General features: G+C 34.4%; 1 protein-coding gene across 1 annotated transcript; it reads right to left on the reverse strand.

The window, feature by feature from the left end:
- Window positions 1-10183: 10183 nt before the first annotated feature.
- On the reverse strand, window positions 10184-36673 carry LOC129232500 (uncharacterized). The gene is made up of 4 exons (XM_054866646.1): window positions 36610-36673; window positions 32625-32733; window positions 11182-11255; window positions 10184-10374 (listed from the first exon to the last, which is right to left on the reverse strand). Exons 1-4 carry the CDS (start codon window positions 36667-36669, stop codon window positions 10303-10305), a joined length of 315 nt encoding a protein of 104 aa, XP_054722621.1. The 5' UTR covers window positions 36670-36673; the 3' UTR covers window positions 10184-10302.
- Between the last annotated feature and the right edge of the window lie 20719 nt (window positions 36674-57392).

Raw genomic sequence — 57392 nt, forward strand, 5'->3', positions numbered from 1 at the left:
CTTGGCACGTTAGGCGCTGAGCAGGTTCAGTCTAGGATTATTGTTTTAAGGCAACTTTTAATGTAATTCATTGTTTTGGCGATTTGTTTTGAAAGAAAAGAAATTTTTGATTTGTTTTTATCCGAGTGAAATGTACGACATTTTCTTCTTTTTTTCTGACGATGATTTTTGAATGTTTCACGGGATGTTTTTTTTTCGTTAGACGGATGGATTATGATAACGTGGTTGTTGGGCAAGTTTGGCGATAAACAATAGAGCTGCGGAATTATTTTTACTTTTGAAAGATATTATTTGATGTCTTTTTTTGTTTATTTGGCGAAATATTTTAAATTGCAGTAAAAACCGCTTTACTCGCTTTAAGTTTAAGAGTTTTAAAGAAACTGTACAACTAATTTAATGATTTGACGAAAAGTTTTAAATTCCAAAGAAACTTAAATATTTTCTTTTTTTTTTTTTTGAACAGGTGTATACGCATTTTATACAAATAAAAACGACCATTTCAGCATCAGAGAGGGAGGGGGCGTCATTTTTTTTTTTTTTAATTTAACGGACTTCCATTAAACTTTTAGCACGGGCATCGCTGTGCGGTACTGCTCGTAATTTATAAAAGTCAGGAGGGTTCGTCCCTTCTTAAACACCTAAATGACAGGCTTGATGGCACATCAGTATATCAAGCGCATCCCTGCCAAAACAACTCGAGAATTCAGCTCCAAAGTCAAGGGTGTCACCCCCCCCCCCTCTCTCGCACTTATAGACGGCAATGGCGCACCCTCTCAAATGTTACGGAGCATCCGTCTAGAAAAAGATCTCGCCCCATCCTTTCGAAATGAGATTAAAAAAAGCCTCTCAAAAAACCGCTCCCAGAAATTTTAGTTTCGCAGGCTGCGCCATGCCCCCCCCCCTTTTAGTTGGCACCCCTGTAGAAGTGAACTCAATTCGGAAAAAGCTCAGAAAATGAACTACTCGCGTACTCGATTCAAACATCTCGAGATTCTATTCAAACATCTCGATTTGAAACATCTCGAGATCTCGATTCAAAGTAATTGAGAAGTCAATCGCTCGAGTTCTCGTTCGAAAGATCTCAATTAACAATTGCTCGAGTTCTCGATTTCAAAGGATCTCGATTATCAATCACTCGATAATCAATCGCTCGGGTACTCACTTTCAAAAGATCTCGATTATCCATCGCTCGAGTACTCGATCTGAAAAGATCTCGATTAGCTATCACTCGATTATCAGAAGTATTCGATTCCCGAGATCTCAATTATGCCCATCACTAGTGTCCATCATTGATCCTCCATATAAAAACCTCTCCCCCCCTCTTTCTCATGCCATTCACCGAAATAAGAAGGTGTTCTGGTTTCTATTGCGCAATTGGATTTGTCATCATGAATCGGTCTGGAAAATTACTTTCGAGGTCGTCTTAGCTGGAAAGTTGTCTTCATTCATTGCGGTCAAATAACGTGAGGAGCATTAGTATTTATGTGGTAATTTTAGAGTTTCGGCGAATAGCGACTTGAATGACAGAGAAAGATAATTCTTTATGCCCAAGCTTGAATGTCAGATTTAGATTTCTGCCTAAATGCGCTGCAAAAGTCAAGGATTTTCCATCAAAATATCATTTTACTAATTGAAAGAAATGGAAGTTAATTTTTGATTTTTGTGTTTTCTGACAATATTTGGAGTCTTGCCAATTTTTTGGCGCTCAACTCTTAATTCAGTAATCCCATTTTTCGTCAGTTTTATACGTAACCCAGGGGCGGTTACAGAATTCCATTTTAGGGGGGGGGGAGGGTCATGATCAAGGGGAATGTAGTCTTACGTACTCATGAACTCATGTTGAACTGTAATCTAGAATTTCTTAATGTTTTGTGACTGTCGTTTGTAATTCACGTTACATGTTTGAACTTTTTATTTTATTTTATTTTGCTTACTGTTTGTTATGTATGTGTGTTTTTGTTAATAAATCTTATCTTATACTGTCTAGGAATGGCTCAAAATTTTCAATGTGAACGTTTTTGGTTGTGCTTCCCTGACGTCGGTATCCTCGTTGGTTTTGGTCTCCTTTGTCACTCCTAAAATCTCTTCTTCCAGTGAGTTCTGAATTGTGTGAGTTTAATAACTTTACTTCTGGAAAGAGTTCTAGAACCAGTCGCACAAAATGTCTCCAGTGGCCCAAGCTCGATTATTTAGCACGCCAAAATGCAGTTGATTACCGTAATCTGCAATCTTGAGGAATTTGGATTTTGAAAGAGGAAAAATTTTATCTGTTTGCATTGCCGCATCCGCGTAAAACCGAAACTCATCCGCGTAAAATAAATTAAAGGTGTCAAATCTTAAACCGCGTATAATCGAAACCGCGTAAAATAAACCCGCGTAAAACGGGGGGTGGGGGGGGGGGTCTACTGTAGTGCCTAAATTTCAACTAAGCCTAAAAAAATTCGAGCTAAAAACTCAAATAAGTCTCGCTACAATTGAGTTAGAGCATTGAAACAACTTGCGTGTGCAAGTAATTTTTCACCCTCATATTCGGCATTCGGGTATTTATGTGAAAATTGGGCCTAAATTGGAATAAAAAAAGAACTACTCATCGATTTTTTTTTTCGAACTGGTCTGCAAACCTTTCCGGTGCTAAAAGAAATAGTAGGGGAGATAGCGACCGAAATTTTACGACAATATATATAAGGCCAGAATTTTTTTAAATATTAGATTAGTTTACTTAAAAGAAGAAAACGCGAGTCTACCAAAAAGTTATCGTTGCAATAATTAATAAAAAAATTTGCAATATGTTGCAAAAACTTGTGAAATTGTCTTATATATATAAGGCTGAAACTCGGTAATATTATTGATTACGTATAAACATAACGAAACATATATGTCTACCGCGTCCGAAGCGTTGCCGTGCCGTGTCTACCATCCACGCAAGGTGCGAAAAAATCAGTCAATTTTGACTTAAATATATAAGAGTAATTTTTTTAAAAATAATTGTTTATAGTGTATAAAATATAAAAACAAAAGTCTACCAGTTGTGTTATGTTGCAAAGGCATGATAGACACCACGGAATGTTGACCTCGTACCTCTATGTACCGTTTATCGGGCCGCTAGCGCTCGCTCAAAAAAGTTTGCTTGTCGTCGCGAAATTTAAATAAATAAAGCTGATTTATTTTTTAATAAATTGTTTAAATCCTGTTTTCACTAAAGTTTTTAGTCTACCGTGACTAAGAGGTTGTTTAGTCTTTGGTAGACGTTGCTTAAATTATAAAGTAGTTAGAAAAGTATGAATGATTTAAGCATATTAAAAAAATTATTTTAACATTTAAGAAAAAATTAAAAAATATTTTATTAAAATTAAAATTATGTACAAAATTATAGTGAAATTTATTTTTCATTAATAATGTCTTAACCTTATAAATTATGCCTCTTTTATTTATTTATTTTTTATGGTCAAGTACTTATGAAATAAAATTTTTTGCATCGATCTTACATAACAATAAATAATTAAAAATAGTCAAATAAACAGTACTTTACATATTAATTAATCTTTACTGATAATAAAGCTGAAAGTCTCTCTGTCTGGATGTCCGGAAGATGTCTGTAGGATGTCTGGATCTCTGTGGCGCGCATAGTGCCTAGACCGTTCGGTCGATTTTCATGAAATTTGGCACTAAGTTAATTTGAAGCATGGGGGTGTGCACCTCGAAGCGATTTTTCGAAAATATCGATGTGATTCTTTTCTATTTCAATTTTAAGAACAAAATTATCATAAGATGGACGAGTAAATTACGAAATTATCATAACGTGGAACCGAAACATGGGCACAAGCCAATTGGCGAGATACGAAATTATCATAACGTGGAACTGTAACACGGGTACAAGCCAACTGGCGAGAAAATCCACCATACATTCTTTGTAAATATACAGGCGAACCAAAAGACCTTTTAATTCTTCTATTACGGGCAAAGCCGTGCGGTTACCACTTGTAACCTATAAAACTGTAGCAAGGAACATCATTTTATTTAAACGAACTATTCATCAGGTGCATCGCCGCTCACATCTGACTCGCCCAAATAATTTTCGTTTTCTCTTTCGTTGCTGAATTTATATTCAAAATGTCTTACGTTCAACTTAGCATCATTGTCAGTTCAATAATCATCATCACTGTGAATGTTGGTACTATTATTAGCTGTCTCGGTAAAATCATGAATATTTGTAATAGAAAACAATTGATGAAAAAAAAGAAGGACTTTTCTTAAAAGCCAAGTCTGGTTGAAAAAAAAAAAAAAAAAGATTACATGAGGCAGAAGGCTGTACTTCGAATGTAACATCTTTTATTGCTTGCGGTAATGGTTTTCAGTAAATCATTTAAAAACTTTTCAGTTGCCCTCAATTTTCCACCCACAATCAAGAGGTGATAAGCTTGTCAGATTTTTTAAATGAGAATTTGTCCTAATTTGCGAAATGCAAGCTGTTCTGAGGAAATGTTCACGATGTTCAGACTAACATAGGGTTAAGGATGACGGATCAAAACTCGTCACATTTTCGAGAATTGCTTTACCTTTTTTCAAAATTTTTGTAAACTTTTAAAAACGTAATGGTTTTTGCATCATTAATTTTTTCCATTTTATTTTGTATGTACATTCGGCGCACAACTCTTCCGAAATTTCGAGTTGTATTCGAATTTGTGACTTGCATTTTACATTGTGCGATGGCTGATACTTACTCAAATTTTTTAACGCTCCTGTGTATTCTTCCGACTTCGTAAATAGAGCGTAAGGTCGGACTTTTCCTTTTCGGAAAAAAGCCGGATTTTGATCGCAACCAGTCATTGCGTGTAAAGCAACCAAGGCGGAACAAACGGTTTCTCTTAAATTCTTGTAAAGTTCAGAGACATTGATACATCTTAATGATTTTCCAACGCCAACTTCCATCCAGACTTTTATTTAAGAATTCAAAAACTTCATGTTAGCCAATATTATATCTAATATATCAGTATCTGAACATCGTAGGTGGACGTCATATGGAGGCTGCAGCTCTTCAAAAATTACAAAGATGGTAAATCATTTTTATGTCGGATTCTTCGCGGTCTGGGGCACGATTGAATATGATCTACTATTTTTACAACTTTTCTGTTGATTGTTTCAAATCTATAACACTGTTTGTACTTAATATACACAAAGTTATCTCCAAAATAAATCTCGTTCCCAGTTTTTTAGTAAATATTCTAGCAAATCTTCTTTAAAAGTAATATTTTTTAATTGATTCAAAAAGTCAGAGGGACGTGTTGCAGAGTCTCCTATCTGAATTTTTTGACATCTGAGTTCCGCTTAATATATCGTCGCCTCAGAACAACAGTAAGATATATTAGTGTTATTTCTGGGATTAGATATCTTACTGTTGCTCTGAGATGACGATATGTTCGTTATCTTTTATGGAAGGAAACGGGGTACGTGTCGAAAACAATTACTACGAATACTGCTGAACATACTTAATAATTTTCTCAATATCATAGCATAAGATGATGGAATTTCTTTCATTAGCTATAATGAAAAGAATCCATCGTAGATGAGAAATTTTGGTGGTTCAGAATTGATGTTTTTTTAAGCACTTTTATTACACTTGGCCTGATTGTCATGGAGTAATCTGAGGTGTGCTTTAGCTTATATTTCAGCAACTAGAACACTAACAGACTTCTGGATTTTACTAAATGATTTGCTTAATCTTAAGGTACAACTTAAGGCTGAAAATTTAAAATTCTGAAATAACATCATTATTTCGATTAGGATGGAAAATAGCAAATTTGATGTAATTTCCATTGTTACAAATTTTGTTGCCTTGCAAAAGTAATGTTAATAGTAATCATAATGAAATTTTTGAATCAAGTCCTCTCTGGAGCAAGAATGAAATTTATTCACAGTCGTTGCTTTCTTAGGGTTTTTATCCTCGTCTATGCATCTATGCCAATAATCGATAACGGGGCTAAGTAAAAAGACGTATTAGGATCTTTATCCCAAGTTACTTATATGTTGTGAACCATTCTTTTGCGTATACTCAGCAACTAGACCACTTACAGACTTCAGAATTTCATTAAATGATTTGTTTAACCTTAAGGTACGACTTAAAGCTAAAAAATCAAATTCTAAAGTAAAATTTTGTTTGAAAACGAAAATCTTTAAAATAACAGATGTTTAAAAAAAATAATAAGCACTTTTCATAATGCACTCAAAAGGACAAAATAACTTTTCTGGGTCAGAAAGGACAATTAAAGTATTCCTGTAGTTTTTAATTCTTTGAAGAAAAAGATTTCACAAACGGTGAAAAGTGCGCTCTAGTCATTTTAAATTAAACTTTCCCATTAAGAAGAAAAAAAAAGCGTGTTTCAACCCTCAAATTTATAATTGAAAGCTAGATAATGGTAAAACATTCTCTACATTACCAGAACCGCACTTTTCTTCGTTTGTGGTGTCATTTTCTTGGAAATTTTTGAAAACTACAGGAATTCTTCTGACCCAGAAAAGTTATTTTGTCCTTTTGAGTGCATTATGAAAAGTGCTTATTATTTTTTAAAAAATCTGTTATTTTCCAGTAAATGCAGTAAGGCAGATTTTTCAGTTCTGCAGATGGCTATTATCTGTTGACCCAATTTAACATATGCTAAAGAAATATAAACATCAGCAGCAATGCTATCGCCGCGAAGCACTGGATCAAGTTTGCTCCAAAATGGCGGATGCGTCGGTTCCTCCACTATAAGGGCCTTACTCAGGCCCAGACCCCAGACCCAAGGTTATTATAGGCATGTCCTTCCCCTCTCCCCTATTCTTTCTTCGCAGTAGATGAATAAACAGCTTTACTTCCCCATTTACGAAATGTATTTGAAAAGGTGGTGATTCAAAATATTTTTGAAGTTAAATATATATATATATATATATATATATATATATATATATATATATATATATATATATATGTGTGTGTGTGTGTGTGTGTGTGTGTGTGTAACAAAAGTATGAATATCAATTTAAGTATGATAGAAAATTGTAATCATAAAAAAATTAATAATAATTAAAAAATTTCCATTTATAAAGAATGAAAAGATAAAAAAATCATACTTTTCCAACTACTTTATAATTTAAGCAACGTCTACCAAAGACTAAACAACCTCTTAGTCACGGTAGACTAAAAATTTTAGTGAAAACAGGATTTAAACTATTTATTAAAAAATAAATTAGCTTTATTTATTTAAATTTCGGGACGACAAGCAAATTTTTTTGAGCGAGCTCTAGCGGCCCGATAAATGGTACATCGTGGTACGAGGTCGATTTTCCGTGGCGTCTATCATGCCTTTGCAACATAACACAACTGGTAGACTTTTGTTTTTATATTTTATACACTATAAACAATTATTTAAAAAAATTTTAGGCTTATATATTTAAGTCAAAATTGACTGATTTTTTCGCACCTTGCGTGGGTGGTAGACACGGGACGGCAACGCTTCGGACGCGGTAGACATATATTTTTCGTTATGTTAATACGTAATCAATAATATTACCGAGTTTCAGCCTTATATATATAAGACAATTTCACAGGTTTTTGCAACATATTGCAAATTTTTTTATTAACTATTGCAACGATAACTTTTTGGTAGACTCGTGTTTTCTTCTTTTAAATAAACTAATCTAAGATTTTAAAAAAATCTGGCTTTATATAAATAATGTATTGAAAACTGTCGCTATCTCCCCTACTAAAAGATACTGTGAAAATTTCAGCGAAATCGGCCGGATAGGTCTCGAGCTTCGCGCGTTTACACAAGCAGACGCTTTTTGGAGACTTCATTTATACCATGTAGAGATTAAACAATAGCATAATTTTCGACACAGGACACACAACCATCTAGTATGCAGAAAAATACAATAAACTTCACTAAATAATAGTAAAAAATGCGGCGAAAATAAAAATTAAATATTTGTCATTCTAAACGACATTGAGGCCAGGGGTATGATGTCCAAACCTCGTCCATGCAATTTTTTGAATGGCGAGCTACCCATCTCCAGTTTACCTCATCCTTCGAGTAGAAAGCCCATTACTGTTGTAAATTATGACAGTATCATTCTTGATCATTATAATTTAACTTGTTTTACGGATGGTAGCAAGTTGGAAAGCAGAGTTGGGCTGGCTTTTGTTGTATATGAAAATGGAATGGAGAAAGAAACCGTCCAACATCGCATACCTGATGAGTGCTCTGTTTTTCAGGCAGAGCTTTTGTGCTTGAATCTTAAGGTAAAATGGCTTCAGAATTTCTATAATACGTCTGGAACTGTAAAATTTATCATATGTACTGATTCATTGTCCTCCCTTTTCTTATTATGCAATCCAGCTAGCACCGAAAGACTTGTGGTGGAAGTTCATTCTATTCTTAGTGCGCTTGAAAATGCTGATGTTCATTTCACCTATATTCGAGGTCATAGCGGAAATTTCGGCAACGAAAGGGCAGACAAACTTGCTAAGCAAGAGACAAGGGGCGGTATTGACTTAATCATGGATATTCCTGGGTCTCACTGGAAGTTTTTGGCAAGGGAGAAAACTATCGCAGACTGGAACACGGAGTATCTTGCCTCCTCAAATGCACGGTGGACAAGGAGGTTCTTCCCTACTGTTTTTCATCGTCAGCAGTGCAGCTATTTTTCTACAAATTTTAAACTGTCTCAGTTTCTCACTGGCCATGGAAATTTTAAAAGTTACTTGTTTAGATTTGGCATTTCGCCATATTTGCTTTGTGACTGTGGAGTTGGCGAGCAGAGCGCTGAACATGTTCTTCTGCACTGCAGTTTACAAGATGGCCCTAGGACTGTCTTCAGAAAAGGTTTGGCAAATTTTTCCTTATGCTGGCCGCCTGTTTTCTCGGATATTGTTAAAAGATCGGAGACTTTTGTCATCTTGTCTGATTTTATTAACAGTCTAAACTTTTAAAGTTTCAACTTTTTATGTTTTTTATACTTACTCTTGTAAGCCTCGTGGCATACTGTGTGGAACACGAGGAGTTTTTAAATTGAATTAAATAAAAAAAAAAATGAGAACGTTGCAGTCTCAGAGTCTGATACGAGTGTTCTGGAAATGTTTCCATCGGTTTTGGGTTCATCAGTTTTTTTAACTTTTCAAAAGAGACAACAATGTTTTGTCACCCGAACGCTTCATTATTTTGTTACAGGTAGTCCTTTTTCTAACGAATACGGGTTTTTTCAGCACTGCTTCCGTCTAATACGATGGGCTAATTACGGAAACCCTCGTGTAACAAGGATTCGGACAAACACGATACTAAAATTTTACATTTCTTGCCCGACACTAAGTCCAAAACTCTGATTTAAACTAACTATTTACAACTCATTTAAAAATAAACTCAGCACGAACAAAAACGAAACTATCTAAAAATCACAACAAAAAAGAATAATCTACAGAGAATTTACATAAAAAATATTGACACATTACAATAACTATCGGCGATTAAATTTCTTCTATAAAAAGCGATCGGGCGGCAGACACTTCTTTTCATTATACTGGCGCCTGAAGACAGCTGACGCGAAAAAGAAACTGTCTCAAGCAGAGCTAATTTGCTGCCTTCATATAAGTGGAAAAGTGACATGTAATGCCCCCAAAAAAGAGAATTCAAAAATTATTTACTCTCTTGTGGTTTCGGTCAGGTTTTCTTTTCTTTCTTTTTCAAACAGTCATTTTTACTGCTCAAATACAATGAACCTTAAAACAGATCAAAAAGTGTTATTCACGATTCCCATACTCCCCCCCCCCCCTCTTCTTTGTATCCACTACTTCATGTAATGCCCAAAAAAATCAAATTCAAAAAGATATTTACTTTTTTTAATGGTTTCGACATTTTTTAAATTTTTTTAAAGCAAACATTTAAAGCGGTTTAACCGTTAACAATGAAGAAACATGGTGGGGGATATTCCATGGAAGTTACAATTCTCACAGTTTGATTGTTTTTTTTTTTGTTTTTTTTTTTGAATAAATTAGCTACAATATGTAAAACTAAGACAGCAAATATCAAATGTAAATTTCTCTCTTTTTAAAACCTATTTCTCCTTTTAAGAAAAACAAACATGAAATCCGTAAAGTTACAGAAATGAGAAATTCCCCTTAATTTTAAAATGGCCCAAATGCAAAAAATATTTTTAAAGAAAGATCGAAACATTTCATTTGCTATGGAAAATTGGTTTTGAAATATCGTTTATTTTTGCTCAAAATCAGAATACACTGCAACCTTTGGAATTGTTGACGAATGCTTCTTAAGCTTATTGCTGTGATTCATTTGAGCCACCATTAGAGTCAGTAGAACCGTCCATAGGAACACAGGTCTTATCATCCTGAAAGGAAATAATTATAAAAATGATTATTTTGCATTAAAAATAATACTGCTGCCAAATACGCAAGCTGGCGAGAGGCCATGTCAGCCCTAATCGAAAACCAGAGACTCGGTTAAGAATCGAAGTAGAATACATTTTATAAGTTTTATAGGGGCAAGGGGGGCCACACGACCAAACTGACCAGGGGCCCGCCTTGACTCTCGGCTCCCTGCAAATACGACTTCGAAACGGTGCGCTATAGCTACGCTGTTCTCAATGGGAGCGTCATTAATAGTAAATTGGAAAAAAAAAAAAAAAAAAAAAAAAATCAAACGTAAACACCTATTGTACTGTTCTGTATTTTTTAACGTAAAAGTTATTTACCTTCATCTCCCCGTTATCAAGATATAAGGTTCAAAAATCAGTCAAAATTTTAAGAAAAGGTGCCAAATTTAAAGACTTGGCGAAAAATGAAAGGTACCACGCGACTTCACAGTCTGCATGTGGCAGGACATTCATCTGCAAAGTTTGTTGAAACTGTTTTAATTTTTCACCGAAACTCGGTAACTTTGTCGACTTTTCTTAACATTTCGGCAAACTTTAAAACATCATATTTCGATAATATGCAGACGAGGGCAAATAGTTTATGCTTGTAGAAACGTAATGGTGTTTCGATTGCTACATTTTTAGATTTTTTTTAATTATTCCACTAACGTATGACTTCCTGATGTAAGCACTTGTAAGTATCATTAATTATTGGTTTAATGAAATGGGAATTAAAAACAAATCATTAATGTTTGCATGAAAAAAGAAGAAGAGAAATCTTACTCCACATCGAAGTCCTGCACCGCATGGACACATCATCATGTTGGCATACAAAGTATCACCTCTACAAGCGTCGCCTGTAAAAAAGAAGAAAAATAATACCAATGATGTGAATATCATTAAATCATTTGATTTTATTCATTTATTTATTGCATTTTGTGCCTATTCAATACAATATTTGTTTCTCTACTCAATAGTGCTTTATTATTGATACATCTCTATTTTTAAAGTATGTATGTCAAAAAAAAAAAAAAAGCTAAATAGATTGAAGGAGACAGTGGCTGATTGAAAATATTTGGGTCCTTTAGAGAAGGGCTGAACTACGCAAAATACTTTTTAAGAGTACCTTATATGAAGGCGCCATGCCATTGCGACATGGCAAATCTGCTACTAAAAAGAGAAACTATTAGAAACTGACTCAGTGCTCCTAAAATATTATTTGGCTGCTGACCATTTTTCATTTGGTTTCCAATAAGATAGGATAGTGCTTAGACGTTGACCCCTTAAGTCCAAGGTCGCTGGTTTAAACCTAGTTTCAGTCGATGCATTTTTAATATACTAAAAATCGTCAGCGTCTATGTCTAATAATTTTGTGGCATGTTAAGTTATCTATATTTTTTAAAAACTTATCAGCTTCAATTTATATTGCACTATTTCAGTAACTGCATATGGTGTTGAGGGAGGGGCGTGACCTCATGTCGGTGTTTAAAGGAGAGCGTAGAGCCTGAAAGGTTGAGAACCCCTTGTACAGATAGCAGAGGCCGAGGTGGCCGAATAGGTAAGGCGTGGGACTTGTAATTGGAGGCTCCCAGGCTCGCGATGCCAGCTGGTCAAAGATCCTCTGTATTCTTTAATGGTGACTGACGAAGCACGTTAAATATGTTCGTTTGTGGTCATAAGGGACCATTCAATATTTTCGTAAAAATGATTTGGTAATTTTTGCCCCCCCCTCCCCTCCTGCCCCCATGTAAGGGTACGTAAGATTTTCAAACCCCTCCCCCTACTCATACGCAGGCTCGGACTGGCCCGCCTGCCAACCTGCCCGAGGGCAGGTGCGCCCTTTCTACTTTTTAAGATGAAATGCAATGCAAACGCCTTCACTGAAAAACAAAAATAGAAACTTGTCTTGCAAATTCAGAACAAAAGTTTTCTAATTGATTCGAAAGCTCTCATACCTTCCCCTCATTTTGAAATTTCGAAAATTTTCCTCCAAGCCCGCTTTACCTAATGTTATCGTCTAAAATTTTCCGCCTTTTGAATTTCAATTTCGAAAAATTGCCGGGAAAAGTTCCTTCTATCCCATCCCCTCCCTTCCCGCAATGTTTCTAAAGATGACCAACAAGAGCGTTTGTAAGACTCTTATTTCAAAAAAAAAAAGAAGAAAAGGGAGAGACCTTCGAATCTTCAATCAAAAAGAATGCCTATTCTGGAACTTCGATTTCGAAAACGTTCTGGAAGAAAGTTTCGAATCGCATTTTTTTCCCTAACGTCATTAAAGATGGACGGCAATAGCGTTTTAGGATTAAAATTTAAAAAAAAATTCTGGAGGTGGAGGCCTTCTCTCTTTATCTTCTAGCATCATCGAAGTTAGTCTAAAACTGCATTTTTAAATTACATGAATAAGTTTATTATTATTGGTAGAGTCGGTAGTGGTTGCCGTTTCAATACAGTTGTCAGGGCGTTTGTCAGTGAGTTTTTCTACTCTTATTTTTAATGAATTTCATAGTGGAAAAGTTGAATTTCGTATAGATATGGAGCAGTGCGCATTTTATAACATAATGACCACTTGACATCAATGTCACCTAGTGGAAAAAATATCACTCAGAAGATGCGAAATCAAACCACTGGGCGACTTCAGAAATTCCGAATGTACTTATTCATTATTATTTGTAAATTGCCGTTTTTGGCACTTGATTGAAAAAACTAGTGAAACGTGCCTTCCCCTAAAAGTTAACAAAGATGGCCTACAGTCAAGTTTTTACAATTTCAATGGGAAGTCCACAAAATCTCTCCTCTCCCAAATAAACAAAAATTCTCTAAAATTGTGTTAAAAAAATTCCGGGAAAAAGTCACCAAACTCTCTCTCTCCCCCACCCCCAACACATTACAAACTAGTATGTTGTGGCCATCACGAAACTTTCTTCTATATTTTTCTTTTTCTTTTTTTTTTTTTTTTCTGATCCCTCCCCATGCTTGACGAGGAAGTAATATTCCCAACAAAAACAAAATTACACATGCAAAAACTTGACCCAATGTCTGAATTATTGCAAAAGCAAAGCAAAGAACGAAAATTGAAAGTTATTTTAAAAGCCTTGCTTGAATTAATTACAAATATTTTATTTGTTAACAAACATAAGATGGCAACAGTTAAAAATTTTAAATCATTGAGATAATATTTCCTATCATTTCCATACAATTAAAATCACGAGAAATACGCAGACGACAATCTATTACGATTTATCTTTCTTATTGTTGCATTAATAAAAATATTTTTATTCGCAAAAAAAAAAAAAAAAAAAAAAAAAAAAAAAAATCATCACCTCTTGGAGCGATCGGCGTCAAAATAGAACCAAAGCCTGTTTACATATGGATTCACATATATTCCAAATTTCAACCAGAACGTAGCATTACTTCTTGAGATAGGGCACTCAAAATGGAAAAAAAGAACGGGTGATTGCGCTACCCCCTTTTTAGCTGTTGACACAAAAATAAAATCAGTTCTTATACCCACTAAGGGCTACTTGCCGATAAATTTTTCTTTCATTCCGTTCATTATTTCTTGAGATACAGCAGTCACAATTGACGACAAAAAACGTTCTATAGCTCAACCCCCGTTTGAGTTATTGACACCAAAATTGAATCAGCACCTGTTCCTGTTAATACCAACATATGGACCAAATTTTGTTTGATTCCGCCAGTAACTTCCTGAGGAATAGCAAGCACGCGTAACTCGAAAAACGTCCCATTGCTCCACCCCCCTTGGAGGAATTCGCGCCAAAAACTAATGGGCACAAGTTCACATACGGGCACATATGTGTACTAAATTTCGTTCGATTTCATGCGGTAGTTTTTGTTGTAGAGCGGCCACAAAAAACTGGTCACACACAGACGTGACACACATACATACACACACACATACATACATACACACACACATACACACACACACACAGACAGACAGACATTTTCCAAAAATGGTCGAAATGGACTCAGCACACCTCAAAACGTTCGAATCCGTCAAAATTCGAAATTCGAAAATTTGCACGAATCCAATACTTTCTTCTATATATTAGATATAGAAGAAAGTAAAAATCGTCTACAACTGTATTTTTATGACTTTAATTCCAAAAATTTTGCAGGGGAGAGTTCCGCAACCCCCTCTCTCCAATGCCATCGAAGATTGTCACAACTTCTGAATTTTTGGAGCTTTAATTTCGAAAAAAATCGCCGGAATCGAGAACTTTTTCGAAAATGTCGTTAATGAGGGCTTTCAGTTACGTTTTTAAACTTTAATTCCGAAAAAATTCCGGGGGAGAGCCCTCGATCTCGAGTCCTTCTTCTAACGTCAATGAAGACCCACTAACATTATCTTTTTGAAGTTTCAATATTGAAAATTTGACGGTTTACTCCTGACTCCTTCCCTTCCCTTTACGCTGCCAAAGATGGCTAACCATCGTATTTCAAAACTCCAATTTCCAAAATTTTCCAATGAAAGTTCCAAACCCTGTTCCTTCCCCCTACGTCATAAAAGATGGCTTACAACTGCGTTTTTGAGACTTCAATTTCAAAAAATTTCCGGAGAGGAGCCCCCATGTCTTTCTTTCCTCATCTTTCAACATCATTCAAAGATCGTCTAAAACAGCGTTTTTAGAACTCCTACATCGAAAAGTTTCTGTTGAAAAGTTCTAAACCCCATGTCTTCTGCCACTTCATCAAAGATGGTCTACAATTGCGTTTTTAGGACTTCAATTCCAAAAATTTTTCCGGCTCGCGAACCCCCTGGTTTTTAGTATTGCTAAAAACCAGGGGCTAACAATACTAAAAACCTTTTTAGCAATATTTGCGTTTTTGAAGCTATCATAAAACGACTGGGGTGAACTCATGTCTCTCATCTTTCCCTTCAAGAACACAAAGATAGCAAATTATTGTGTTTTCAAAAATATACCCTTAAAGTTTAAAAAAGAAAATCCGGAACGCGACCCTCCCTTCCACTTGTTAACCTCCAAATAGTCTAAAAATGCGTTCCGAAAAGAATTTTCGGGGGAAAACCTGCAAACACTCCTTCCTTTGGGCGAATATTAAACAAAACTCAATCAACAAACGAATTCAAAACTATCTTCAAATTTTACTTACAAATGCAATTTTAGTATTTCATTATGTTCGGTACGTAAACTAGTAAAAAGAGATGCCATTTTGGTGCTGCAGCCCTTTCTTTTAAAAGTAAAAAAGTACAGTTGAGGACCTGAATAACAACTGAAAAAACTTCACGAGTTTTCAAACGAATAAAAAGTTAAAGGGTTTAACTTAAACAATAGATCTAGAATATTAGTAGAAACTCTTTTTTCAATTTTTTATTCTTGTGTGTGTGATATTCGAAACACTTATAACTTTCATTCAAACTCTTTGAACGAACTTATTTTCATTAGTCCCCCCTCCCCCCTTAATGAATTACTCAATCGCCCCTCTCAACAGGATCGTCTGGATCCGCCACTGATCGCTCCCTTAAAATGATCGTCTATATCCTTTCCGCGACCCCCCCCCCCCCCCCCCATTGGCATGCGTCTTCAGAAAAATTGGGGTATGCGCCTTTTTGAGGACCCAGTCCGACCCTGCTCATATGAAAGATTCCATTTCGTTTTTCAAAATAATAAAATAATGGATCTTATAGCATTGGAATCGTTATTAAATTCACTATTATTAATTTACTAGAAAATCAACCGTCAAGGTATGACGGGTGAAAATTGTTAGATTTAAGACTTTAAACTATTTTTAAACAATCAGCTTTATTTACAGAATTTTACTTAATAATGTTTTCATCTGCGTTTTCAGTTTGACAGCAGTCGTTCAGTTTGTGTACGTGCTGCATTCTTTTAAATTCAGTGTAACATTTTGCTCCATGTTTTTGTTGTATTGTGTGTCGTAGTTACGTTATATGTTTAATATGTTGTTTGTTTGCCATTTTACTTTTAGTCAAAAATAAATTTGTTTTATATGAGAGTATTGCTGATTTCTGCTGAATAATTTAACAAAAATTACTTCTACATTTGAGCAAAGTTATTGCCTGTTTGGTGATATTTTGATAGCTGAAATCGTAACCTTAACTCCAGTGGATTAACCCTAAACTCCAGTACACAGAGTTAATAGTTGACCACTTTTACGTTTTTTATTGTCCTAAAACTACAGTTTTACCAGTAAAACAAATAATTTACCGGATCCAGTTCAGCCCTGTCAAAATAAAGCATTTCGCTGCATGGTCAAACATTATCAAAAAATATTATCAAAGTATCATGTCGTGATGCGAGTTTCATTGTTGATGAGGTAAGCGTTACTCGATCAATAAGTTGGCTAGTATATATGTAAGGATTATCGCAAAATGAATTCGTTGTTATTTATTTACTACATGAGAATTTTTAAAAACCTTTTTGTTTGAAGAAATATTTACTTAAAAGTTGAAATCTAGACTAAATGATTCTTCGACATATTTTTGCATACGATGCGATACCAATTAAAAATAAATCATGCAATACATAGTGCGATTCTTTTATGTTTTACACTATTCATTCTCTGAAAATCACGTAAAAAACAGCTCATCCTAATGCGTTTTTTACCTTCCAGACAGTAGGTAAAAATTGACAGTTCAACGCCAGGAGGAGGTGGTGGTGGTGGTAACACCTCCTCCACCTCCTCCCGACCTGGGGATGACCTTGGGCTGCCCCTCCACCCCCTGCCGACCCCCCCTCCACTTCCTCCGACCTTGGGGTTGACCTTGGGTTGCGCCTCGAACTTGAAGAAGATGACTACCCTGATTTCGCCCTTCCTCGTTTTCGATCGCGTTTTTACCGTGAAAGGTTACGAATAGTTTTCGCGCGTTTTTGAATATTTTCCCGCGCTTTTGGACTTTGTCGTTTTTCTAGTCATAGAAGACTAGGAGGTTTTTCACTTTTTGAATGGCAACGTCAAAGTTTTGGTTGTTATGACAACCAGAGTTTTTAGTTTTCGGTTGGCAACACCTGTTGCTATGCTTTAACTTATGCGGTGGGGCCGTGGTAGCCTGATCGGTAGGGCATTGGACTCGGGGCCGGAGGGGCTCGGGTTCGATCCCCGCTGGTCGAAGACCCACCGTCGTCATTAAAGGGGACTGGGCGACGTTAAATATGCTCGTGGTCTCAATGTCCTCCAAGTGAAACGATACCTCTGGGGGTGCTAGTACCAGGCAGCTATTAGCTCTTGGACTAGTTCTAAATTCTCATTAACTGTTCGATCCGGTGATGGTGCTGCCATCTATCGGTATATAAAATAATGGAGGCAAGACACTAGTATGCAGACCTCGACATAAAATACAGTTGAAGTCAGTTGTGACTCTTGAATAGAAATAGAATAGAAAAAAAAATAGAAACTTATGCGGTGTTTATCGTTCATGGCGCCATCTATTGAGAGGTTTATTTTTATTTTTTTTTATTTCTGCGAATTTAATTATTTTTATTTTTACAGAATGTTGAAGTTGGGAATCGAACACCCAAACTTTGAGTTAGCAAAAACGTATGCTAACCACTATGCTATATTTTTCATTACACTTTCAGTCTTAATGTGAATCTGTACCATGACAACGAATATTACAATTAAATTAATTTTAAAACCATCAGTTAATTTACTCTTTAGTACTAATCATGGCATATCATTAACTGAATTTCAGCTCATAATTGAAACTATAATCATTATTATTATTTTTCATAATAACAAAGTTTTCACTTAAGTAAAGATTTATTTAAATACAACCCATTCGAGATTTTAGATTTATTTCAATGCTTTGTGGACTTGAAATATATTTTAAACTTTGATTTTCTTTTTCATGCATTTCAAACTTTATCCTTTTTATTTTTTCTAACTTGTTAAATTTTCTTAACTAATTTCTTTTTTCTTTGTCAAATTTACAAATATTTTTTCTAACTTGTAAAAATTTCGAAGAAATAATTTTCTTAACTAATTTTTTTTTTTGACTTTCATACAACAAAATATTTTTTCTTACTTGTTAAATTTTCAAAGAAATAATTAACTTAAATATTCTTTCACACATTTTGAACTTTAACGTTTTTTCCTGTCATTTAGCACTTTGATTTTTTTTTCACTATTTTAGCGTTTTTCAATTATTTTCAGTCTTTAACTATTTTCTTAACTTTTTAGTCTTTAACTAATTTCAAGCATTTCAGACTTAGATTATTTTTTCGTGATTTCGATTTTTTTTAGTATATTTTAGAGTTTGATCATTTTCTCGCTTGTTTTTACTTTATCGTTTTTTTTTTCCCGATATTTTTAAACTTAGAAATTTTTCACAAGTAGTGACAGGAATCGAACCTTCAAATTTTTCAAAACGTTATCATGTCTTCAATTTTTGCAATCATGTCAAACTTGCAATCAATTTACTCGTAGTAGTAATTAACACTTATCATTAACAAATTTTCTCAGATTTTAAAAAATCAACTTAATTAATTTTTTCCAGTAAGCAAATTGCGCACTCAAGTTACATTCCAACACTGCATATATGTTTCAAGAGTTTCATTGAATTTATCACATTCCATTTAATTAACTCTAATAATTACTTTTTCATTAATACTTAACTTAATCATTTTATCATACATTTATTCCAGTTACAAAATTATGCTTAAAAGTTATTTATTTTTCTTAGCACAAGAGAGTTTAACATGTTCCTACTAAAATGCTTTTCACTCTAGTTTGAGTTTACTAAAATAGCAACTCATTTACGATTTAGATTCATTTAATCGTCTTTGATTCTTTTTTCATTGTTAATATTTTAAATTATCACATACGTTATTATTTTTATACATTTATCCATTTAATTTTCGAAAATCTACAATCAATTTACTTTTCGTATTAATTAACACTTATCACTATCAAATATTTTCATGAATTTTAAAAAATTATCTTCTTAAATAATTTTTTACTGTAACCAAATTTCCCACTCAAGTTATATTTTATCACTACATATGCTTTTCATGAGTTTCACTTAATTTATCGCATTTCATTTAATTAACTCTAATAATTATTTTTTATCATCGATATTTAAGTTAATCATATTTTCCTTTCTTTATTTTTTTTTTTTTCATGCAAACACTCTTGATGGAATAAAACAAAATTTTCAACTTTCATGAATTAAATCCCCTCTGAATATTTTATTTTACTTTACCATACTTTACTATTTTACTTACTGCGTTTTACTATTTATCATTCATTACAGCTTTTCCAAAATATTACTTTACAACCAACCAATTTCATTAACAGAATTTTCATTACAATTTATAAATTTCACTTTTATTTAATTATTTTTACCTACGGTAAAATAAAACACATAACACAAAAATGTTAAACATCAATGAAGTACCCAAGAAATGTTAAAATTATAAGTCGAGTATCAAAACTTCATGTCAGCAAATTTTAAAAATAGACTTACCGAAAAATAACTTCTACTGAAATTCATTTCAAAACTTGGAATCAATTTACTCTTAGCATTAATAAACACTTATCATTAAGAAATTTTCATGGATTTTAAAAATCAACTTATTTAATTTTTTTCCAGTAAGCAAATTTCGCACTCAAGTTACATTTCATCACTTTATATGTTTTTCAAGAGTTTCATTTAATTTATCACATTTTATTTAATCAACTCTATTAATTATTTTTTTGATTAGTATTTAACTTAGTCATTTTATCGCATAGTGTTTTACTTTATTATTTTTTTTTTCATACAAGCACTCTTGTTAGAATAAAACAAAATTTTCAACCTTCATGAATTAGAATCACTTTGGCTATTTCATTTTCCCAATAATATTTTACTTTAACAACTAATTTCTTTAACAAAATCGATATCATTTATTTTAGTCTTTATCCTTTTCGAACGATACATTCAATTGGACAGCTATACGTTAAATTAAGAAACTTAATCTAAATTTTGACAAATTAAGTTATAGTTAAATACTGACTAAAATTAAGTACAAAAGACTAACCTTTTTGGGGTGAAATCCCTCAAGTACCAGCTATCGCGAAGTTATTTAAAAACAGTGAATGAAATTGTAATAAGTGGATTGTTAATTATAACTCAATCTCACAAAATTACAATTACATGCATGTTTTATTTGAAATCGCTGCATACGACTGGCTGCCCATCGTCGATTTGCAGAACGCATGCCGTGATATCGCAAATCAACTCGGCTGTTGAAAAAAACTACCGTAATCCCACAGCACTTCGGATCGTCCACACACACACATCGAGGCGAATTGAGAAAATGACTTTATCAATATTGCTATCTACCCCTTTACCGATAACAGATAGCAAACCCCACGTGCTAGTATTATTCACCACCTGGCCTACGTCTTTCAAGTGATGTCACTGTTTCTGACCAATTAAAATTAGTTCACGTTTCTCAAATATCAAGCACATAGATCGGCAATAGCCTGATGTCAGGTTCTCCAAACAAAATTTTAGATTTTAATTCGTAGTTTCGAATTAATTTCTTTTTCATTTCAAACTTATAAAAAAAATTTCCAGCTTGTAAGAATATTTCTTTCAAAAACAGATTTTTGATTCAAAACAGTATTTTTTCAAACTTGTAATATTTTTCTACTTAGAAAATGAAATCAAAAATTTTTGTTTTCTTTAATCATATAAAATGTTTTTAAGAAATAATTTCTCAAACTTGTAATATTTTTCCACTAATTAAAAAAAAATCAATTTTTTTTTTTTCAATCATATAAAAATAAATTTTTAATCTTACAACAGTAAATTTTTCCGCAAAAATATTTTTTTCAAATCAAAATAATAATAATATTTTTGTAACATATTGTTTTTTTTTCCTTTCAATCTTTTTTTTTTTTTTTTCAAAAATTTTCAAACTTACAAAATAAAATTTTTTCAACTGAATCTTCAAACGAAATGCTTTAATTAAATTTAAAACTCAATATCACTTTACTCTTAGTATTAATAACCAATAGCACTTAACCATTTACTCTTTGCACTCTAAGTATTAATTAACACACACGCATTAGAAATAATAATAATAATGTTTAAGATACTTACAAATCATCCACTCAAGCTTTCAAATATCCATCTAGCATGTTATTGTTCATTCGTGTGAGGGAACTTGTAATAAAACTTTACTTATCAACCGAAATTATAAGCGAAAATATCGCATTTTTTAGCACTTAATATAATCCTACAATTAACAAATTGGTTTTAACTTTGAATTTAAGAAAAATAAAAACTATTACACACTTAGTAACATATCTATCGATGTATATTATTTCATGACAAATCACAAATAGGTGAGGATCTTTTATCGATCATGTGACCAACTAAGTTAAGAAAGAGCGTTCTTATCTCATATGAGAATTTATAAGTCTTTAATATTTCTCTTTAATGTAAATGTATTGATACGTACGAGTTTGTGTATGTGAATATAACTGTGTATTGTTTTCAAACCATTGTCATGTTTAAGCTTTACGGTTCTAATTTTGACTTTCCACTTAGCATTATTTGAAGTCCTTCGCATGCATTAAACTATAGAAATATTACAAAAATTATATTTTCATTCAGTCTTAATTACAAAACCATACAATAAGATGAAGACAACACCGATAGTATAAAGATTACTTACAATAAAGTGCATATAAAAAATATATGTAAGAGTGATTTCAAAGTATAATCCATCAACCATATTCAACAACTCAATCAAAACACAAGTCTCTTTTAAAATGATAAACACAATTTATTCACACACACAGTAAAAGACAATTAAAAAAACTTTCATCTTTAAGTAAAACTCTTCAAAACTTTCAAGCGTATTTTTAACATCGATTGCATCAAATAAATCAGACACATGACATTTTAAACATGGACTATCAACATTCAAAGTAACGAAGTCACGAGTCAAGTTTTCCCAATTAACATTAAAAAGAGCCCGTTCGAAAAAAGTGTCGAACTTTCGACCCCTTGTTAATGATTCACATTCATGCACTCTCATGTAAAAAATGAATCCATTTTTACAATCCACACATTCTTTTTTAGAAAGGTAGTTTATGTTGCATATGAGCTCATCAAATAGTCACTTACGTAGAGAATCAGCCAGTTTACGAACTTCTTGTGATGTATATGTGCTGATTTTATCACATCGACAATCACAGGGATATTTTTTCTCAATTTCCGAAAGGATGTACTCTTTTAGAGTATAAGTCATAAGTTTGTCTTTGACACTACGTGAGATACAAGGGGACGCGTAGCACAATTTGTCAATCTGGCTTTCCAAAAGTAGAACTCTATCAGGCATCAACTGGAACACTTCTCGTTTCAGTTTGAACAATCTTTGCACACTAACACAGATGTTACCATTCGCACTCGACTCTCCTTTTTTATAACAAAAGCGAAATCACGGTCTTCGATTAATTTTTGATTTACATTTTTACGTAGGCTTGAAATAAGTGATCTCCACACATCTGGTTCTAAGGAAATACCATCCATAGTTGGTCGAAAAATACCATCTTTCCCACACGTATATCTTCTAATATGCACGCGTGTACGTTTCCGAAAAGTATTCACCTAAAGTGAAAATACAATCACCCAAGTGTATCATATCATCAGGCTGTGGAGAAGCCTCAATGTTCATTTTCATGTTCGTTGCATCCCATCTGTTCATCTTCAGGCTTCAAAGTTTCAGAATGATTTTCACCAGCGTTAGTCATTCTTAACTCTCATAGGATTAGGAGTCACAATACTAAAACAACTTCCTGTGAACTTAAAAAATAAATCAAACTAGGTTTTAACACTAGCTGGTGAAGAAAAATCCTAAGTACATAGAATAAAATTTCACGATCTCTTTCAAAGCTCAGAATCACCCTGAAAATGATTCTCCAAACATCCACTATAAACCAATGAATATTCACTTTAACCAATGAGAAGTGTACATAAATCTCTTGCTACTGACGTCATAGAATATCACATGAACTTTTGAGCAGAATTGAGTTGTTTTACACAGTATTCAGATTTTTAGAAAATGCCAACACTTTGACTTCCAAATTCATCCTGACCTACTACGAGTAATTTTAAGATGGTAGCAGGTTTTCACATCACATCGAATGCCGATGACGGTTTCGCATCTCATGCAAATTGACATGATCAATTACACGTGATTGATCATGTCATGCGATGAATTTGGAAGTCAAAGTGTTAGCATTTTCTAAAAATCTGAATACTGTGTAAAACAACTCAATTCTGCTCAAAAGTTCATGTGATATTCTATGACGTCAGTAGCAAGAGATTTATGTACACTTCTCATTGGTTAAAGTGAATATTCATTGGTTTATAGTGGATGTTTGGAGAATCATTTTCAGGGTGATTCTGAGCTTTGAAAGAGATCGTGAAATTTTATTCTATGTACTTAGGATTTTTCTTCACCAGCTAGTGTTAAAACCTAGTTTGATTTATTTTTTAAGTTCGCAGGAAGTTGTTTTAGTATTGTGACTCCTAATCCTATGAGAGTTAAGAATGACTAACGCTGGTGAAAATCATTCTGAAACTTTGAAGCCTGAAGATGAACAGATGGGATGCAACGAACATGAAAATGAACATTGAGGCTTCTCCACAGCCTGATGATATGATACACTTGGGTGATTGTATTTTCACTTTAGGTGAATACTTTTCGGAAACGTACACGCGTGCATATTAGAAGATATACGTGTGGGAAAGATGGTATTTTTCGACCAACTATGGATGGTATTTCCTTAGAACCAGATGTGTGGAGATCACTTATTTCAAGCCTACGTAAAAATGTAAATCAAAAATTAATCGAAGACCGTGATTTCGCTTTTGTTATAAAAAAGGAGAGTCGAGTGCGAATGGTAACATCTGTGTTAGTGTGCAAAGATTGTTCAAACTGAAACGAGAAGTGTTCCAGTTGATGCCTGATAGAGTTCTACTTTTGGAAAGCCAGATTGACAAATTGTGCTACGCGTCCCCTTGTATCTCACGTAGTGTCAAAGACAAACTTATGACTTATACTCTAAAAGAGTACATCCTTTCGGAAATTGAGAAAAAATATCCCTGTGATTGTCGATGTGATAAAATCAGCACATATACATCACAAGAAGTTCGTAAACTGGCTGATTCTCTACGTAAGTGACTATTTGATGAGCTCATATGCAACATAAACTACCTTTCTAAAAAAGAATGTGTGGATTGTAAAAATGGATTCATTTTTTACATGAGAGTGCATGAATGTGAATCATTAACAAGGGGTCGAAAGTTCGACACTTTTTTCGAACGGGCTCTTTTTAATGTTAATTGGGAAAACTTGACTCGTGACTTCGTTACTTTGAATGTTGATAGTCCATGTTTAAAATGTCATGTGTCTGATTTATTTGATGCAATCGATGTTAAAAATACGCTTGAAAGTTTTGAAGAGTTTTACTTAAAGATGAAAGTTTTTTTAATTGTCTTTTACTGTGTGTGTGAATAAATTGTGTTTATCATTTTAAAAGAGACTTGTGTTTTGATTGAGTTGTTGAATATGGTTGATGGATTATACTTTGAAATCACTCTTACATATATTTTTTATATGCACTTTATTGTAAGTAATCTTTATACTATCGGTGTTGTCTTCATCTTATTGTATGGTTTTGTAATTAAGACTGAATGAAAATATAATTTTTGTAATATTTCTATAGTTTAATGCATGCGAAGGACTTCAAATAATGCTAAGTGGAAAGTCAAAATTAGAACCGTAAAGCTTAAACATGACAATGGTTTGAAAACAATACACAGTTATATTCACATACACAAACTCGTACGTATCAATACACTTACATTAAAGAGAAATATTAAAGACTTATAAATTCTCATATGAGATAAGAACGCTCTTTCTTAACTTAGTTGGTCACATGATCGATAAAAGATCCTCACCTATTTGTGATTTGTCATGAAATAATATACATCGATAGATATGTTACTAAGTGTGTAATAGTTTTTATTTTTCTTAAATTCAAAGTTAAAACCAATTTGTTAATTGTAGGATTATATTAAGTGCTAAAAAATGCGATATTTTCGCTTATAATTTCGGTTGATAAGTAAAGTTTTATTACAAGTTCCCTCACACGAATGAACAATAACATGCTAGATGGATATTTGAAAGCTTGAGTGGATGATTTGTAAGTATCTTAAACATTATTATTATTATTTCTAATGCGTGTGTGTTAATTAATACTTAGAGTGCAAAGAGTAAATGGTTAAGTGCTATTGGTTATTAATACTAAGAGTAAAGTGATATTGAGTTTTAAATTTAATTAAAGCATTTCGTTTGAAGATTCAGTTGAAAAAATTTTATTTTGTAAGTTTGAAAATTTTTGAAAAAAAAAAAAAAAGATTGAAAGGAAAAAAAAACAATATGTTACAAAAATATTATTATTATTTTGATTTGAAAAAAATATTTTTGCGGAAAAATTTACTGTTGTAAGATTAAAAATTTATTTTTATATGATTGAAAAAAAAAAAAAAAAAATTGATTTTTTTTTAATTAGTGGAAAAATATTACAAGTTTGAGAAATTATTTCTTAAAAACATTTTATATGATTAAAGAAAACAAAAATTTTTGATTTCATTTTCTAAGTAGAAAAATATTACAAGTTTGAAAAAATACTGTTTTGAATCAAAAATCTGTTTTTGAAAGAAATATTCTTACAAGCTGGAAATTTTTTTTATAAGTTTGAAATGAAAAAGAAATTAATTCGAAACTACGAATTAAAATCTAAAATTTTGTTTGGAGAACCTGACATCAGGCTATTGCCGATCTATGTGCTTGATATTTGAGAAACGTGAACTAATTTTAATTGGTCAGAAACAGTGACATCACTTGAAAGACGTAGGCCAGGTGGTGAATAATACTAGCACGTGGGGTTTGCTATCTGTTATCGGTAAAGGGGTAGATAGCAATATTGATAAAGTCATTTTCTCAATTCGCCTCGATGTGTGTGTGTGGACGATCCGAAGTGCTGTGGGATTACGGTAGTTTTTTTCAACAGCAGAGTTGATTTGCGATATCACGGCATGCGTTCTGCAAATCGACGATGGGCAGCCAGTCGTATGCAGCGATTTCAAATAAAACATGCATGTAATTGTAATTTTGTGAGATTGAGTTATAATTAACAATCCACTTATTACAATTTCATTCACTGTTTTTAAATAACTTCGCGATAGCTGGTACTTGAGGGATTTCACCCCAAAAAGGTTAGTCTTTTGTACTTAATTTTAGTCAGTATTTTACTATAACTTAATTTGTCAAAATTTAGATTAAGTTTCTTAATTTAACGTATAGCTGTCCATTTGAATGTATCGTTCGAAAAGGATAAAGACTAAAATAAATGATATCGATTTTGTTAAAGAAATTAGTTGTTAAAGTAAAATATTATTGGGAAAATGAAATAGCCAAAGTGATTCTAATTCATGAAGGTTGAAAATTTTGTTTTATTCTAACAAGAGTGCTTGTATGAAAAAAAAAATAATAAAGTAAAACACTATGCGATAAAATGACTAAGTTAAATACTAATCAAAAAAATAATTAATAGAGTTGATTAAATAAAATGTGATAAATTAAATGAAACTCTTGAAAAGCATATAAAGTGATGAAATGTAACTTGAGTGCGAAATTTGCTTACTGGAAAAAAATTAAATAAGTTGATTTTTAAAATCCATGAAAATTTCTTAATGATAAGTGTTTATTAATGCTAAGAGTAAATTGATTCCAAGTTTTGAAATGAATTTCAGTAGAAGTTATTTTTCGGTAAGTCTATTTTTAAAATTTGCTGACATGAAGTTTTGATACTCGACTTATAATTTTAACATTTCTTGGGTACTTCATTGATGTTTAACATTTTTGTGTTATGTGTTTTATTTTACCGTAGGTAAAAATAATTAAATAAAAGTGAAATTTATAAATTGTAATGAAAATTCTGTTAATGAAATTGGTTGGTTGTAAAGTAATATTTTGGAAAAGCTGTAATGAATGATAAATAGTAAAACGCAGTAAGTAAAATAGTAAAGTATGGTAAAGTAAAATAAAATATTCAGAGGGGATTTAATTCATGAAAGTTGAAAATTTTGTTTTATTCCATCAAGAGTGTTTGCATGAAAAAAAAAAAATAAAGAAAGGAAAATATGATTAACTTAAATATCGATGATAAAAAATAATTATTAGAGTTAATTAAATGAAATGCGATAAATTAAGTGAAACTCATGAAAAGCATATGTAGTGATAAAATATAACTTGAGTGGGAAATTTGGTTACAGTAAAAAATTATTTAAGAAGATAATTTTTTAAAATTCATGAAAATATTTGATAGTGATAAGTGTTAATTAATACGAAAAGTAAATTGATTGTAGATTTTCGAAAATTAAATGGATAAATGTATAAAAATAATAACGTATGTGATAATTTAAAATATTAACAATGAAAAAAGAATCAAAGACGATTAAATGAATCTAAATCGTAAATGAGTTGCTATTTTAGTAAACTCAAACTAGAGTGAAAAGCATTTTAGTAGGAACATGTTAAAATCTCTTGTGCTAAGAAAAATAAATAACTTTTAAGCATAATTTTGTAACTGGAATAAATGTATGATAAAATGATTAAGTTAAGTATTAATGAAAAAGTAATTATTAGAGTTAATTAAATGGAATGTGATAAATTCAATGAAACTCTTGAAACATATATGCAGTGTTGGAATGTAACTTGAGTGCGCAATTTGCTTACTGGAAAAAATTAATTAAGTTGATTTTTTAAAATCTGAGAAAATTTGTTAATGATAAGTGTTAATTACTACTACGAGTAAATTGATTGCAAGTTTGACATGATTGCAAAAATTGAAGACATGATAACGTTTTGAAAAATTTGAAGGTTCGATTCCTGTCACTACTTGTGAAAAATTTCTAAGTTTAAAAATATCGGGAAAAAAAAAAACGATAAAGTAAAAACAAGCGAGAAAATGATCAAACTCTAAAATATACTAAAAAAAATCGAAATCACGAAAAAATAATCTAAGTCTGAAATGCTTGAAATTAGTTAAAGACTAAAAAGTTAAGAAAATAGTTAAAGACTGAAAATAATTGAAAAACGCTAAAATAGTGAAAAAAAAATCAAAGTGCTAAATGACAGGAAAAAACGTTAAAGTTCAAAATGTGTGAAAGAATATTTAAGTTAATTATTTCTTTGAAAATTTAACAAGTAAGAAAAAATATTTTGTTGTATGAAAGTCAAAAAAAAAAATTAGTTAAGAAAATTATTTCTTCGAAATTTTTACAAGTTAGAAAAAATATTTGTAAATTTGACAAAGAAAAAAGAAATTAGTTAAGAAAATTTAACAAGTTAGAAAAAATAAAAAGGATAAAGTTTGAAATGCATGAAAAAGAAAATCAAAGTTTAAAATATATTTCAAGTCCACAAAGCATTGAAATAAATCTAAAATCTCGAATGGGTTGTATTTAAATAAATCTTTACTTAAGTGAAAACTTTGTTATTATGAAAAATAATAATAATGATTATAGTTTCAATTATGAGCTGAAATTCAGTTAATGATATGCCATGATTAGTACTAAAGAGTAAATTAACTGATGGTTTTAAAATTAATTTAATTGTAATATTCGTTGTCATGGTACAGATTCACATTAAGACTGAAAGAGTAATGAAAAATATAGCATAGTGGTTAGCATACGTTTTTGCTAACTCAAAGTTTGGGTGTTCGATTCCCAACTTCAACACTCTGTAAAAATAAAAATAATTAAATTCGCAGAAATAAAAAAAAATAAAAATAAACCTCTCAATAGATGGCGCCATGAACGATAAACACCGCATAAGTTAAAGCATAGCAACAGGTGTTGCCAACCGAAAACTAAAAACTCTGGTTGTCATAACAACCAAAACTTTGACGTTGCCATTCAAAAAGTGAAAAACCTCCTAGTCTTCTATGACTAGAAAAACGACAAAGTCCAAAAGCGCGGGAAAATATTCAAAAACGCGCGAAAACTATTCGTAACCTTTCACGGTAAAAACGCGATCGAAAACGAGGAAGGGCGAAATCAGGGTAGTCATCTTCTTCAAGTTCGAGGCGCAACCCAAGGTCAACCCCAAGGTCGGAGGAAGTGGAGGGGGGGTCGGCAGGGGGTGGAGGGGCAGCCCAAGGTCATCCCCAGGTCGGGAGGAGGTGGAGGAGGTGTTACCACCACCACCACCTCCTCCTGGCGTTGAACTGTCAATTTTTACCTACTCCAGACGCAAATGAAATACCTAGCCAAACCACTTGACCACGCGATTTCTAAGGTGAAATATTATATATCAACTTGTGGAAATTGTAACGTAAGAATGGGTTTGACCCCCCCCCCCCTCAAAGTAATGATTTGTAGAGATTTTTCCACCCTCCCCCCCCTCGAGGCCCTTACGCAATTAAGGAATGGCCCCTAAAGTCCTTCAAGTTTCCTTTCCAAATCAAAACCTCTGGGGGGGGGGGGGAGGGTACTGGATCAGGGGTTTCTCGGCGCCTGGTCTGGATAAAAACAAAAATGAGCTAGCTGTCTTCGGACCCCATCTAACCGGGCAAACCACGTAAAGTGGTAGGTACGGGGGATCCTGGAGTGTAGAGAGAAAAAAAGACTGGTACAGTCGAGTCCCGACTTACGCGAGGGATGCGTTCCAGGACCCTTCGCGTAAGTTGAAATTTCGCGTTGTGGAAAAGGGTATGTGTAAAATTTTTTATAAACATACCCATACGATTTAAGACACTTGTAAACACCACCTCAAACTGTTAAAAACCATTTCGTAACTGTACATTACTGTTTCTTTAGCAAAAACTTGAATTTTTATTTATTGTATTTAAAAAAAAGAAAAGAAAACATTTTATTCAACATAAAAAACTGCTACGATGCAAAAAATCAATGATCAATAGGAAAGGAAGACGTAAAATAAACCACTACGGTACGTATACTATGTAGTAAGAAAAACAAATGCACTATAGTTGTTGAAACTTCCTCTTTTTCCTTCTATCTTTACAAACTTTAAATGAAACAGCGCTCTTAGGTGTCATTACATTTCATCAACTTTCCCATATAGAATGGAAAAAAAAAAAGGAAAATGAGGAGTAGTTATTTGTATAAGCGATGTTTAGACTAGTACGGTGCGGGAACTTCCGCCCTCAGCGATGCCAAAGGGATGAAGGTCCATTCACGAAAAAACCGCGATTCCCTTCGGAAAATTTTCGTGTTGCTGGTGAAGAATTCGCGTTAGGAATTAACATCTTTACCGGGGAAAAAATCGCGTTATAGCCAATGCGCGTAAGTCGGATCGCGTTGTAGCGGGAGTCGACTGTATTCACGGAAGCGATGATTTGTGGCACAAACTGCGTCACTGCAATATTTAAGGGAGGCGGGAGGGGGGGGGGGTGATGTTGAAGCGATTTGGTATCAGTTTTAGTTGGCCGGTTTCCTCGTTCTTGGGAGGGGTTCTGTATAAATTTGAGAGTACGTCATCTCTCTTGGGAGGGATGGGCACTCCTAGTATAGAAGCATCACAATTCACAACACAGACTAAGCTCAAGTTTAGCTCAAGTGGTGGCAATCCGTTGACATATAGGCCATAGTTGGCTATAGTTTTGCATTTAGTTTACAGTGCATGTCACTCACAATGATTATCAAATAACATTTTTTTTTAAAAAAATACTTAGCACTTTTCATAATGCACTCAAAGGACAAAATAACTTTTTCTGAGTCAAAAAGGACATTTTAAGCATTCCTGTAGTTTTCAATTATTCCAAGAAAATGACCCCGTAAAAAGAAGAAAAGTGAGGCTCAAGTCATGCAGAGAATTTTGTTATCATTATCTAGCTTTCGATCATCAATTTGAGTGTTGAAACATGCATATTTTTCTTGGAAAGTTTGGTCTGAAATGACTTGAGTCGCATTTTTCTTCGTTTGCGAGATCATTTTCTTGGAATAGTTGAAAACAACAGGAATACTTAAAATGTCCTTCCTGACTCAAAAAAAGTTATTTTGTCCTTTTGAGTACATTATGAAAGGTGCTTAGTTTTTTTTTTTTTAATCTGTTATTTTATTCTTCTGAGCGCAAATGTGTTTCAGAAATAGATTTATCATCACGAAACTTCATCTTATTTTTTCATAGAAATGCTCCGTACTAAAAGGAAAAAAAACTAATGTACGTGTCTAAAACTTTAAGCAGTTGGCACTAAAAAGTAATCCTTGTTCCTCTCTAGGATTCATTTGTGTGCTAATTTAATAAAAACCATTTAACTATTAAAGGCTTCCCCCAACTAATTTATGTTTCAAAACATACAAGTTACTCGTGGTAAAGATCCTAATATGTCTCTTTACTTAGCCCCATTATCGATTTTTTTTCATAGATGAGAACATTTCATGCTTGCTCCAGAGAAGTCTTGATTCAAAGTTTTCATTATGTTTACTATTAATATTACTCTTGCAAGGCAGCAAAATTTGTAACAATGGGTTTTATATTAAACATTTAACTGGGCAATTACATGAAATTTGCTGTTTTCCATTCTAACCGAAATGATAATTTTATTTTAGAGTTTTAATTTTTCAGCGTTATATTGTACCATAAGATTGAGCAAATCATTTAGTGAAATCCCGAAGCCTAACTGCTGAGTGATCTAACAGCTGAGATATAAGCAAAAGCAGGCCTCAGATTTTTCCGTGACAATCAGACCAAGTATAATAAGAGTGCTTAAAAAGAAAAGATTTAATAAAATGTTTCATCTGTCTTCTGGCACATTGTTTTGAGCATATTCGTTTTCAAGTACTCTCTATCCCCATCAGGAATGATCTATGCAGATTTGCTAGTTTAGCATTCCAACAAATGCATTGGCTGGTCCTTAGAGCAGGAATTAGTAAATGGAGGGAACAAGGCCAATCATTGGCTTAGCAAAAGCTTGGGCAAAGATCTCAAGTCACGTGACTTAACGACGACCAATGGTTGACACGTTTTGCTTGAAACTAGCGAAAGAAACCTGATTTCCACCAATGCTTCGCTTGAAAATTTATAACGTGACTTGGTGTCTTTTGTTTCAGGATTGAAAATTTTCACTCCTGCTGCCATTTTATCTTTTCTCGATGGTTTCGTCATTTCAAAACAAAAATTGAAAGCAAAATGTACCTTCTTTGCCCTTAGCCCTACAAACTCCAGCTGTCATTAGTCTGACACAACATTGGTCGTCTGTGCATTCGTTACAAAACATCTGTGCAACTTGAGCTTCAGTGATTGCCTGTAAACAAAAACATAATTAAAATCAAGCAATTTGCGCTGAAAACGTTAAAATAAGTGCTGCAATCGATAAAATTATTTTATCGATTTTTATCGATATTTGTGATTTCCCAAAAATGTCCGCATTCAGTACTTGACAAAATTTGGAGTTCTGTTCGGCAAAATTATCATTATTTGGCGAAGTTTGGAGTTCCATTCGGCAAATTAAGAATTTCTGCCCTCCCAAAAATTTAAGTTCGGGGCGCCCTGAGTGCAGAAATGTCATTTGTCAATGTTCAGCGGGAACACAATTTACGAGAAATTTTTGAAGATCCTAAATATGACGAAAGCGAAAGATACTGACCGTATTTGTTTAAATCATCAGTTAATTCATCAGCGTCAATTTGCAGTGATAAAGATATATAACACACTAGCAAAAATACCCGGCGTTGCCTGGGTCAGTAATAATTATTAGAAAAAATCGTTACTTGCTTTTGTTTTCTGTTTTAAGTGAAAGAATTTAAAACACATCTTTTTGACGTGATTAAAAATCGAGTTTCTTCCTTACCCATAAAACTAAAATAGTAATAAGTATAAAGAACAAAGTAGTATTGATTTAGAAACGAAAGCACTATATTTAAGCATATACAAATTTAAAAAACATGAAATTAATCTTCTCATGTTTAAAAAGATTAATCTGTTGATACTTTTTTTTTAACATGGAGTCTAAAACCTTCTCTGTATGGCTAATGAAGTACGAAGTGATTAAAAAAAAGTAGCTGCGCTCGTAATCCCTTTATACTTGCTTTAGTTATTTCGGGAAATTTCAATCATTGTGGCTCTTGGTGCGATTTTACCGAATTTGCGAAAGTCGTTTCGGGGTACCTTCGATGATGCTCCCCCATTCTTTCCTTAGTTTGTAAAACGATATGATATTAATTTTCGCTACAGAGATATCGTCGCCAGATGCTGAGATATTTTTGGTCACCATAAAATGGCGCTAAACGGTTTCATCCGAAATGTTACCAAAATAAGTAATAAAATTTGGTGATTGTTTGAAATTGTGCTAAAAGGAAAATTAATGGAACTTTTTGTGCTGTTTATGGATTTGCCTAATTTAGTTGCTGGATTATTTAACACAGTAAAAAAAGTCTTTTGAAAATTCTTTGATTGGCGATATTTTGTTTACATGGTGAAAGCTGAGAAACATTATGACGTAGTCTTCGGCTTCAAAAACAGCAACGTTGAAAAAACGGCCAAATGCATCAGCTTTCTGCAAAAATTTTGGCGATCTGCTGGTTGTTTGGATAATGAGTAAGTGTTCAATCAGCATAAATAATAATAAAAACCATTAATTACATTAAAGTTCCGTTTAAATGGAAAATCATCAGCCAAATCATGTATTATTTGCCAATCTTGTGCAAAAATCTTACTTCAAGATTTGACTTAAGAAAAGCCTTGAACAATCACGAAAAGCAAAGAAAGTCAACAATACAACAATTGTCGCTGTCGACTGGGAGTTGAGATGATACACTAAATACTGTATTGAGTTGAGGAAAGCCTTCGAACATGGATCTAAAAAGCTCATAACTCATTTTTTATTCTACTTAGAAATTTCGAAGAGGTGCCATCTTCAGCAGAAAAATCAGAGCTTTCGATGGACATATAATGTAAATATGTGCAAGTATTTTTTCATCCCAATATTAGAGAATTTATACAAAAATTGTGTCTTATTGCCTCCCTAAGGGGGTTTTGCCCCCCATAACGGGACGAAAACTACCCTATGTGTTATTCTGATGCATAAGCTATATTATTGTAAAGTTTCATCAAAATCCGTTCAGTAGTTTTTGCGTGAAAGAGTAACAAACATCCATACATCCATCCATACATCCATACAGACAAACTTTCGCATATATAATATTAGTAAGATTCATGGTGATCTTCCTTAATCTATTGTGATCTTCATGCAATAAAGTCACATTCGATATTTTATGATTTTTTAAAAGGTTCTTCTCTAGTTCGAAATATTATTTGTCTCTCTTTTTTATTGATCTATAAAATGGGGATATTTCGAAATTTTAAAAGTTTTTTTTCCTCTGAAAGAGCATGCTCAAAAACATAGGATCTGACCATTTTTAAAATGATTTGCCTAAGTTTAATATTTTTTAACAATTATTTTAAACAGTGCAATTCAATATTTTGCGCTTCTGCACATGACATCACAAGTCATGAAATGCTATTCACTGATGCCATTAGCGCATAGCGCAAAATTTAATTCGCTTATTTACTCACATGAGCTGGCAATGATATGGTTAATGGCAAGTGTCGAGCGCTATATTTAAATCAGTTCTGAATTATCATAAACTGGAAACGGAGTAGACTGCAAGCGTAAGCATTCAGGCGCCAGTGGAGATGCGCTAAAGTACATCCCTTGTGACGTCATAAAGATCACGCCTTATTTCCAAAATCGGACATTTAAAAAAATTAATTAAAATTGAGCGTTGGGAAAATGAAAGTTTCTTTCTCGCTCCATGTTTTTTTTTGCTTATTTTATCAATTTTAAAGACTAAAAGTAGTACTTTTGATTGAAGAACACAATCCCGTTATCACGACTCGCGATTTATTTAATCATGCTATTTTTTAAATAAAGGGTTTATTTAGTACTAGTGGCACCCGCACGGCTTCGCCCGTAATAGAAAAATTAAAGGTCTTTTGGTTCGCTTGTATATTTACAAATAATGTATGGTGAATTTTCTCGCCAATTGGCTTGTACCGACGTTACAGTTCCACGTTATGATAATTTCGTATCTCGCCAATTGGCTTGTGCCCATGTTACGGTTCCACGTTATGATAATTCCGTAATTTATGATAGTTTTTTTTTTTAAATTGGAATAAAAAAAGAACCACATCGAATTTTCGAAAAATCGCTTCGAGGTGCACACCCCCATGCTACATACTAACTTTGTGCCGAATTTCATGAAAATCGGCCGAACGGTTTAGGCGCTATGCGCGTCACAGACATCCTACAGACATCCAGACATCCTCCGGACAGAGAGACTTTCTGCTTTATTATTAGTAAAGATGATGCTTATTTAGTATGATGCTTCTTTTCTAATAGGGATAAAATTATTTTCCAACGAAAAATAAAATCTACAAATTTTAGTAAATTATAAGTTAAAATAGAGTAATATGGAAATAATTGAAGTACGATCACTTATCATTAAAAAATGGAATGAATTTGTGTGGAAATAAATTAATTTATGAGGTCCTGTTTAAATTTTCCACAGAGTAAGATTTTTCTGTAGTCCACCTTACGATTGTCGGCATTCGTCTTCAGACGAATTTACTGCAAAATCGGCTGAAAACAGCAGAACAGTAGCCGTGAAATTCGAGCAATGCCGAAACAACAAGTTTTCTTCGTAACCATTGTTTGTTTACAATTTTGCAAACAACATGGTTTTAAACAATTGATTTATCTTTTGAAGTTAGCCGAGTGCCAACAACGATGAGGCAGACTATATTGTAACCTCCCATTTATTAGCTCCCAAGTACCAATCAGGGAACTTTCTTGCTCACCTGAAGAAGCATCATAAGTAATTCCTTTGGAAAATTGCTCGATCTTTAACCTCTTACCTTGACTAATTATTTTAATTTTCCAAAATTCGATCAATGCCGAATAAATGCTATATATAGAATAGACTTAACCTATCTTGATTCTGATGATTTAATGGTCAGGGATAAGTTCTAATTTGTCAGACAATTTTTATAATTTCCTTTGATTTTTGATATAAATACTCCTATTGAGTCTAGTCAAATGAGCTGCGCTCTAGAAAATGTTATAAATTCGAATAAAGTCAAATAGAAAACGGTGTGACTTAAGAACTATGAATGTAGTTACCAGAAGTGACAGAGCCAGAAGTGCAAAGTAGACACGCATGGTTATGGGTAATGTTTTCATCGTAAACACTAAAATGGCTGTTAGACTAGTTCTTTTATACTTTTCTTTTTTTTTTTTTTTTTTTCAACGAAACATCTGTGGAACTGATAACCTGTCAGCATTTACTCAATGATTAACAGGAGTTAATAGATGGACGATTTTCCCCAACATCTGCTTAGACATTCGTGCATGTTTGACTCGAGAACTAATTAAACTTCTGATAGAATTTTGTGCGGAAGAAGATTGAAAAGTATTATTCTCATTATCTAACATATCGAACCAGTAAAAAACATTTGCATTTTGTTAATACATTATGTATTTTACAAATTTCATTTGATGTGTTACACTTTAAAGACAATGCACGTGTAACGATCACATAACATACATACGTATATACGAAACATGCATACGTATTTTGCTTTTATTTGAATGCAACGGCGGTATCCGATATGAAAAGTACATAGCTCTGACAAACGCAAATTATTCACTTAAATCTTTATATGGTTTACTTTTACCTCAGCTAAAAACTTATGTTTTTGAAAATGATTCTGAAAGCCATAAATTATTAAAATTTTCTTAATAGTTTACTTCCACATCAGCTAAAAATAGATGTTTCATAAAACGAATCTGACAGTCATAAATTATTCACTCAAATTTTTTTAGTTTGCTGGACAGTCCCGGATTTGAGGCAAAATCCCGGTGTCCCGGCCGGTTTACGTTAGGTCCCGAAAAAAAAGATAAACGTGATTAGATGACCAAAAAAGTCTAAAAATAATTAACTGTGAAGGATTATTTTGTGAAATTACTTTGTTATTTGAAACATACACTGTAACAAATTCCGGAAACGTTTCTGGATATATCGGAAACGTTTCCGAAATAGTAGGAATCCTTCATCTAATAGCGAACTCCTCATTATTCAGAAAGCTTTTTGTTATTTCAAGAAATCTAGACGCGGAAGTGATGACGCAACGCTTCGAAACATATTTCATCTTTCCAACATGGGCGCCAATGAGTCGGAAATAACGAGAACTTATTTTTTTTCTTATCTCTGGTTGCTGCAGTCAGCAACTCTTTAGCGTTGGATTGCTTGTTATTTCATGTCTAGAGAGTAGTAAAATGTGTCGAAACTAATTTTACGCCTTTGCATTATGGACTATCCTTGATTTTTTAGACAATGTACGCAGCTATTAAGTTAGTTAACAACCATTTGCTTTCCAGTGCGACTATAATTAGATATATATTGTGTGTTCAAGCGTGAATAGTTTCAACACCCGTGTTTATACTTAATGAAACGAAACCCTTTGGATTACTTATTCAGTTGTAATGGAGGTACTTAGATTTTTTTCCGCTCATGTTCACTTGTAAGTATTAATGAAGATTTTAAAACACGTTGTTATATACATTTATATTTTTGTTCGTTTGCATTTGATGAGGCTCCAATTGTAACTGTTTTTGGGTTTATCGAATTAATTTAAGGTTATCTTACATACCTATGTGCGCGGTGTATTATTTATTGTAACTAACTGAAACTGATTAATTACGCAAAAGAAATAAGATTTATATTTGAGAAGCAATCACAGAAAAATTATTTCGAAATACTTGGATGTACATACATTTTGGTTCAAAAAGAAAAAAAATCAATTGTTTAATTCATTAAAAATATGGTAATGCAAATATTTTCTAGTATTATTATATGCTTCACAAAATATGTGCCAGTATTATTTACCATTTTTTATTATAATTTATTCATTCATTTAAAAAAATTTTATACCATTAGAAAATGACCATGTTATCTATTAGTAAGAACATAGTTATGCAATTAATTCATCTGCTTTTTCATTTTGTTAAATGTGGCTAACAATAAAAAAATTCCTTGACATTAGTCGTTGTTCCGAAAATAACATTTCCTTCGTGGATATACTAGTTTAATGTAGGACAGTCAGGAGGAATGAGTCAGTGGCAAAAATGGAACAGCTGTATTTACATGCCGAAATAAAAAGTAATATTATTTCATGTCATCGTTTTAAAAGTGATCATTTTTTAAATACTATGTTATTAATATGCAATGCACATATGGGGAGAAGACGAGGGGCGTTCACCACGCAGACTGTACCATTGACATTTTAAAGGGGTTGCTTTTTTTAAGGGGGGGGGGCGCTTTATATCATTTTATGGGTGCACCATCACTCTTATGGTGTGGGGGGGGGGGACTCTCGTATATATGAAATGGAATAATCATGAAATAGAGTTCAATGTTTTAATAAATAAAATATATAATGCATTTTGCGCACACTCTAAAAATAAAATCAGTAACCTATTTTGATTACGTATCTATATTTGTGATAAACTGGAAAAGGGCAGAACAGAAGAATATACCTGAATGGTTCCAGCAGGGGGACTTAGGTGTCATATTTAAATTCATCACTTTCTCTGTTGGTACTTTTCGGTACACTTTGTTCGTCAAAGAAATTGACTTGACGTGAACGAATTTCGGAACGCAAAGTGTAGGTAAGTTCTGTCAAATTATATCCGAAAATAAAAGCTATCAAGTTTGATACAAGATATGTTTTTAAGTTCTGCATTAAAAATACAATATGTTGATAATTTTGTCTTGAAAATATTGAGAGAAAAACTGAAGTTTAATATTGTTTAACAAACAATCCCACTTTTGAGAAAGTACTCCCCTTCCCTCCCCCGACGATTTTGTGATTATGAATGAAACTACTATATTATTTCATAAATTTTCAAAAATTTATAACTGTGCATATGTTATGCTGTTAACCATACTATTTGTCATTAGAAATTCAGAAAAAAAAAATCCACGAATGATTCTAAAATTGCTTGTTTCATTGCTATTAGATATGAAAGAATTGAAACTGATATGGCATGCAATACTATAGTAAAGAATTATTTTTTAGAAAAAATCACGGAAAAAGGATTCCGAAATGCTCAGAAAGGTTTTTGAAAATTGTTTGGAGAATTCCGAAATACTCGGAAACGTTTTCGAAACTTTCATGAACCACAGCTGCACAGAATACTCAGAAACATTTCTAGAAATTACGGAAAGAGGATTCCGAAATACTCAGAAACGTTTCTGAAAATTGCAGAAAGAGGATTCCAAAATACTCAGAAACATTTCTGGAAATTATAGAAAGAGGGTTCCGAAATACTCAGACACGTTTCTGGACATTACAGAAAGAGGATTCCGAAATACTCAGACACGTTTCCGGACATTACAGAAAGAGAATTCCGAAATACTCAGAAACGTTTTTGAAAATTTCATGAACCGCAGCTGCACGATATACTCAGAAACGTTTCCGAATTTTTTTTACAGTGTAGACTTGTAAAATTAATATCGAATCAGCTTAGGAGGATCTTTACAACAACATTAAAACCAAAAAAGAGTTTCCAAAAAAAGCTCCAGTGAATGAAAAATAATGTAAATATTTGAAATACACAGCCAGCTCAGTCATTTCCAGCCGAGGACTGCAGTTTCGTGCTTATTAGCACTCATCAGCCCGGCGTAGGAAAGTGACTGAGCTTTCGAAGTATTTCTTCTTATCAAAGTAACTAACAAATATTAACAAGTGAAAAATAAAATGTTTAAATTTATCTGCTTGTGTCATTTATTATTTTCCCTGGTTTAGATTCATAATTAGTATTGTTAAGGATCCGGTGCAGCTTCAAGCTTTCTTGAAATGACGACACAGTTCTTGAGAAAACACAGGAGATTTATTTACAGCTATGTACAGGAAGTGTAGTTACAACTGCTAAATCAATCATCAACACTTAAGAAAATATCAATTAACACCGTAAACTCAACGGTTACACACGTATTTGCACCGAAATACGCAAAAATACAGCTCAAAAGGCTTCACAAAACAGAGCTAATACATGCTCTCCAGCGTACCGCTAACACGATTCACAAGCAAAAACTAACTCGAGACTGACTCCCGCCGTTGGCCGAGGCTATTTATAAATCTCGAAAGAGAATAAGTTTCCACGAAATTCGAAATGCTTCTCAATTTTCTTTTTTTTTTCGAATCTTATCAATTTATTCACGAATCTTATCAATGAAAAATAGGGGGCCCATATACTTCAGTCGAATGTTAGGGGGTTGTATGTAATTACAAGAAACTATTTACAAGTTACGTTACTAAGATAATTTTAGTGGCAAAATAATGGAACAAACGCTTAATTTAGCCAGATTACACAAATTAATCACAAAAATAATTACTATTTGTAGAATTTGTAACAGTATTTATTCATAGCATTGAGAATGAACTACCCTCTAAAACACGCTAAAAACCGGCCAGGGGTGTGTTCCCTTCCGGGGTGTTTGTGATCCAAAGTTTCCAAAAATTTTGAGCTGACAACACATTCCTAAAGCTGAAAAATTATTTAAGAAAAGAAAAAAAAACTTTTAAAATGCTTATTTTCAATAGTTTTTGTTAGCATATTTCGAAAAATTTTACGAAGTGGGGGGAGGGGAGGGCTCGAGCTTCCTCATAGTTTCTGAAAATTTCAGTCTTCAAAAAATTTTACTTGAGTCCACTATCATCCCTGGTTCCCTGTTGAATCGCAACGGGGGGGGGGGGGGGAGAGAGGCATCCCGCGGTTGAACATTTCAGAAATCTGACAAGCCTACTTTTAATGCAACTAAAGATTGTTGCTTCTGAAAGTGATTCGGAGAGCCACAAAATTTTTATTTAAATCATTGTAGTTCACTTTCAACGCAGCTGAAAATCAAGTACAATATGCATGAGTTTTCTGTTTTTAATAGAAGAGACATTATTCCAGTGTTTTCCAATCTGTGAGGCACGCTTCCCTAGGAAGGAATTGAATTATTGCAAGGAAACAGCTGCTACCAAAAGTATAAATTTAAAAACCATTGTAATCTCTATATATTAGGAAAAAAAAGTTGAAGAAATTGTGAAATTATGTTTGTGGCGCGCCTACGTCCAGGAGAACCCATAGCGTCTACAGTCATGAAATTTTATACAAAATGATTTCGACCTCCGGGAGTTTGCAACTCTTTCCCTTTTTTTTTAAATTTTGAAGTAGTTCATTTTGTAATTAGTTTTTTAAAGCTAAAACTTCACAAAAATTGCCTATTGAAGGGTGAAAATTTTCCCCACGCGCCTTAATATCCAACATCATTCGAAAGAGCATTTTTTACTGCATCATATTCAGCTGGTTCCAATTTTCCCAATTAATTTGAAAAAGCGTTCAAATTTAGCGAAAGTCCTAGGCTCAACTCAATTCAAGATCGAACCAACTAACTATGGATTGAAAAATAACTCGCAAACAACTACACTTTTAACGTATGTAGTTTTTTTTTTTTTTTTGAGGGGGAAGAGGGGGAGTAGGAAGGGAGTATACTCAGGTTAAATACAGTAGACCCTCGTTTTATACGCGGGTTTATTTTACGCGGTTCCGATTATACGCGGTTTAAGATTTGGCAACTTTATTATATTTTACGCGGATGCGGCAACTCAAACAAAATAAAATTTCCCCTCTTTCAAAATCCAAACTCCTCAAGATTGCAGATTACACGGAATAAACTGCATTTTGACGTGCTAACAAGGCCGCGCTGAGCCTGATCGGCGCTGTCGTGCAAATGTCTTTTGAGCGCCTTCATGCAGTGGTGTTCAAGGAAAATATGGTTAGCACCTAAAGTGAGGTTTTGTAGACAAATATAATATGGGAAAAAATACCTTAGGATTTAATTTATTTTTAAAAAACAACGTGTAAACATTTTGTGTTTTGTTAAAATGTACAATTAAATACATTTATTGAAACATAAGTTTTTATTATTTTTTAAATAGCATTGAAAGCAATGTATATTATATGGTGTTGACATCTTATACTAAATAAACTGATTGACACTATCGGCTAAGAGTTAGGAACCAGTGACGCAACCGGAAATTAGTTTTAGGGAGGGGGGGGGGGAGATTTAACTTTTTTTCTTCATATGAACTTAGCTTCAATTCTTTATCAGCCGAAACACGCAATTTTATACGATCTTTGGAGCTGTAAGGGGGAGAAAAAGTTCCGGAAATCTCTCCAATATTTTCCGAAATTGATGTTTTAAAAACGATTTTACAAGCGATTTTAGACCATTAGTGTTGCCGTTAGGGAAAGTAATAGGACTAAGTGAGTTTCTGATCGATTAAACGTCAACCCTCCCAACGTTTCGAAATTAAAGTCCTCAAAACGAAGACTTTAGAGGTTCATAATGGTATTAGAAAGAAAGGCGTCTTAATTTTTTGTGAAATTGTTATTTTAAAAGCTCAATTTTCGTCGTTCTTTGGTGATATAACAGGGTTTGGGACACCCCTCCACGAATATTTTTTGAAATTAAAGACTTAAAAATGCAACTGTTGACCATTTTCTTTTAACGTTAGGGTCTGGGCAATTTTTCGAAACAGAAGCTCCAAAAACGCAATCTAAGACTATCTTCAATGTTGTTAGAGCACGAGGTATTTAGTGACTCCCCTCAAATTGAGGATGATATGTAATAATTTTTTTTTTTTTTGGGGGGGGGGGGGGGCAGGTGGCTTCCAGGTCTTGGCGTTTTGAAAATATTTTCATCTCGATACGGAATAAAAAGGGTAAAACAAAAGGAGAAATAAAAATCCGTATGTCCGAAAATCGGAACATGGTTAATATTTAATTTTGGAATACAGTATACATTTTTACTTCATATCTCAAAGTTATTTCGAGTTCAGCAAATGAGGAATAGCAAATTTGTTGCGCCGCGCCGCTTCGTATGCTCACCCAGAGACACAACCGAAAAAGCATTCACGGTTGCACATTAGGAAGATAAATGCTAATTTACGCATTAGTTAGCGTTAAATGTTTTCAGTGTAAAAGCTTGTGCTTTGGAATGGCATGTTTTGACACAACAAGGAAATAATTTTTTCTTTAAGATAGGCAGCGATACAAATTTCTTGTTTCAATGAGCAGTATAAGTTCACCCACCATTTAAAAATGAAAAGTTCAATTTTATTTTTTCAGTCGGAGATTTTTTCCCCTATTTGGAAAATTTTTGATCGGTAGAACTCTGGCGCCGTCGTGCCCTGCACGACCTTGCACATAAGGACGGCGCGACCCTGCGTGCTAATAATCGAGCGTGGGCCACTCGAGATTAGTTCCGGAGCTCTTTCCAGAAGTAAAGTTATTAAACTCAAAACAGTTCAGAACTCACTGGAAGAAGAGCTTTTAGGAGTAACAAAGGATGACGCAGAACCAAAAACGTTAACATTGAAAATTTTGAGCCATTCCTTTACAGTAGAAATGATTTTTTCTGATTTGTTAGTGAAGGAAGATTCTATCATGGAAATGATCATGGATGTGTTAATGCTCTGCAAAGAACTACAGAGAAAAAGTCTCAACTGCCAAAAGACTATCATAGCCAGCTCCTTTTCATATACACTTAATCAATTTGTGTTTTCTTTATACACGTTGTGCATAGAAATCGATATAAGTGCACATTAACCTTATTATGCAATTAGTCAACACTAGAATGAAGTTTTTTTATCTTCGGAACCAAACCCCTATTTTAACATTAATATTAAGTCTTAATTTACGCGGTTTCGATTTACGCGGCATTTCCGAGAAACGTAACCCCCGCGTAAAACTAGGGTCTACTGTAGTAGAGGAAAAGGTGTAAAAACGGGCAAAGTGTAAAAATGGGCCCCCTCCCTATGGCTGCGGGAGGGATTGAAGACTGGCGAAGAGTACTATAATAGTGCCTGTAATATATGTAATAGTGACTGAATAGTAGATAGCAGAGAGCAGTTGGAAACATTATTTCAAGTAGTGTGGAGGCAGCATGAGTTATTGTGCAAATTGGTGTTTTTTTCGACTGCAAATTTTTCAGAGAAGTGTGAAATCGTTTTCTTTTCATGTTCTTATGTTTAGTTAAAAACAATTTCACAGTGAGCCGGAAAGCCGGGTAGTCAACGGTAGTCACGCACGCTTTTACGTTTCATGCGATAGTAGCCATATTTCTAGGTGTAGTTGGTGTAAATAAATAAGTGCCCCTATTTAAAGAGTGCCTACTACTATACCCCTTCTTTTTTTTTTTAACTACAAACTCAGGTGATGCAACATGAATCTTTTGTGATGGAAAGTTCTCCAAAAACACTCGGGGGGAGGGGGGAGATGTGTTTTGGTGCCAAATTTCGGCACTTAGATTTTACCGGAGCTGAAAGAGAACCAGTTATGTTTGCAATTCTTACAAATATTTTTTTCCTGTAAAAAATTAATTATCTACCATTTTGTGCAGTTAATCCTGTTTTCAGGGGTGCTCACCCCTCCTAAGGGCAAGGACGCACCCCCCTCAATATCACTAAAACTCCCCAAAAGCAAGAGCCCCCCCCCCCAAATGTGAAAAATATCCCTCAAAACACCCCACCCCTAAATATTTCAAAGGCGCAGTCTGCGCCATGACCCCCCCACGCCCTAGGGTCTGTCCCCCCACGCACCCCTGCTGTCTTTGAATTATTTTGGTGACTTTATCATGGGTGCCCATATTTACACCCCATTTTTTCTGATACTTTTTTTATAAAAAGCTTTTTGTAAATCTTCTCTTTCGATATGATACTTGTTATATTAATCGTTGTTTTGCCTTCTCGCATGTAGGATATTGGTCGTAGTTGTTAACGCAAGACAAAAATCGAGAATTTTTCGAGTTGAAAGTAACTTTAAATTAAAAACAAAAGAGGGTGCCCATATTTACACCTTTTTCTCTACCAAAAAAAAAAAAAAAACATTTAAAACACCACCTATTTACATGTGAATTCATTGATTTTTCAAAGCCAGGGGCAATTGTCCTCCCGATATGACGGGGCTCGTTAGGAAGGGGGGGGGGGGTGCGTCGTTCCCATAAAAATTTGGTTTTTATCGTAAAAATAATGAAAATGTATTGAAATTAGGTTTTTAACTACCTTTTGTTTTGGTGAGTTTCCCTCAAACCCTAAGGAGTTCCTAAACATTTTTTTAGAACAATAGTACTGTTTATAATAACAGATAATAAATTTACGATATATCGGATCCCGACAAAAAAAGTGACACAGCTCAAAATTTGGAAAAAAAACGTACTCGCTTTTGACTTAAAATCTAAATTCATTGCTCTTTCGTGACCCTAAACTCGCTCGAACCTTATTTTAGATTAAACCGCTTTTAAAACTACTCTTGCGACCGAGGCTGCTTTTTTTTTTTTTTTTTGAGTTGCGTGTTACTTTCCTTGCCAAAAGTGCGATATCCAGGGATGCCAATCCTCCCAAAGAACAATAGCCTTTCCCCCTTCCAATACCACAAGGACCTCCCAATAAGAAGAACATCACAAAAATGTGAAAAATACTCCTAAAAAATTTCCATTGGCGCAGTCTGCCCCATAACCTCTCCCCCACCCGTTTGGTGGGCTCCTCTGCGATATCGCTTAGGGATAAAAGAAAAATATGACGGAGTGATGAAGCATTTAAAAGAACTGAGAAAGCAGCAATGAAGTTGCCTTGCGGAAGCACCCAGAAAGGAACGTTTATAAAAAAAAGGATGAAATAAACTTAACATCATGTAGTCAGTATGTTAAAATACAACTACCCCACGTGATCACATTTTGTGGCAACATGTTGCTCCGCCTGAAATATCTAGAACAGTGATGCCCAGGGGCGGACTGGGTCCCCCCAAGAGGGTGCCAACCCTAAAAAGTATCCTAAAGGGTGGGGGAGGGAGAAAGCGCAAAAATCAAACAAAGAAAGAAAGAGAAAAAAAATTCTTTATATAAATATAATAAAATAAAATAAATAAACGAAAGCGAACAGGTTTGAAGGCGCAAAAGAGAAAAACTTCCGAAAGCACATAGGTTTGAAGGCGCTGAAAAATCACCAGGGCGCACAGGTTTGAGGGCGCGAAAAAAAAAAAAAAAACTTCGAGAACGCAAATAAAAAAAAAAAAAAAAGCTGGTTCGGGGGTTAAAAAACCCTAAGGTGCAGTCTTAAGAGCGCTATAAGAAGCAAAAAAACGCACGAATTCGAGGGCGCCAAAAAATATGAAAAAACCCGAGGACACAGAAAAACCGAAGGCGCACAGGTTCGAGAACGTGAAAAAAAAAAAAAAAAAAAAAAAAAAAAAAAAAAAAAAAAAAAAAAAAACCGAAAGCCGACTGGCTTGAGGGAGCAAAAAAAAGAAAAAAAAAAAAACTGTGACCCTCTTCCTCCAATTAACTCTAATTTGAATTCTGAAACTTTGAATTCAAATTATGTTTTTCGCAATCACGAGTTGCGATAAGACCCTACTCATTAGAGTTATTGTTTCTAGAAATGGCTCCCCCCCCGAGCATGTCCCTCCTCCTGGGTGGTTATGTGTGAATAGTTGTGTGTGTGCAGGCTTAAGTGTGTGTACGTAGGCCTGTGTATGTGTGTAAAGGCTCGCGCGTGTAGGCGAGGGTGTATGTGTGTAAGACACGCATGCTCATACCACCCAGCAGAAGTGGATTCCGGGAGACAGTGCTCAGGACCAGATCAGCCGTGCCGCCGCCGGTGGGCGGTGGTGCTGCTGGTCCAGGCTGAAAAAGGAACCACAACGTCAAGGACTGTCAAATGAGAACCAATAAGCAATCGTGATTGCTCAAAAAAGGCCGATGGGTCGGCGCGGCGGGCCAATTTGCCACTGTAGGTGCCCTACCTACGACCCGTGGACCATTGTTTCATAAATCGGAAATAACGATTAGTCATAATGTCTCAAATTAGGAGATTAATATACTTAAAAAGAATTAGATTAATAAAATAAGCGCAAAAATTCTTGGTTTGTAATTTTCTTTCCTTTTCCATATTTTCCCAAAGGTATTAGAAAATTTTTAATCAGTTTGAAATTTTAAATCTGTTTTGACAGATTAAAAAGAGAATAATTTGAATATGAAGCGCGGCCCTCGAGTAAAAAATGGCTAGGCATCACTGATCTAGAAAATACAACGTACAAAAAACAAAAGTGATGGCGTTTACAGGTGGCGTAAGAATCGCCATGTTTTACTTCCGTTTGTTTACAACAACTATGAGTGCATCAGTTAGTTTTGGTTTACATTTTGCAGTAGAAATTCAAGCTGAACAATCTAGGGTAGCTTCAAGAAATCCGTAATAAATGGTAAGTCCTGGGGTTGTAGAAAGATTATTTCATAGCAAACTAATTGAATTTTGCCATCATCGCGAAGCTGAAACCATTTTTTTTTAAATAAGCTTCAATGCAACTGTGACCGTTTAACTGTCATCTTTTGTTGTCAAATATCGGTAAGTCTCGCTATTCTTTGAAAGTTTGAATTAAAATGATAAAAATTTAGCCGTATTGTAGTGACTTCAGAAACTTTTAGTTCTAATTAGACTTTTGTTTTGTTCTCATTATTTATGAAGTAACTTTAATTGAACTTTCTTTAACTATTAATGGCATTTTAAAGAATTCAGACCATCGTAGTGTAAAAATACTTTCGCAATCCGCACAAAGGTAATGTTTTATACTTGGTGAATTCTTAGTTCAACTTTTATTCATTTTACGCAATATATATTTAAAGTAAATCACTACTTCTAGTAAAGTTAGTAAATTTTATATCAAATTCCTATTATGTTCCAAACAAGTTACTTAAATTTGAAAGATTCTTGTTGAATATTAGTGGTTATGAATTGACTTTTGGACATATGTGCCATTTTGAGAAGCATCCGATTTTTAAAAAATGTTGCAATTCTAATGCATAGCGATGAAAAATGTTATCATATTAACTGCAGGGCCGTGCACAGAAATTTTGGGGCCCATCACAAATGATTTTTACGAGACCCTCTCCATATTGTTTACCCCTATATTTCACTCCTAATAAAGAAAAATTGGGCCCCTTCAGGTTCGGGCCCGAACCAACAAGTGTATCTTCCTCCCCCCCCCCCCCCCGGCATGCCCCTGATCAACTGTAGCTCTTACTAATTTGCCAAGGTTTTTTTTTTTTTTTTTTTTTTGACTAATACTGGTCAGGCAAGTCCCGTCATTTGGGCGATCACTGACCCACCCCCCTCCCCTCCTGGATTCAAAAACCAAATTGTAGGTGTGTATTTCGCATATATTTGATGTTTTTTTTCTGCTATAAAATGCATTGAGTATAAAACCTTTGCCCCCCCCCCCCCCCGGAAAACTTAAAATGATGGACTTGTGGTTGGGGCAGGTTTGAATGGTGGACTTGGGACCAGTGCTGCAGTTGTAAAAAGAAGTTTGGGGGAACTCACTTTGGGGGTTTGGGGCTCACTAGGGGCGCTGAGAGCCGAGGCGGGCCCTTGTCAGTTTGTGTAACGGGGAATCTATCCCATAAAACTCATAAAATGTATAATACTCTGATTCTGAGCCGGGACCCTAGTTACCGATTAGGCTGACATGGCCTATCATTGGGACTAGGACTCACTAAAAGTTATGGTGGTTTAAAACCAATTAACATAATGGTTGTTTATAAAACCAAACTAACATTATATATTCATTATTTTTACAGTGAAAAATCAGTTACATAGCCCATGGCAGCTTTCTACTCTTCCTATTAAGGAATTCCGTCCATGTTTGTAGGTAGTGGAAATAAAAAATTTCTTCAGAAATTATGTAGACCAGTCATTTGAGGCAACAGACCCCCCCCCCCCCCCGCTCCACTCGGATTTTAGAAGGATAATATAATTGCAGGTTCAGTTTCTTTCTTTTTAAAAATGTATTATTATTTGTACCCGCCCCCCCCCTTGAAAATTTTGAAATGAAGGGCCTGAAATTATGCATAAATACTATTTCAATTTCAATCACATAGCAAATGTTCTAAACTGTAGAATATTTTGAAAAAATAATGACCTGTTTATCTTAAATATTAAAAGTTATGGTATCCGTCTATCTGTCCGTGTCATCGCTACTCTTGACTCCGGGTTAACGACAAAAAAACTGCGCATTGAACCAGGGGTGCCCATTCCCCCGAAGCTCAATGGCGCAAATTCCTACCCCCCAAAAAAAAATTTTTTTTTCTCGCTTTCGAATCGGGTTAAACATAAATTTTGAAAGTATCTAATTTTCAGTCGAATTCCGGGGGGGGGGGGGTAGCGCTCACAAATACCATTTGAACTTAAATATTGTTGGATTGTTCCGCCTCGCCTTCCCAAAATTTGCAACGTGGAGCTTGAGTAAACAAGTTTTGGAGACCCCTGAGTTTTGCTGCACCTTTTTTTTTTTAAAGGTATGAATAATTACAGGGAGAATGGATTCAACTTTCTGTTTAGGGATGGAGTGATTACTAGATGTATGCAATATGAACCTTGAAACAGAAATATAATAGTTAGCTAGAGAGTACGGGGGGGGGGGGGGTCTCCCCCGAAAAATTTTAGAAATTGTATTTTTAAAACCAGTTTTAGACGATCTCTGGTGATGTTTGGGGATAAAAGGTTTGATGGCCTCTTTCGGTAATTTTTCAATATTGAAACTTCAAAAACGCAATTGTAAATAGGGTACCGTTGTGTTAGGAAAAAAGAGATTCGGGGGCTCGCCCCGGAAAATTTTCGTGATAAAAGTCTTTAAAACCGTATTTTAGACTATCTATGGTTAGGGGACAGGCAGTTTTCTGAAATTGATCCTCTAAAATTACAATTGTAGCCGACCTTTGTGACGTTAAGAAAAAGAGTTTTCGGAAGCTCTCCCGGAATTTTCTCGAAATTGAAGCCCTAAAATGAAATTTAAGACGAGCTTTAATAATGTTGACGAAAGTGGCGCTCCACTTAAATTTTCGAACCTGTAGCTTTACGTAAAAACGCAGTTTTGATAGATCTTGATCAGGGCCGTTGCTAGGTCAAAAAACTGGGAGGGGGGTATGGCTGCCCCTTAATTGTTTAAAACGCATGTTCCAATATGCAGAGAGAGAGAGAGAGAGATTTAGCTTCTGGTTTAGCAGGTATAGTCATTTTACTGGACCTTAATACAAGCAATATAAATTTAATTGTAAGGAGAATATTCAATCAGAAATAGGGGGTGTCGAAGTGCTACCTCCTGGAATTTTTTCGAAATTGAAGATATAAAAACGCAGCTTTAGAATATATTTTAAGTTGGAGAGGAAGTAAGTAGAGAGGAGGTTCAATACATCCAATAATTTTTACAGAAATTTTGGTTCCCAAAACACAATCGTACGTTATATTTGATTATGAGAGGAGGTCCGGGGGTTATCCCCCGGCAATTTTTCAAGATTTTTAGTTGAAAAACTAAACGATCTATGGTGATGTTACAGGAGGAAAAGATTCGAAGTCATCCCTGATAAATTTTCAAACTTCTTCAAACTCCAAGCACGTAATTGTGAATTATTTCTGATTGCGACAGGTAAAGGGGGGGTCCGGGGCTCTCCCCCGGGAAAAATTTGAAATTGCAGTTCGAAAAATGCAGTTTTAGACGATTTATAGTGATATTAAGGAGAATAGAGATGCGAACGCCATCCCTCCAAAAGTTTTTGAAAATGAAAGCTTTAAAATGTGGTTGTTGACTTTTTTGTTAAAATGGAGTGCACCGCCAGTTTCTTGAAACTAAAGCTCCGAAAACGTAATTTAGGCTTTACCGAACTTACTTCACTGAAGGAGGAGGGGGGGGGGAGTATTGAAGGGGCTCGGCGCACAGAAATAGTTTCGAAATTGAAGCACTAAAAACGAGATTTAAGACGTTTTTCGGTGATGTTGGCGAGAGAGAGAGGGGAGCATTCTCTCGAAAAATTTCCGATCTGTAGAAAACCTGGTTTAGAAGATTTTTGATAAGCTAATGTTAATGGGTGGAGAGATTCGAAGTCTTCCCCTGAAAAATTTTCAAAATTGAAATTCAATTAACGCAATCGTAGGCAATTTTAAATACTGTTAGAGGAGTGGGGGGGGGGAGATCTCCCTCGGAAAAATTTTCTGAAGCCTTAACAATAAAATTTTTTAAGATCTTTAGTAATATTAGGAGGAGGTTAGGTTCGAAAGACCTCAGGGAGTTTTTTTTTAAATTAAAGTCAAAAAAAAAAAAAAAAAAAAATTTGGCCGTAAATGATGATGATTGATTAATTGAGAGGGCAATGGATTTTAGAACGTTTTCCCGAAGTTTTTTCAAGGCCTATGTTTTGAAAACGCAATTCCTGACCAGCTTTGGGGACGTAAAAAGAAGGAATTGGAGTTGTCCACCTCAGTTTGGCTACTTCCCTGTCTTCATTTTCAGTTTTAATTATTGATAAACATAGTGTGGTAATACTTTCTTCCTATTTTAGTTTGCCAAACACGATTATTTGCTTGGATTTTCCATCGTAAAATTGTCAATTTCCAGCCTAATATTTTTGTTTTCTTGAAACACAAGCGTCTGCGGCCCCAGAAAAAGAACTTTTAACATTTTGAATAGTCCAGTCAATGAACACATTGTAGCGTGCATGGAATATGCGATAATTTTTGACTTCAGAATATTGTTAGGGGTCGTTAGTAAGTAAACATACTAAAAGTCCCCGACCCTGGTGGTGAGCTAAAGGTGGGAGGGAGGGGGGAAGAAAATTTTGGGTTTTTCGAGGAAAACGTCTGAAACGGTGGAAAAAATGCGTTTAAAATAAAAATTCAAACTAAATAAACTTACTATGAAACTGCTTCTACATGTATTTGTCAAATTTTCAAAATTTTTCTAGGTATATATTATGAAAACTCGGCGATTTTCGAAGAAATTCTCTTTTTTTGTCAAACATTTACTCTTAGTACCTCCCAGTATCAATATACATCAAAATTGTCAATAACAAAGTTGCAGATCATTAAATTACCCTCAATTTGATATGCTACGTTATAGCATTTTGTTCAACCAATCAAAAGTTATAGGATTTCAAACCCGCACCTTCATGGCAAAAAATGGAACACTTGCCATTCATAAACACTAAACTGACTCGAACAGTCCAGTCAATGAATGCATTATAGCGTGCATGGAATGTGCGATAATTTTTGTCTTCAGAATTTTGTTTGGGTTAGTAGGTAAACATATTGAAATTCCCCGCCTCTGAGAGGTGAGCTAAAGGTAGAAGGGGGGGGGAAGGTTGCAAATTTTGGGTTTTTCCTTAAAATCTCGAAAAGAGCGAAAAATATGTTCCAAACAATGCAAGTTAACTAAATTTTCTATGAAATTGTTTTTTATACATATTTATCAAATATCAAGCTGTTTTCGATGTATACGTTACTGAAAATCGTTAATTTTCGAAAAATAAATTTTCAACTGGCTCTTTTTCACCCAGAGTGCCAAAGCCAAATATGCATTCAAGGATCGGTAACAGGCCGCAATCATGCGACATGTCCACTGACGATTTTTTTCATTTTGAAAATCCATCGACTAAACACTTAAATTACGGGTTAAAATCTGCGACTAAAGGCTTATGAAGCCAGTGTCTAACCACTGCGACATCCAGCAGAAGAGCTATCAAAAGTTATGAATTTCTAACATGTACACTCAATATCGGTGTTTTTCTCGAATTGAGTATGGTGACGCTACTATTATAATTAACATTTTAACTATAGAAATTAGATATTTGCAATTGGCGAAAACTAATCTTTTGCAATATTCTTTTTATTATATCATTACTAATCACGTTTTAAAAGTATTTTACAAATGAATACGGAATGACGGTAATTAAAAAATAAAAATATAACTTTTACAAGGTGACATCTTCGTATTCTTGAGGCGGAAATGTCGAGGCTTATTCATGCTCATCGACATTGGAAACGGTGTCTACAGAGATTGGCAGTGCATTGGTGTCATCGTCGTCGCCTTCGTCATGAATACATATTTTGGCGCCGTTGTTGCAATTGCTCTTGTAATGCAGGCATGCGACAGAGCAGTTTAGCGATGCTTTTCTACAACTGCACCTGCTGCTGTCACATCCTTTCGTGCATCGACAAAAAATCATTTTTAAGATTTCGTCAGGAGCAGCATCCAACTCCTAGAGTTTTGGAACTAATTGATCATGCCTCCTTTCCCAACCCTATTTCGTTGACTCGCCATTGGGCTCTTCCCCTAGCCACAGGTGAACTTGGTGGTATGTCCGGAATGCGTACTGCTTCAACGTTCCTTCAGTTGGAGGGAGAGTTGAAAGATCAGACTTCATGTTTGCAGCTATTTTGATGAAAGATTTGTATCGGAACTCGTTCAGAGACTTTTCCGTGGCTGGAGCACCATACCATGAGAGAGTACTCATGATCTCAGCAGCCTCAATAGATTCAGGAGAAGAAGAACCGCTGACAAATACCTCAGATGCATGCTGTACGATTTTAGATCTCTGGTATAGTTTAACAAACCCCATGTTACCCCTGCGATACGCTGCAGATGTTGAGTCGCAGCCTGTGAAGCATGTAAAAATAACAAGTGGACATTGTCCTTCATTTTCAAATCTTGCTGAACTGTTGAGAGGAATGTATAGCAGTTTTGACCTTTCCTCTGCCAGGTTTTATCAGTAGAATGTCGCGATCAGTTGGGGTTTTGGCAACCAAGACAGGGTTCGTACGCTCCGGGAATTCCGGGAAAACCGGGAATTGTCAGGGAAAATAACACTGTCAAAAATGTCAGGGAAAAGTCAGGGAGTTTTCAAATTTTGTCCTCCAAAATTTTTTTTTCCCAAGGAATTAAGTACTATGAGATCTAGTCTTCGTTTTTATTGTGATTTCACGAAAAAAATTGTAAATTTTTATCTAAACCGACGCTGGCACTTAAAAACTGCAATCGAAAAATGAACGTTTTTTTTTTCACAACGAAAAATGCGCCAAAAGAGCGAAGATTTTCTTGCATGGAGTCAGTGAGGGGAACGCATTTCTTGTCTACTGCCTTAAGTTTTAGATGGGTTGCCACAACATTCTGTTCGGTTCAGGGTTCGTACGCTCCGGGAAAACTTGGAATTATCAGGGAAAATGACTTAGTCAAAAATGTCAAGGAATTTTCCAAATGTGTCCCCCAAAATTTTTTCTTTTTCCCAATTTTTTCCCAGGGAATTTCGTTTTATAAGATCTAATCTTCATTTTTATCGATGTATTTAAAAAAAAATTGTAACAATTTTAAAGCAATGAAAAAAGTGGCGACCCCAAAAATCTTCAGCAGCCGCCATTTTTGGCTCTCAGTAGTTCACAAGGGAAAAAAAATCAGGTGAACAGCAATTATGCACAAACTCAACAGGAGAGAAGACAATTTACTGCTTCGGAAGCACAACCTGTAGATGGGAGGGTCGATCGGGGGAAAATGGTTTTTTTTTTGTTGATCGGAAAATCATTTCAGCTACGTGTTAAACGTAGTCGCCATCTTTGGTCATTCACAAGATGGAAGTAGATACGATCCAAAAATGCCTAAGTTTCTAAAAACAAAGCAGAATTGGATGTTTTCTTTAATTGAAAACTGATGAAAACAACAAAAAATGGTCTGCAAATTGTTTTTGTATTATTATTTGAAATAATTTTCTTGAGAAATGAAAAATTTTGTTCTTAAAACTTAATCTTATCCTCACTGCCTCGGACGCAAATGTGATAAAAACTTTTCAATGAATTGTAGTATCATGAAGATTTATTATTTTTTAACTGTCTTCATGCAACAAATTAAAAAAAAGTTATTTCTTATTTTTGGGCATAGCCGCCATATTTGGTCATTCCCAAGATGGAAGTACTAGTGATGGGCATAATCGAGTACTCATAATCGAATCACTCGATTATTCAAAATCATTCGAGAACTCGATTATCATGAGTTCTCGATTATCGTATCTCGAGTTCTCGATTATCACTTTTCGAGTTCTCGAGCGATGAACTTCTCGAGTTCTCGATTATCACTTTCCGAGTTCTCGAGCGATGGACTGCTCGAGTTCTCGATTATCACTTCCGAGTACTCGAGCGATCAACTGCTCGAGTTCTCGTTTGTCCTTTCCGAGTGATCGAGCGATCAACTGCTCGAGTTCTCGCTTTGAACTTCTCGAGATGTTGAGTTCTCGAGATGTTGAGTTCTCGAGATGTTGAGTTCTCGAGATGTTAAGCTCTCGAGATATTGAGTTCTCGAGATCTCAATCACTCGAGCAGTGTAATTTTTGATCGATTGAGAATCGAATGAACCTCTCAATATAGTTGACTTCTGACAGGGGTGCCCACCTTGGAAGATGGGGATCGTGGCGCAGACTGCGCCATTGACATTTTTAGGGAGAAGGGGTGTTTTAAGGGGTATTTTTCTTATTTTTCGGGGGGCTCTGTGATATTGAGGGCGTGCGCCCTAACGTCAGGGGGGACACCCCTGCTTCTGAAGTGATTCAATTGCAGGGGTGGATCCGTCATTTAGGGGGTCAGAGGCCTGGCTTTGAAAAGTTAATGATTTTATTTATGAATGGTCATTGTTTTTGTTGCCTTCCGAAAAGATATGCATTGAGACTCTTTACCCTTCCCCCAGAAAAATTTGGAGTGACGGTTGAGCTCAGGTGCCCACAGGGGAGGTGGGTCATAGCGCAGACTGCGCCATTGAAATTCTCAATGGACGTTAATCTTTTTTAGGGAATGTCCTTTTTGAGGGGGGGGGGGTGTTTTGAGGGATATTTTTCGCTTTTTTTTCGGCGTGGGGTTGGTCTATGCGATATTGAGGGGGGTGCCCTTGTCATCAGGGCGGGTGGGCACCCTTGCTTTTGAAGAGTTTCAGTTGCAGGGGCGGATCCGTCATTTAGGGGGGTCAGAGGGCTAGCTTGAAAAGTTAATGATGCTTCATTCGAATAGTGTTATAATTGAATGTATGCTGTCGAATGCTTGATTATCAAATGATTATTTGGGATGCTTTGGTAGTCTAATGATATGTTTAGTGGAAGTGGGCGCGCTAATAAGGTTCCAACTTGAGAGGCATTAAAATTAAAATTATATTTCAGGTAAAAAGGTGGAATACTTAGTTGAAAACCTGAGGGAAGTCTTTCCCCCTTACGTCCACCTTCGACTATACCATTAGGTAATGATACAAGTGTAACAGGCAACAACAAACGTTTTAGAGCCCAACTATACAGATTACTGCAGACACGTGTTTCGGGGTTTCAAGGAACCCTTTTTTCAACGAAAAATAGTGAGATTGTGGATGTAAGGACATTACTGGATGTCTTTAGGGACCATTCATTAATTACGTAAGGGTCCCGAGAGGGAGGGGAGCTTCAAACCCATTCTCACGCAATATTTTCCAGTTGATGTTTTACATTTGAAATTGTGCAGTCAAGTGGTTTGACGGGAATTATATATTTTATTTGCGTTTGGAAAATAAAAAACTTATTAGGATGAGCTGTTTTTTATTTGTTTTACGAAGAATGAATCGTGTAAAACATGATAAAAGAATCGCACTATGCATAGCATGTTTTATTTTAATAATTATCGCATCATACACAAAAAAAAAAAAAAAAAATGTCGAAAAACATTCAGTCTAGATTCCAATTTTTTAGTAAATATTTCATTACACAAAAAGGATTAATTTAATAATAGTGAATTTAATTTTGATTCCCAGTGATGTTAGATTCGTTATTTTATTGTTTTGAAAAACGGAATGGAATCAATCTTACCAAAGAATAGGGGAGCGGTTTGAAAAATCTTACATGCTTTTACATGGTGGGAGGGGGGTCAAAAAATGCCAAAATAATCCTTACGTAACTAATGAATGGCTCCTTGCACGTAAAAGCTTACTATTTTGTTGAAAAAAGGGTACCTTAAAAACTCCAAAGCACGTTTCAG

The sequence above is a fragment of the Uloborus diversus genome, unplaced genomic scaffold (genome assembly GCF_026930045.1).
Source record: "Uloborus diversus isolate 005 unplaced genomic scaffold, Udiv.v.3.1 scaffold_1213, whole genome shotgun sequence".
Lineage (NCBI taxonomy): Eukaryota > Metazoa > Arthropoda > Arachnida > Araneae > Uloboridae > Uloborus > Uloborus diversus.

Excerpts from the sequence above, each read along its gene's own strand:
- LOC129232500 (XM_054866646.1), bottom strand. The coding sequence starts at position 36,669 with ATGAAAACATTACCCATAACCATGCGTGTCTACTTTGCACTTCTGGCT. Across the intron at positions 32,734-36,609 it reads TTCTGGCTCTGTCACTTCTG|GCAATCACTGAAGCTCAAGT; the intron begins GTAACTACATTC and ends TTTTGTTTACAG. Across the intron at positions 11,256-32,624 it reads TAGGGCTAAGGGCAAAGAAG|GCGACGCTTGTAGAGGTGAT; the intron begins GTACATTTTGCT and ends TCTTTTTTACAG.